The sequence below is a fragment of the Gossypium arboreum genome, chromosome 4 (genome assembly GCF_025698485.1).
Source record: "Gossypium arboreum isolate Shixiya-1 chromosome 4, ASM2569848v2, whole genome shotgun sequence".
In the NCBI taxonomy this organism is placed as follows: domain Eukaryota; kingdom Viridiplantae; phylum Streptophyta; class Magnoliopsida; order Malvales; family Malvaceae; genus Gossypium; species Gossypium arboreum.
Window position 1 is genome coordinate 4,946,041 of NC_069073.1, and position 70,610 is coordinate 5,016,650.

At 31.3% G+C, this 70,610-nt stretch overlaps 4 protein-coding genes and 1 long non-coding RNA gene across 8 annotated transcripts in view; 4 read left to right on the forward strand and 1 right to left on the reverse strand.

Annotated features, from left to right (window-relative positions):
* The first annotated feature begins 5,838 nt into the window (after window positions 1–5,838).
* On the forward strand, window positions 5,839–11,559 carry LOC108460897 (BTB/POZ domain-containing protein At2g13690). Its single transcript, XM_017760594.2, has 2 exons — window positions 5,839–6,766; window positions 10,357–11,559. The coding sequence occupies exons 1-2, from the start codon at window positions 6,050–6,052 to the stop codon at window positions 11,293–11,295; spliced, it is 1,656 nt and encodes a 551-aa protein (XP_017616083.1). The 5' UTR covers window positions 5,839–6,049; the 3' UTR covers window positions 11,296–11,559.
* Window positions 11,560–13,647: 2,088 nt separating this feature from the next.
* On the forward strand, window positions 13,648–20,101 carry LOC108460883 (uncharacterized). Of its 3 annotated transcripts, none has more exons than XM_017760575.2 (18): window positions 13,648–13,902; window positions 14,094–14,159; window positions 14,261–14,413; window positions 15,030–15,235; window positions 15,437–15,516; window positions 15,593–15,688; window positions 16,271–16,394; window positions 16,641–16,699; window positions 16,800–16,868; window positions 17,776–17,843; window positions 17,938–18,034; window positions 18,687–18,761; window positions 18,899–18,997; window positions 19,091–19,234; window positions 19,325–19,354; window positions 19,449–19,511; window positions 19,596–19,673; window positions 19,754–20,101. In XM_017760575.2, exons 3-18 carry the CDS (start codon window positions 14,295–14,297, stop codon window positions 19,832–19,834), a joined length of 1,488 nt encoding a protein of 495 aa, XP_017616064.1. In that variant the 5' UTR covers window positions 13,648–13,902; window positions 14,094–14,159; window positions 14,261–14,294; the 3' UTR covers window positions 19,835–20,101. The 3 variants fall into 3 exon arrangements, with proteins under 3 accessions (XP_017616064.1, XP_017616061.1, XP_017616062.1); XM_017760572.2 differs by having other exon boundaries at window positions 14,094–14,143; XM_017760573.2 differs by lacking the exon at window positions 14,094–14,159.
* Window positions 20,102–53,935: 33,834 nt separating this feature from the next.
* LOC108458775 (mitogen-activated protein kinase kinase kinase 3-like) lies at window positions 53,936–59,075 on the forward strand. Its single transcript, XM_053026931.1, has 11 exons — window positions 53,936–54,724; window positions 55,407–55,742; window positions 55,966–56,053; window positions 56,191–56,253; window positions 56,391–56,551; window positions 56,657–56,732; window positions 57,268–57,327; window positions 57,453–57,560; window positions 57,656–57,892; window positions 58,378–58,481; window positions 58,578–59,075. The coding sequence occupies exons 1-11, from the start codon at window positions 54,231–54,233 to the stop codon at window positions 58,834–58,836; spliced, it is 1,986 nt and encodes a 661-aa protein (XP_052882891.1). The 5' UTR covers window positions 53,936–54,230; the 3' UTR covers window positions 58,837–59,075.
* A 4,724-nt stretch (window positions 59,076–63,799) lies between these two features.
* LOC108482338 (uncharacterized) lies at window positions 63,800–68,560 on the forward strand. Of its 2 annotated transcripts, none has more exons than XM_053026857.1 (4): window positions 63,800–64,163; window positions 64,261–64,366; window positions 65,490–65,701; window positions 66,930–68,560. In XM_053026857.1, exons 1-4 carry the CDS (start codon window positions 63,975–63,977, stop codon window positions 68,202–68,204), a joined length of 1,782 nt encoding a protein of 593 aa, XP_052882817.1. In that variant the 5' UTR covers window positions 63,800–63,974; the 3' UTR covers window positions 68,205–68,560. The 2 variants fall into 2 exon arrangements, with proteins under 2 accessions (XP_052882817.1, XP_052882818.1); XM_053026858.1 differs by having other exon boundaries at window positions 64,100–64,163; window positions 64,261–64,335.
* Window positions 68,561–69,971: 1,411 nt separating this feature from the next.
* Window positions 69,972–70,610, reverse strand: part of LOC108465734 (uncharacterized) — a 1,911-nt gene continuing 1,272 nt past the window's right edge. The window contains exon 3 of the long non-coding RNA XR_001868535.2: window positions 69,972–70,486. This is a non-coding gene — a long non-coding RNA (uncharacterized LOC108465734). The remainder of the gene's footprint in view (window positions 70,487–70,610) is intronic.

Sequence of the window (70,610 nt, forward strand, 5' to 3'; positions counted from 1 at the left end):
TTACAACCGTCAGTCTTTCACCAGATGAACAACAAATAAGACTACCATATCTATCCTAATAGCTTATATATACACAGTGACTTAAACTACCAGCTGACATGTGCCGGAGTCTCTAAAATAAATTTTTTCATATCTCCTTTTAAAATTTTTAAAATTTTAAATTAACAAAAGTAAAATTATATTTTAAATTACTAAAAATAAAAATTTGATTTAATCTTTTAAAATTATAAAGTTATAATCTATTAAAATATTGAAATTATATTTTTTATAGTAAAAATTATAATTTAATTTCAACCCAAAATAATTTTCTAATTTTCCCATTATATAAACACATACAACAAAAACATAAAAATGTTTATTCGAAGCATTAGTCTTCATCGATCATGCTTTACCACACAAATCTAATCGACTAAACTTTTAATTTTAATAACTATTGAATTGTTATCATTATTAATGGCAAAAATCTATATTTAAAATTTAAATTTAAAATATGAAAATTATTTTAAATATCTACATTTTCATATATGTTTTCGTATCTTCTTTTATAATATATATTGAAAGACATTTAAATATTTTATAAACAAATAGATGAATAAACTAAACCCATTTTAATTAAACTGGGTTGATTTAATAAATTAAGCTCAAAATGTTATTAATAATCATTTGTATGTAGCTTAGAAAACAACATAAACAAGCAGAAATCAAAGTGATGCTCTAAATATGCATTTATATATCGCTACAAAAGTAATTTAAGTAAACAAGTCAAAACCGGCTCCGCTTTCGTAAGCAAGAGCCTAAAGTTGTTCCAAGCTATGTCTTAATTAGAGCTCTATATGGGTCGAGTCGGGTCGGGTTGGGTCGGATCAAATCAAAATTTTAAGTCTATTTGTTAGGCTTAGTTTGGCTTGAAAAATAAGTCTAAAATTTTATTCAAATCTAATTTAGTCGGTCTGTATTAAATTTTTAAATATAATATATTAAAAATATAAAAATATTAAAATTAATTTGTCTCAACAAATTAAAAATAAATTTAAAAATATGTATACTTAAATACACTAAGATAGGTGCAATTTAATAAGAAAATACCTCTAAAACAGTAACAAAATTAACAATAAAATAAAAATTATAAAATATATAAATAACACAAAAATAGTAGCAAAATAATAATGAAATAATAACAAAATAGTGAGAAAACAAAAAAATTGCAACAAAACAGTAATAAACAAAAAAAAAAAAGCAGCAATTCTTTTTTCAAATTTGGGTTGCTCTCCAATCCAAAAAAGTCTTACCCGAGGCTCAGTCCGTTTTTTAAACATGCCCTATTTTTTTGCCGAAGCCCATTTTCGGGTCTATATTTTTACCCAAACCTTTTTACTCTTTGGGTTGGGCCGAGATGGACAAGTTTAGTCCTACGCCCTAAACTTGGAGCTAAGATTAAAGGATAAACTATATAAATAGTCAATAAACTACTAATGTGTCTAGGTTTCAAAACTTTTATTTTAGTCACTAACGTTATCGAAATTTAATATTTTGATCACTCGTCCGTTAAATCACTAACACAGTGCTCTAATTTGGCCATCTTTCATTAGAATAATAACAAATTTAGCTCTCATATGTATATAGATTCTAACAATTTAGTCCTAATTCTCAAAAAATCAACAAGTATAATAAAAATTCAAAATTTTAAAAACTTTACACTTTTTTTTTATAAAAACACATAAGATTTTATAAAATACATACAAAATATAAATAAATGAATGCCCTTTTTCTAGCATTAAATTTATTCATTAAAATAATAATATTATGAATAAAATATTTTTTAAAAAACCAATAAACAATACTTAAACCAATTTTAAGCTTTTTTTATTTTATAAATAATATTTTATTCACTATATGTCTGGCATTGACCTAACGAGATCTCTCTCTCTCCCTCCCTTTCTTTTTGGGCCTAGGTTTCCGCTTCCGTAATTTTCACCATATTTGTTGAGCGTTGGACTCTACCTTCACCTGCAACTATTGATACCAATAACCCTCACTTCCAACTCCTCAATTTCCACATCCTTCGTTGTCATACCATCGAACTAGAAATTAATTGTGGAGCTACTGGTATGGTTTTCCACCTACTGGGTCTCCAATACTTCATTCTTACCTATAAATTCCTAATTCGGCTCACTTTTAAGCACAACCTCAAAGCAACAAACTTGTTTAAGGCAACAACTTAAAGACATCGATTCTTACCCATTTCAACCTCAAGCCGTAGTTTTTAACCCAATTTTAACATGGTGGTTGTTAATGTTGAAAAATGGAAAAGTCAAATCTCTTTAAGTTTTCATGTTTTTTCCCCCCTTAAATGGTTTAGGGTACACTTCACTAGTAGTCACCAAACTATTAGTAATTTTCTTTTTTTGTCAGCTAATTATGAAAAGTTATAAAATAGTCACCCAATTATTTAATTTTGTCTTTTTTTTCACCAGTTGGCTAATGATGGTAGCTTTTAAAATTGACATAATAACAAATTTAATCCTCAATATTTGTACATTGTGTCAATTTAGTCTTAATTTTAGAAAATCTAATCTTCATCATTTACACATTAAAAAAAAACTTTTAAGTATGTTTGGTTGGAAAGAAAAGTGAGAAGAAAGAAAATAGGAGAGATAATCATTTTTCATTCTAATGTATAAAAATCAATCATTCCAAATTGGAACGGTGAGAGGGGAGAAAATGAGAGAGAGATGTATATTGGTTCAAAATTATCTATTTTTTTCAAATATTTTATTTTTTTCCTTTCTTTTTTGAAAGAAAATATTTTCATTCCATGGTCCATCTTTTCTACCAAGCACACCATTGGAAAGAAAATTTATGTTTTCAATCCTTCTAGATTTCTATCCTTTCAATTTTCCCTCATTCCAATTTTCTTTCCATTCTATCAAGCAAAGCCTTATTGCTTCCTCCAACTTAAAAATAAAAGACTTACAAATAAGTGTTAGGTGTAATAATAAAATACATTGACTCTCAAAGGAAGGACTCGAATTCAAATTTTGAATATGGTATTGTTAGAAGTGATAGTCCCAGACCTCAGATTAATCTTTATGAATACAAACATTAGAAATACACTAATTCTACCAAAAAAAAAATAAACCTTGTTAAATTCAGATTAGTTTGTTAAAAAAACAAAGTACTTGATGCAAGAAATTCTTATTCTATACTTGTACCACAAATTTCTAAACTTGACACTTTTAAAAATTCATTTATTAATTTATTGATTCTCTTTTTTTTTTCTTTGTAATAAAATAATAGGTATCTCTACATTTGCATTGCAGGGAAGGAAAGGATAATAATTTATACACTTTTTGTTATGTTTCTCTCTCTCTCTCTCTTAATTTAAATAAAATGAACCCTTGGATCATTCGGAGAGTAGAATTAAGTCGCAAATTGCTTAGCTAAATAAACCTTAATAGGAAAAGACAACTTGCAGATGTTTGAATTCTCTCCGTGATGGTTTGCACTTTTATTGAAATGGATAAGTCTCAAGATAATTCTTCTTTTCAGAATGTTAAATGTGATTAGTTAGATTTTATCTTATTGTTACAAATAATAATAATAATAAACCTTTGGTTTTTGTTCAGTTTAAACACAAAAATGTGAGATATATGAATTGGTTTATTTTAGGGTAAACTACAAAAATAATCACTTTTGTTTACCTTATATTACATTGTAGTCACTTATGTTTGAAATGTTACATTTTAGTCACTTACGTTATCGTTTTGTTACGAAATGATCACTCTACCGTTAAACTTCGTTACCTCCTTAATGACGGTCCTACGTGACAGTTCAAATAAGTTTTAAATACTAACTTAAATGTCTTACGTGGTAGCCCAAATTAAATTTATTTAATTAAAAACCTATATCCATCCCAACAACTGGACATTCAAGTTGGCATTTAAAATTTATTTGGACTATTACATAGAACTGTTATTAGGAAGGTAACGGAATTTAACGGTAGAGTGACCACTTTGTAATAAAACGATAACGTAAGTGTACGATAATATAAGTGACTAAAATATAATATTTCAAATATAAATGACTAAAATAAAATTTGAAACCAACAAAAACGAATATTTTTATAATTTACTTGTTTATTCTAAGTCAGAATTAAATCGCAAATACAACACATGTTGATACCTTTCTCTCACTACCACATTACCCCAAAGCAAAGCAACACAAAAAGGCAATTAATTGAACAGCAGCCCATCACAGATTCCAGCTCAATAAACCATCAAAAACGAAATAAAATAAAATATATGAAAAAAATAATAATGATTTATTTAGTTCTCTAATTTTATGAAAATAATTATTTTAGTCTTTTATTTAATTTTACATATTTTTATAATTAATTTTATATTATTTGTTAAATCACTCTAAAATAAATGAGAAAATTAACATCTGTTAAAAATATTAAAATAGTATTTTTATACTTTTTAATAACTTTATGGCATTCACATAATTCATGTATATGTCACGTTAATAAAATTAAATGACTATAATTTTTCTATTCATTTTGAAATGATTTGTTAAATAGCACAAATTTAAGGAGTAAAGAAGATAAAAAATTAAATAAAAAGTTAAAATAATTTTTATAAAATTAAAGGGTAAAATAAAATTATTATGCCAAAATACTATTTGTGTTACTTTCAAGTTTTGGTTGACATTAGATAAAGTGTTGGATCCTAATTGAAAAGAAAATGTATAATTTTATAAAAGAGAATCATTATGGTCAAATTTTATAATCAATCCTTCTACTTTATTTATTCTGTGAAGTTGATTCATGTGTTTCACTTTATTAATTATAATCCTTGTACTTTAGTGGATAGAAGTAAGTATTATAAAAGAAATTTAAAAACTATATTATTTGTTACCTAATTAAAAATTTGAAAGATTTAATCACGGGAGTTAGGTGAGATGACGTGAGTCTTTCCTATCTTAACCAGTGGTTGAAGGTTCAATCCTCGGATATAGAATAGTTTTAAAACTCGTGGCCAGCATCTACCCCTTAATGAGCCTCTGAACGCTTAATGATGAGTTTCAGGCTCATACGATAAATACCTTGATTTTTTTTTGAAAGATTAAGTAAGAATCACAGATACCTTAATCTCAAAATTATAGTATAAACATAAAATCTTTATTTGTTTTTTTTAATGTACAATGATGTTTCCTTCTTGTGCTTCGTTGCTTTCTCCGAAACCTATTTTTTCCTTAAGAAAAAAAAAAAGGGGCAAGTTAAGATCATAATGGAGATTAAAAACGACAGCTTACTGAAGTGAATAATTTTTAATTCAGATAGATAGTCGAATTAGTTAAATTATTATTATTTTATTTAGTTAGTCCAATTTTAATTAAATAAATTATTAAAAATATTTAAAAATGTAAAATTTAATTTAATAAATTGATACCAATTTGCGAGTCAACGGATTCTCTTCAATTTCTTCATATTGGTGTATACGGTCTTATTTCAATAACTATGCTGGGGGGTTAGGCTCAAACATTGGGAAGATTGGGGGACTTATTTGACATTGTTTTTTCTCTAAAAAGTCTCTCCTTTTTTTCTCCAAGGAAGTGAATTTTTCCACGAATTTGTCTCTTCTTTTTTTGTCGTTGCTATTGGACTCAGCTCATTAAATTTTTACTCGATTATAATTTATTTTATGAAGAATGAAAAATAAAAGGATTAAATTTTTGAAAACAAAAATATGGGAACTAAATTACAAAGATATGAAGAGTAAAGGGACCTATAACAAAAATTAACCTGGGCTTAAAGTGTAAAAGGTTAAGGAAGGTTTTCGGCGTTGTAGTTCGTAGTAAATGAAGAACATCATTCCCAAGAAAATTGAAAGGAAACAAAATTATATATAAAACCAAAACCAGCTATTTCTTTCATTCCTCCATCTTAATAAAACTCTGTGAGAAACATGTTCTTCATTCTCAACTCGCCTCCTGACTCTTCATTCTCCTAACTCGGTTCTCTGACTCAGTTTCTACCATTGTTTTCATCATGGATGGTCACACTCGTCGGAGACACGGCTCTCGCCACCGATCATGGTGTTGCACCTTCAACGCACCTCCGCCGAGTCCTGAAAACCCACATTTGTCTCAGCATTACCGTACCAATAACAACAACTGCAAAACCAAACTCGGGCCGCAAAAGCCTGACTCGCTCTCTAAACTCACTACCTCCATCTCTGTTCCCAACTCTCCCCAGAGTTCCAAATCCGAGTTATCTCTCGTGGGTCGGATGGACCCGCGTCGAATCCTTTCACCCGGACGAGTCTCGCCTATAGACCACACTGATTCCCTCGAAGAAGATCGCCACTCTTCACATGCAACCCCGTCTGCCGCTGCCGTTGATTCCTTGCCCCGATCGCGATCGCAGAGTTTTCGGGCCAAAATAGAGAGTCCGGATACTCATTCGAGTCTGGATCCTAGCCGGGTCGAAGGAGATATAGGAGGAGCGTACGATGTGAGGTTGAATTTGAAACGGAAAAATGGTGGGGTTATGGTGCTGGAGCTCAGCTCGTCGGTTTTGGCTTCGAATTCAGAAGTTTTTGCGGGTTTGATTGCAGGTTCAGCGGGGAAGAAAATGTATAGAATAGAAGTTCCTGAGGTGGAAAATTTAGGGGTTTTTAAAGAAACCATTGAACTTATGTTTGAAGAAGATATAGCCAAGAGGCTCGTCAAAATTGGGGTTAATAGAGCCATTGACATTCTTGAGGTAACCCTTCTTTTATTTTCTCCTTATCCTCTTATACTGGAATATTTAGTATGTTTTTTGTGTTGTGTAGATGTTTTAAGAAAAATTTGTTCCAAAAAGGGATACTTTAAAAATAACAATAAACTTAGGGAGAGTTCCTAATAAAGACTAACACAGTGTTACACACTTTCCCTTGGAAAATCATGAGTTCTTGTTAAAATCTAATTTTTTTTTATTTTTCATTTTAATATTTAAAATTTAAAGATTGATATATGAAAGTTAGATTTTTTATCATATAGAAAATCATAGAATATGATATTTTCTGCTGGAAACCAATAATTAGGAAGTTCTTAGTTTGATTAGAAGCATATGTTGAGCGTTGTTTCATGCTCTAATCTAACAAAACGAGGAGTTTTAAACCAAAAGCCGGTCTCTGATGTTCTAAGAACTTTCTCAAGATTTTTGGGACTGCGAAGCTGATTTAGGAGAACTGGTTATTGTTGTCAAGTTTCTTCTTTTCCTTTTTCCTTTCAAATCGTTCTCTAATGCTTAACTAACATGAATATCAGATACTGCAGAAATTAGCAGAAGTTTTTTTTTTTTTTTTTTAAATAGTATAACTTTGATAGCATTATTAGTATCTCCCACCCTCAGAAGTGTAAACATGCTAAAAAGGAATTATTTGTGTTTAGTAAATGTAATCTAGTGGAAAATTTGGAGTCTTCTCGTTGGGGAGGGGGGGGGGGGCAAACGTTTTTAAATGCCTTTAGGGGGCAAGAGGAAAACAAACTTTGTCCTCCTACCTCTTAGTTATGTAATTCTATTTTAGTTAATCAAGAGTTTTAGTTTATCAGTTGTGTTTCTTATTTCCTACTCCTTACTTTTATTACCTTGTTTTTTCTTCCTTGCTGCAATTTTCTCTATATTCTTTGTGTTTTGTCCTTATCTAAACCTTGAAACCATAATCACTGAGCATAATTGCTGAATATTGTTCTAGAAAATTCAGTTTCCCTGTACAATACCCCAAACCTGTTGAATTTATTGTTGTTCTTGAGTCTAGTAATGTTGGTTCTTAGCTCCAGAAGCCATTGTTACCGCCTCCAATTCAAGCATTATCTCATGTAGAGTTCTTGCATGACTATTATACCAAAACCTTAATTTTTTTAACCTTAGTCCGTCTAGAAGAATTACCAAGGCAGTTTAAGCTGAACCTAATATTCCTTATTTTGTCCTATGAGGTGGCCAACAGATAGTTCATACTCGAATGCCACTCCCTATTTTTCTTTTTTACATATCTGATTCCGTGATCCCCTTTTGCATTTTTGCTGCATTTTACTATTTTCCAAAATCTAAAGTGCATTTCCTAACAGTTTGATCTATACTTTACATTTTCCTTTTAAAGAAAAAATTGATTTTTTAGAGGTGATTTGCTTGATGACTCTGCTTTCATGGGAAAGACGAAAATTTGTTCGCTATTTGTGAATTCAGTGCATGGTGATCCAATGATGGTAGGAGAGGTAGCAGCTTAATAAATTTATCTAAAGTGATTCATCGATGTTGAGGTGCTTGCTTAGGCGTTAAGGTGTAGCACCTGACAACAAAAGCACCTCAATAACTATCCGGCAAGGTGCATTTGATCAGTAACATGTTTGGTGCATCTAGGTGCTTTTTCCTTTGTAAGACAGTAGGTGCAACATAGCCTATCTAATCACAGTTCTCTTTCATTTATTCTATTATTCTATTTTATAATTTTACCTTTAATAGTGAAAGAGGGGAGCAATGTCTATCTTGTCGATGTTTGAATATCCAAAATAAATTTGGGACCATAAGGAAATCATGCTGTTAGCCAACAAATGAAGAAACAATTGCATGTTGTGTTGGATAAAATTGAACCAGTCTTTAGCAGTGTTGTCAAGGAATACATCTACACATTATTAGCGTCAGACAGTAATAGGTCATCACACCTTTTCATGAAAGACGCATCTGATCAGGTATATATGCTTGGCATGTCTAGACATGCTTTTTTATAAGGCAATAGCATAAAAAAGTTCGTTTGATTGAAGCTCTTTGCCTTTACTGATTAAAAAAAGGGGGATAATATTGAACTTTATTTCTCAATATTTGAGTATTCAACCACAGAAGCAAAACTGTAGAGTCATGCATATTGGTCAACAAAAAATTGCATTTTTAAGGATAAAGTAGATCGGTCTTTAGATTTATTGTCATAATTATATATCTTAAGCTTATTTTTACACAAAAACATAAAACATATGGACGTGTATGTATTGCACCTTACTTCATTTGATCGAGTGCTTTTTTTTTTGGTGCCTACTTGACCTCAGTCAATATTAGGGTTTTAGCACCTAGAATGCACCTTGCACCCTTAATAACATTGGTCCTTAGATATATGCACACATGTAGTTGTGCCTTACTTCACTCAACAAGTGCTTTTTTGCTCTTCAAGCAATATAAAGGTTATAGTGCCTCAATTAACTGTGCCCTTGATAACATTAACTTGATATATTCTGTTAGGATTTGGTGGTTTTGTACATAATCTTTTCTGCCATAACATCTAAGCAATGGACTTGGCATGCATTTAACTTGGTTTTGAAATGGTTGCTAAGTCTATCACCTTGTCAACAATAATTATCAATAAATCGGTAAAAAGTGGGAGAAGGGAAAAAGGTTCCATCACCTACTTGCTGTTAACTAAAGAGCCTACCTCCCGTGTAGATCTATGAGAAATATGCTGCATAGGATGTTCCAATTACTTCAGAAAAGTTATATGATGATGAGATTTTTATGTTAGGCCAGAGCCTGTGATAGGATAAGTTTGCTGCTCTGCTTCCCTTGTCAGGAAGGGCCTTTCCCTTGTTTGTCTTTTCTCCGTCTGTATCTCTCTCTAACCTTCTAAACCATTATGTTCTCAGATATGAAAATTAATGTGCTTTATAGTTATACTGGTTTACTGAGAGCTATTCTTGGTTAATCAGCTTGGTACCAGAGTTAGGCATGCTACTAGATTGGATTTAGAATCCATGAGGTATGTGAACTGTCCTTGGAAGAACAGAGCTACAAGATTGGATGTCAATCTAGATGGATTGCATTTCATAAGATATACTTAATGGCTAGGTTGGCTATCTAAATTATCTATAAAAAAGGGGGGAAAAAAGGAAAAAGAAGAGGAGGATGGTGACCATTTAATTTTGGGTTTTTTTCCCCTTACTAGATTGCACATTCACGTATATTCTTGTTGGCAACTGTAATGCTCTGCACAAACAACTTACTGTTGAAGAAAGCAATTATATTTGATTTTTATTTCATGGAATAAAACATACTGTTTGCATATGAAACCTTGAAATATGTTGATTTCAGTGGTTATTTCCTCTAATATACAAAACTGCAGACAATAAGAAGTTGCATCTAAAACTTGGAAGCGTAGAAATAGATGGTGAAAGATATGAAAAGTTCTCTAAAAGTTGTTACTTACTGTGGTATAAACTAATGTCAAGCACTTTGCTTGACGAATGCAATATGAACTTTCCGCCTCCTTTTCTATGTATTTCTATGTTTTTCCTTAAAATACTGAGATCATTTGAAACTACTATCAGGTATCAGCTGGCATTATGTTTCGCAGAGGTGTTTCATCTTGTTTAAAGTACCTAGAAGCTGTTCCTTGGACTGAGGAAGAAGAAGAGAAATTAAGGAGCTTGTTTACAAGGTTCAAGTTTGATGAAGCAACCAGTAGAGATATGTTGGCTAGATTACATTCTCAGCAGTCAACTGATACCCTCCAAAATTTAGCCAGACACCTTGTTTCATCCATCACCACCTGCTCTGATGCCAATGCAAGAAATGAGCTGAAGTCATTGGTGAAGGGTCTCCTCTGCAAAAGCTCAGTCTATGAGAAGGAGCAACCCGACATCAACAAGGAGGATTTCTATGCTGTTTGTCAATCCTGTATGAGTGAGCTACACAACCTGTTTGAGGAGGCTTCTGATGCTATTCCCCATGAAAGAATGACCAGAAAGGAGATGGGTAAGCCTCTGATTGCACGCATCTCCAAACAGGTGGATAACATCAATTTTCTGTTGGAGATCTTGCTTGATCGACAAATGGCCGAGGAGTTTGTGGATCTGTGGGTAAATCAAGGAAATTTGCTAAAACTTCATGAAAGAGCATCTCCCATGGTTAGGTATGAGCTAAGCCGCGTTTCAGCAATTTTATTCATCGCAATGGGTACAAGAAAGCTGCACTGCTGCTCAGAGGCCAGGTCAGGGCTTCTTCAAGCATGGTTTGGGCCAATGCTATTGGATTTTGGTTGGCTGCAAAGATGCAGAAAGGGACTTGACATGAAGGCATTGGAGGAAGCAATGGGTCAGACTCTCCTTACACTTCCTTTGAAGCAACAGTATGTTCTGTTTATGGAGTGGTTCCGATGTTTCTCGAGGAATGGCAGTGAATGTCCAAATCTGAGCAAGGCCTTCCAGATTTGGTGGCGCAGATCTTTTCTTAGGGGCTCTGAAACACATGCTGTTGAATCTAGGTAACTCCAAGTAATATTCTTTTAATCTTTTGGTGCCCATTTTGTGTGTGAAATTAGCATTAGTGTAGAGCATGAAAGATTCATAAATACGTGGAAGGGATTAATAATGTGGAATCTATATGGAATTGTTGTAAGAGGAAACTTGTATCCTATATTCTGCCAAACAATCTTTATGCTCACAAGGATGCCTTTGTCAGGTAGAGTAGGAAATTAAATAGCATGTAGAATTTTATAGTTTGATCAAAGGACTAAGGTTGCTTAGGATTTATATTTGATTTTTTTGATTTCCATTTATTTTTCCCCCACCTTTTTAAACTGGTATAGGGCTGACCTTACCAATTAAAATAACTAGGATTTACTATAGTTTGTATTATGGTGATCAATGTTTCCAAAATATTAGCACAGGGAGGTTCAAGACATGTTTGCCATCACAGATTCAGTCTCTTGCTTAATTAAATAGGGCAATGCAAATTCACTTGAATTAAACATTGTACACAAACTATCCAAGTTGTATCGGAAGTGATACCTATAATATATGCATACGGTGATATTTGAATTCACACCAATTAGATTAATAAAATGTTAAATTTACCACTCAATTAAAGTTTCATTTTTATTTATTTTATACATTTTATTTTTAATATTGTACATATTTCATGTGTTATTAGGATTAATTTATTTTAAACCATACATTTCATTGTTTATTGTATGTTTTTTGTATTTGTGTTTTAAATCGTTTGGTTTCTATACATATACGTGTGATAAGATTTTTAGTAATATATTAAGCGTTTAATTGAGTTGATTTCATGCAAGTAATTCAGTTGGATAATAAGTAAAATATTATCATTTTACGAAGTAAATCATATGTTTATAATAGTGTTTTTGTTATTTTATATTTTTATATAATAAAATGAAAAATATACACAATAAATTTGAACTCAAAATACTATCATTTTCCAATATTTTTATAATACAATTTTAAATAAAATCTCTTTTTTTTTTATAATAACTTTTATAAATACTTATTATATAATTTTATTTTTACCCAAACAGTGGGTATGCCATCAGTTAATAATACTAATATTAAATTGACTTAGTTTTACAAGCCAACATACCCGTTAAGCAACATTCCTATTTTACATTAACAGAGAAGGTTGAAGAATAACAGCGTGGGGTAGCTGGAAATATAGGTGGTAATATATTATGGGGAATATCGTCGGTAAAACCCATGTGGTGGTCTCTGAGTCCTACATCGAAGCCTTTTTGGTTTTGGTTTTGGTTTTGTTTTGTTTTTTTTTTTTATTAATTACATAAATTTGATCCATCAGAAATTTTGGCTGTTTCCGTGTATTATGGATTTTATTTTTAGTTAATCGAATCTTGTTTGTTAATAGTTTTTGAAATGTTATAGCAAATTTTAATTATTTATACAATAACAGGTTTTATATTTTATAAACAATATATTTATATTAATTACAATTATTATGATAAAAAATATTGAAGAGTTTAATTTCAATTTTTTAATTTGCATTAATGTTTTTAATGATTATTAGAAATTTTTATTGAGAATTATCAAAATAATTTATATATTTAATTATATTTATTAATCATAATTTTTGAACAATGTTATTTTACATTAATTGCATTAGGTAAAATTAAATTATAAATTAAATATGATAGCATTAATTATTATTTATAAATTGTTAAATCAATTACTATATTTCAATTATAATAAATAATTCAAATAAAATTTAAAAATTAATTACAATAATTAAAAATATTATTTACAAAATTAATTAAAAATTAAACCTGTAAATTTGACGTGCAACTTATATCACATAGATTAGTTTGAATAAAATTATTTGACGAACAGTTAATTGGCAGCTTTTTTTAATTAAATAAACTACATTAGATTATGGTGCATCTAACATAATGTAAATTCATATAAGAAAATTAAATGCGACTTTGATTGAAATGTTAAGTCTAAATAGTGAAGAATATCTAAAGTTAAAATCATGTAATTCTTATAATATATATGCGTTTTTTTTAAGATTTATCAAATATAAAATGAAAAACGATCAGCCCATGTAATGGCCTATGGTTAAGAGGTTCACCGCTTCAAGTGTGATGCAGGTTTAAATCGTATCGGTTGTTTTAGTTTATCTTGTTACTGTAATTCAAAAAAATATAAATAAAAAACGTAAATAATATTTATTTTTTTGCTTTTTAGTAATTTTAATCAGTCCAGTCCTTAATATATCTATTAAGTATTAAATATTAAAAAAAATAGTATGGTTTTCAAAAAAAAAAAAAGTATGATATAATTTAAACCCTAAAAACCCAACCCATAACTTAAATTCCAAAAACCCAACCCAAAAATACATTAATCCAGTAGCAACGATGAAAATTCCATCAACCCTAACCTTTGTGTTCCGTGTTGCGCGCCTCTATCACTTGCACTTCTCCCTCCCTTCTACCCTTAACTTCATTCATTCTTCATTCCTGTAGCTTCGGTTGTCAAACCACAGCAGTTGCCTCTTCCTTTTTTATCCTCCTTTCGCTCTCGCAACTGTTGGTGTCGGCTTGCTGCCAACTGCGTCAGCCATTCAAGGTATTCCCTTTTTTCATTCTTATGACTAAAGACGCTGCTGTATTTTAATTAGTTTTTAATTCGAGTTAAATGATTTTAAACAAGTTAATAGTTCGTTAAATGATTTTCAACAAGTTAATAGTTCAGTTTTCAAGAATTTAAAATCGAATAAATAGCTGCTATTCTCTAACACTGTTAGTCTGAACTTCTAGGCACAAAGAAGAATCTGTTTAAACTCCCTTTCCTCTTGATTTTTATTTCGGTAATCTGCTTAACTTGTTCGTATCGTTCCATTTATTAGCTATTGCCTATTTCTCTCTTGTTCTTAAAAATTTTATGTTCTGCTTTTTTTTTTCTTTTTTTTTTTTTATCGTTACAGACAATTTATTTAGATAAAGACGAAAGTGCGAAATATGATATCGGCAATTGCATGGGTGCCGAAAGGGGCAGCAAAGGCTGAACCAATAGTGGCCGAGTTACCTTCCAAAGAAGAAATCGAAGAGATGATCAAGTCCGGTGCCTTAGATAGAAGGTACACTTTGGCTTTGCTGCTCAACATCATAAACTGATTAAAGTATATAACACATATTCAAGCTCAAACCCTCATAATTGTTTTCATTCCTCTCTTCCCTCGACTACGTGGCTCTTCCCCCTCCCAATTTAGACCAGAGAACCAGCGTCCTTCACAATCCCTTCCTCTTTCTAGCCACTCCTCTCCTTCTTCGCTCCAGTTTCTGTTGTTGGCAACTGGCTCCTTCTTCCCATTGCCTTCCTCTTCAAGTAATATTTTACTTTCCCATTGACCAATGGTTTCCAACACTGGTAGTTGAGTGCTTAGGTGTTAGAGGCTTTGGGGTTTTGTCTTTTGTAATGGCATGAGTGTGGAAGACCAAGGGAGTAGGGGTGCTTGTGAAATAACTGAACCAGTCACAGTTATGTCAGTTTGGTTATTTTTAGTTACCATGCCTGAGTTGGCTGGTTTGGTTATCCTTAAGTTAATCGGTTGTATTAGTTTTTTTGAAATTTATAGGAATAAGCAAAACCAAATAAATGTTCTCCCAGCCTCTATCAATTTAGGTATTGAAAGTGAGTTCACTAGCGTTAAAGAATTAGCTTCATGCAGCCTTCTGATGGTCTTGTTTATACAGTGAAGATAATGGTGATAATGGAAGTGAGGATGAAGATGAAGATATGGTCGCTGAAACTGAGAAGCAAACTGGGGATGTAGCCCAAGCACTTGCTGTGGCAGATGCTCTTGGAAAAACTTCCAAGAACAAGTCAGGGACACAGCTGGAAGATCTTACAGATGGGTTGAAAGAACTTGACATGGACAATTATGATGAAGAGGATGATGGTATCTTTGCTTGGATGATCTATTGGTTTTATTTGCTTCTTCCATTTATTTTGTTGTTGTTGGAATGGAACACATGTAGTTTATCGTGAAACATTTCCAAACTGTAGAGTTTAATATTAATTGTGCCAGGCAATGCCTTGCCATGTGTGCTTTTTTTTTTTTAATTTATCTAATGAAGCATCTAACCATTCTTGCTGTCAGGTATTGAGTTATTTAGCAAGGGGCTTGGTGACCTTTACTACCCAAGCAATGAAATGGATCCATTTTTGAAGGATCAGGATGTAAGAATGAGAACTTCCCTATTTTTTGACATCCTTTTTATACCTTCTTCAGCTTCTGATGCTAGACAATTTTTAGGATGATGATTCAGAAGAGGTTGAGGACATGACTATTAGACCCATGGATTCTGTTATAGTTTGTGCACGCACTGAAGATGATGTTAGCCATCTTGAGGTATATTGGATCTCTTTCTCTCTCTCTTTACATATATATCATAGTTGCTTGGACTTGGCAAAAATAAGGAAAAATCCCTGTTGACACGACAGGACCCTTGATAGGATCTGGGATCTGTGTCTAACATAGCTAAAATCTTTGGACTCATCTTCATCCTTTGATTTGCTCCCCAAAGTTAACTAGAGATCTCTAGACCAGTTTTACCCTTGTGTGTAAGGGGGGAGAAAGGTGAGAAAACATTGGAATTCCAAAGAGAAAAAAACTAGAAAGCAATGTGCCAAGAAAAAGCTATGCCAAGAAAAACATTGGAATTCCAGTCAATTTTCCTTAAATAAGTAATTAATTATATTGTACCAAAATAAATGTAAACAAGTCCACAGACCAGTGTCCTATCAAATCCTTTTTTGTTGTTACCGTGTGTTTTAAGTTCAATGTGATTGATGAGTCAGACATCTAGACACAAACCAGCATCTGACACCTATACTGGAGTCTGAGCAACATAGATATTATATAAGTCAATCATTCGCAAAAAGCTCAGACACAAAACATGCTAGGCATTCATTGTGCTCTATTATTGTACAGGTTTGGATATATGAGGATTTGGATGAAGGTGATTCAAACATGTATGTCCACCATGATGTTATCATTTCAGCATTTCCCCTTTGTACTGCATGGCTTGATTGTCCAATTAGAGGGGGAGAAAAAGGTTAGACATTTCTGTTTTTGTGGGTATTGAAGTTGTGTGTTTAGACATGCAATTCCAAGTACTTAAATTCAGGCATGTTTTGTTCAACTATAAACCCCAATTTCCTGCTGCTTTAGCTTAAGTGAACATGGTTGCATGTTGGTATATATATTTTGAAATCTTAGAAATAGTAATCATTCACCTATATGTTGCCATGTTTAATAGTTGCTGATTCATTTGCTTCCGCTTGTCCTTTTCTTGTTGTAGGGAATTTTGTGGCAGTTGGTTCAATGGAGCCATCAATAGAAATATGGGACCTTGACATTGTATGTTATTGCAAATGTTAGTCTTACTTAGCTTATAGGTAATAGTGTAGCCGAATGATGAATTTATTCAAAATCCCTTATCATATTTCACTTTTCTCAGATCGATGAAGTACAACCATGTTTAGTATTAGGTGGCACTGTGGAGAAGAAGACAAAGAAAAGAAAGAAGGTTTGCGACTGAATTCCTTCCTGATTTATTGCCTTTAAAACTTTATCAGCTTTGCCTTCTGTCAAAACTTCAAAAGTTTAGTGGAAATACACACGTACACTCACACATATTGGTTTTGATTGTGAATTATACTTTTTGCTCCTGGATTTCTGAATGGACGTTTGAGTTGACTGCAGTGAATATGACAAAGAATTATTTACTATTATTGTATGCAATTCAAATGATTATTTACTATTATTGATTTTGTCATATGGTCCTCATAATATGACTGCATTCCGGCAGTCTTTCCCTTTATGACACTTTTGACAAACACCACTTTAGGTGTCTAAATGAATTTCATCATGTAATAGAGCAGAGAGTAGTTAAAAGAAGGTGAGGTGGTTGTGCTATAGTGGTGTGCTTGTGAATGAATGTTTTTGGATAGAGCTTGGTTAAAGCTTTCAATTACTGTAGAATCAAGGATATGGCACTGTTATCATGAACTAATAAGCTTTTTACCCTCTTCCATGCCCTTTTTCCTTTATGATCTCCAATTTTCAATCCTAAGCTTAGAGAATTGACATCATATTATCCATCCTGACTTAGTTATGAGGGTGTCCTAAACAAAATAATCTCAGTGCTGTGATGGTGGTACGGTTTATTACTTTTCATAAAACTTGGTGTGGGTCCTTTCCTTCTTTATTTGTTGTTGAGCTTGTTTGCTGGTCTATTTGGTTTTGATGATGGAGTTTGACTTGAAATAAAATGGTATTTATGCTATATATATGGCTTCTGATGTGATAGGGAATTAAGTTTTTTTTTTCTCCTTTTCTATCTGAAATCTATTAAATTACACCAGTTGGCTAATATTTTATTCGAGAAAAGCAACTTATTATTTATTTCACTCATTTGCCTTGCTTTGCATTAGAAACCAAAATACAAGGATGGCAGTCATACTGGTGCTGTTCTTGGTCTAGCTTGGAACAAGGAATACAGGTAATTTTGATCTTTCATTTTTCTCCTGTTCTTGCTCTAAAAGGAAACTTATAATGAAATTACTTCTTACACTTTACTTTTTTTTTTCTTAAAGGAATATCCTTGCTAGTGCAAGTGCTGACAAACAAGTTAAGATTTGGGATGTTGCTGCTGGAAAATGCAACATAACAATGGAACATCATGAAGGCAAGGTAAGAATTGAGCTTTGGTAGCACCATAGAAATCGTCTTCCTATTATATTTGGATTAGGCATTGAAAGAAAACAAATATCATTTTGCACGTTGTAATGCATATGTCCTATGTATTGTTTCAATCTAGCTTTCATCTCCAGAGCTTCTTTTAGTGGCATGTTGCATAGATATTGCCTATGCAACTGTTAGATGAAAATTTATGAATATAAAACAATTGAATGAATATTGTCTATAAACAAGGTTCGGTCAAGCTAATTCTGGGTTATATTTGACAAATCACCAGTCTTTTCCTGTCACCAACTTTTCTTTTGCTATAACAAGCATTGATATGGAAAAAGCATTGATATGGAGCAATTCCCATGCATGATACCTGCTGATTTCATCTTTTTTATAAAGCATTAATGGATGTTAAATCAAAAGATGTTTTGAACTGCACCAAGCGGGTAGCTGTGAAGTTTGCTTATTCTTTGTGGTTGTGCGTGCATTATTTGTTCTTCATTATTTAGATTGTTGTAAAATATTATATGGAAATCTCCACTGTAATTTTGACTTCTATACAATTTCAGTTGTAACTTGTAACTACTTAATTGATATTGAATATTGCTATTAATTGTTGCTCTAAATTGAAAATTCTTCTTTGTGTACTCTGTAGGTTCAAGCAGTTGCATGGAATCATCATGTGCCACAAGTTCTTCTTAGTGGATCGTTTGATCGTTCAGTTGTGATGGTAATTGAACTATTCATTTGCATAAAATTTGTGCATGCTTTCAGCTATTGCCGAAGTAATTTGTGTTCAGTTTTTCTCCTTTAATTGCTTTCAAGGTAGCCAGACTTAATCACTTTTACCATGGTTATATGTTGCAGAAAGATGGAAGAGTGCCCACTCATTCCGGTTTTAAGTGGTCGGTGATTGCTGAGGTTGAATGTTTGGCATGGGATCCGCACACTGAGTACTCGTTTGTGGTTCGTGCTTTGTGCTTCAGCCTTTTACTTGGGGCTACATGAAGGCTATGTTTGATAATTGGATGCTTATTGAAATATTTAAGTTTTGATCAGGTGAGTCTTGAAGATGGTACAATCAGAGGATATGATATTCGAGCTGCCAAGTCTGATCCTTCTTCCGAGTCAAAACCAAGTTTCACTCTCCACGCTCACGACAAAGCTGCTTGCACCCTTTCATATAATCCGGCAGCACCAAATGTATGAACCTATCTCTCCTCCACTCATTCCTTGGTCAGGTTATAATCACATATTTCCGGTGCATGACTTTTCTTTTTATTTTTCTAACAGCTTCTTGCAACTGGTTCCATGGATAAAATGGTAAATAACGGTTTTCTTTTAGCACTTTTGATATATTGTGGAAAGTTATAAATAATGTTTATGTGGTTTCATTGGTCGATCTTCATTTGCGTAGGTAAAACTTTGGGATTTGTCAAACAATCAACCTTCATGTGTGGCGTCCAAGAATCCTAAAGCTGTAAGTGTGATTTATAGGAAAACATACATGTGGGGTTTTTATTATAACTGCAATATCTCAAAACTTTGTTGTGGATGTTATTAGGGAGCTGTCTTCTCCATTTCCTTCTCACAAGATAATCCCTTTTGTCTGGCTATTGGAGGCTCAAAGGGAAAACTAGGAGTGAGTGGAAAAATCTTTAAATATTATGTTCTACTATTACCGAAATTCGGTAAAAACATTAATCATTTACAATCATGCAGGTTTGGGATACATTAACCGAGACAGCCGTGTCCGGAAAGTTCGGGAACTACAGCCAACAGCCGAACAGACCGAAAGCTTAACTCGAAAGGTGAAAGTTTGTATTGTTTCTTTGAGAGTTGGTATTTATAACGAGGATGAGTTTGATTTTCCTAGTTTTGAGATCATGTTTATATTTAGTGAAAATTTTCTACTCGGTGATTTTTATGATGCAAAGGTGAAATGGTGAGAAAATATAGAGGAAATGAATGTGTTGGTTTGAAGTAGAAAGGATCTGCAGTTGCTTTCAATTTTGTTGTTTCATATCCAATTAATTTATGAAAGATATCAATTAAACCTTGAGGTTCAAATTTCATTATCTTTATATATAAATTGCTGCTTGCTTGATAAATAATAATAAAAGTTGATTATATATTATTTCTTTGTTTCTAACAACACTTTAATGTTCTTAATTGCTATTTATTTTTGGCTTAATTCACTAATTGACTCTTCAACTATACTTGTTTTTTCACTCTTATTCATTTTTTTTCCTAACAAAGACATGACGTGGGATTGTTAACTAATATATATATATATATATCTTTATCTAGATATATAAAAAATTCAGAAAAAAAATATTATTAAAATTGAAAATTATGAAAGTGCGAAATTCATTAATTTCATCAATTATTGGGTAATTTGTGATCTTCATAGTGGTTTTCTAGATATTTGTTCTTCAACTGCAAATTTAAAATTAAAATGTTCAAGTTTACAGAATTTACCAAAATTTCAATTAAAAAAATCCCCTATATGAACCCAAATTTATTTACAGCAATTTAAGAATTTTAGTGCACAAAGTCAATTTTTTTTTTTTTCTAAAAGAACATCAATATGATACATTCAAGCAAATTTTCACACAAGTAAGCGAAAGAGCCTCAATAAATGATGAACAAGTCCAATAAATCATCTTTCTATTTATGGCTAAGCTCTAAATATTTTCCTCCATAATGAGAGATGATTAGCAGAGGCAATGGTGATGATGCAATGTTCAATAACAACTACCAATCTTTATTCATCTTTTTGCTGCTATAGGGATTAGATTAGGGAGGCCGGCATGTGGTAGATATGAGTTTTAGGTTAGGTTTTTTAATAATACAAATATGTTTTTTATTTGATAAATTTATTTTATTAATTAAATAATCAAATAATTAGATTGGGTGAATTTTTTTAACCTTATAATAATAGACTGATTCTGTAAATATCAAATTAGGCCAAAAAAATTAAATATCGAAATAGGAAAACAAATATATTCTAAAGTCGTAAATTAAATTTTCATTTACATTTTCAAATAAATACTTAAAAAGTATAGATTATATGTCTTTAAAACTACTTTAAGGTGCTTAATTTTATTTTTTGTCAATTTATCATTTGATGCGTTGATGAATGATTTATTTAATTATTTTTAAATAATTTTATTATAGATTTTAATTATATCCGCTCTTTTTGACACAATGTTTAAAATTACTTATAGTTCCTCCTCAACTCTTATATATTAGGATAATATGCTTCAATACACTCGTACTCACGTCCTCATCGAGTTAAGACTCAATCGGCTTATTTTACCCATTATTATTATCTAAATCGAAACTGTATTAAACTAAAATCTGTCTTAATTCTAATTAGTAATAAATAAGTTGCTTTAATTTCAAGTATGATTATTTGTATAATATTAAAAGATGATTAGAAGGCGAATAATGTAAAGATAGTGATGAGGTATGAATAATGATGTCATCCTCAAAGATTTAGGCCCACAATACTGAATGCAGACCTAAGAAGATAACGTGGTTCCGATATAGCTCCTTTGCCCCTCCCTCTTTATAAATCATATTGTTTCAGAAAGTGGGTCCAAAATATTTGTACCACATGTTTGTTAAAAAGGGGTAATGTAATGTATAATCAAAGCCACCATCGTTGCACATGTCATTGGAATTTCTCTTGCCCTACTCCTTCCAAAGGATTATGCAACACATTCCATATTTACTCTACAAAATCCATACTTCACCATATTCAATTAAGTGGTAATTATTATTGTTTCATATTTCAATTTTAAGTCCTTTGTGGGTTGTCTTGGTCAAGGGTGAATGTTCAATCAGATCGAGTCGAATCGAATGAAAAAAATTCGAGTTAATTGAGTTGATAAGTTCTATTTTATCATCCTAACTCGATTCGATCAAATCATTAGAAATTATTTAAGTTCAATTAAAAATTAAGCATGTCAAATTAAAATTTTGTTATAGTATAACTAATTTCATGTTAGAGCACATTTTAAAAAAAGATACGTTATTATGATAAATTTGAATTATTAATTAACTTATTTAGGTCTCAAAATTATTATTTTAACTTTCTTTATATATTCTTTAAAAAATTTAAAATATTTAAAGATTATAAATGTTGGAATTTTATAAATATTTTGAATTTTTAAAAATGTTTTGAATTCTTTTTGTATTTTTGTTGTGAGAGAGACCAATTTGCTCTTTTTCAAAATTGATAGGGACAAAAAGGTATTTATACCAATCTGTTATTCGAATTGTAAAATTCAACTTTACTCCTACTTGAAACTCAAATTACTTATTTGAGTTGCTCGAATAACTCAATTTAATTAATTCACGTTCAAATTTTTTCGATGTTCTTGAATCAAATCGAATTGAATTTTACTTACCCTACTCTTAATTAATTAGTTTGCTAGTTAAGTTATTTATTCAGTTTAATTAGTTTAATTATTTACTAAACTATTTAGTTCAATGAAATGATTGAATATATTGTAACTGGTATCATATATATATATATATTAAAACCTTATATCTATAACATGAAAAAATGTGTAGGAAAATTATATTTTATAAATATGGTACCAAAAGGAGAACCCATAAACTAAAGTATGTCAATATGTAAGAAAATAATTAGGGTCAAAGATTAAGTTGTAAGATATTAATTAAATACAAAATTATGTAATAATTTCAATATGTAAATTATATATATAATTTTATAATATAATTAACTAGTTTTATTTAGTTTTATTTATTAAATTTTATTCTTTAATAGAATATGTACATTGTTTTCGTCAATCTACATTCAATGTCACTTAATTATTAATAAGTTTACATTTTGATTACTCAATTTCAATATAAGATAGCATGAGTTCGAGTACTCTAAAACGCATTGTTCTCATATTTATAGGTTGGGGAGGACTATGGATAATTCTAGGTATTATGTCAAAAGAACAAATATGATCAGTAATTAGAACCTATAATAAAATTATTTAAAAAGTGATAATTCTTATATATAATATATTTATAATAAAGATTATCATAATTAATGATTGGAAAACTGAAACACGCAAAACATCATAGAAAACATCAGTCAACTCCAGGGACAAAACCAGGAGGGCTAGCAGCGGTCTTAGGCCCCCTAAAATAGAAAATTTTCTATTTACGTCTTTTGAAATTTTTAAAAATTTAAATTAGTAAAGATAAAATTGCACTTTGGCCCCTAAAAATGATAAAGATTTGATTTAATTCTTTAAAAATTATAAAAATAGAGGCTATTAAAATGGTGAAAAAGAGGCTATAAAAATATAGGTCCTAAAAATGAGATTAGGCAAAAAACCAAGGCTCATTTAGAAAATGGGTCTGGGCTCAGATAAGGCTTTTTGGCCTGAGCCTGACTCGAATATGCAAAAAAAAAAAATTAGTTGTTTTTCTTATTATTTTCTTGCTATTTTTCTTTTTTAACACTATTTTGCTACCATTTCACAAATATGCTGTATAACTCTTATTATATTGTTATTTAAGTATACATATTTTTTAATTTATTTTTGATGTATTATATATTTTTAAAAAATAAATATAAAAAAATCAATATGGATAGACCGGGTCGGGCTCGGGTTTTAACATTTTTATTCAGGCCAAGCTTCGATCAAAATTTAGTCTCATTTTTCGGGTTAGGTTTAGCTCAGCCCATGGATATCTCTATTACCAACCCTGTGTTGCCCCGTCTTTATATGAACCTAACTCAAAACCAAAATTTAAACTCAATCCAACCCAACCCACGAAAATTAACTCAATTAACATTCTCAAATTATATCTCATTTTCACTTCAAAATTCAATAATAATGTTAGGGACTTTAAAAGAATATATTCTTTTATTTGATCCTACATTTTAATACTTGTAATTTGACATGTTTTATTTATTCACAGCGCCTCTTTCTTTTTTCTTTCTTTTTTTTCTTTCTTTAAATCCTATTTTCCATTGAGACTTTATTCTTTCAATATGAAAACATGGAAGAAGTAAAGTGTGAAGGATTGAGTTGACTTGGGGATTGAAACTGAGGGCATGTCCACTGCTTTCATGGTGATGGAGGAATTTGTCAATACAATCCGTACAAGCTTCATCTACTTTTGCACATTAATCTCCAGCTTGTCCAATTTGTACGGTGAATCATATCATAAGCTACCCAAAGTTCAACATTTTTATACATTTTTTTCCTACTTTTACTTTTTATCGCTACAAATATTTTTAAATTATTTAATAGAAGGTATCAACATGTGCTGCCTATTCACAACGAGAAAGGCTTGTAAAAAACTGTGATTTCATATTATTTCTATCTCTTTTTAATAGAAGAATGACAAATAAGATTTTTCATCCTAATTTTCAGCATTTTTAGTTGATTTTGAAATTTTTCAAAAGAAAAATATTATTTATCATTCTCGTATTGAAAAAGTATGACTTTAGGGATTAAACTACTCCAATTTTATTTTTCTTAAACTCGAAATTTTATTCAAGGTGTATCACTCTATCCAACAAGCATTAATTAAATTATTTATGGTTTATTTAATATTTAACTCTCTTTTTATACATGTATTTTATGAAATTCACAACTTAAGGTACCTAACAAGAGAAAGAATTTAAGAGGAATAAAACAAAAGAAATGGGAAATATACAACTTAAAGGTTGAGTATGGAAGTGGGGTCTGAAAAACAGATATTTATTCTCTCTTCTTCCATCCTTTTGTAATTTAGCATTAATAAAATTAACTTAATGCAAGATAAAGCTAAAAGATTACTTTAGGGGTTCAGAGATAAATTATAAATTATAAGAGGGTTAATGTGTAATTTTATTATTATATTAATATGTAATTTCATAAATATTTAAGAGATTAAATGATAAATTTATCATTTTAGGACCAAGATCACTACCTACCCCTTTACAAGGACTCAATGGATATAAACTTTTTAAATTCACTTTAATACTTAAATTATTATTGATGTGTTAGTTAAAACTCAACGCTAGCCGATAAGAATATGACACATAATAAATGATATAGTCCATGACATGGGTTGGTAAACACATGATGTGTCCTTACTAAAATTGAGTATTTTTTTTTTAGACATTGACTTTTTAAGATAAATTGAGACAAAATGATAATTTGAAAATTAATGTATCAAGGATGAAAAAGGAAACAAATACAATTTAGAGACTAATTTGTAAATAAAACCATAAAAGATCTACCACAAACTTATTTTTCCCTTTTTTTTTTTTTTTAAGTCCAAGTTGCTTTGATTATTTTTCTCCCATTTGCACCTAAAGGTTATTGGCCAAATGTTGTTACAAAAATGGACAAATTGGGTATTGGATATAAAGATAAGAACAAACTTAAATTCTAACTTTATTGGATCTTTAGATTTAAAATAAGACTTAACCCAAGTTTGTAAAGTGCTTTTTTATCATATATATATATATATATTTTTTTGAAGAATTTAATTATAGATTCTGATCATATCTATTCTTTTTTTACACAAGGTTTAGAATTACTCATAGTCCTTTCCCAACTCATAAATAAGAGAATATTGCGCTTTAACGCACTCAAATCCACATCCTCCTGTATTGATAGCAATATTCATGTCAATCGAACTAAGATTCAATCCACTCATTATAAATCTAATATAACAAAGTGATTTTTTGTAAGAAAAGGTGTAGGAGGATGATTTTTTATAGGTGGAAAATAATATATATTGCATTAAAATAATATATAGAAAATGAAAAAGAAAATGGTGGGAGGATGGGCAAAGTGAAAAAAAAAGAAAGAATAGAACTAATTTATTATTGCATTAAAATTGTCATCTTATGCCACCACTTGGGTGAAATTAGTGGTTTAAATTCTTTGTTGGCACTCAAATTGTTTTATAGGTTAAAATATGTTATCAGTCCTTGTATTTTATAAAATTTGATATTTAATTTTTATATTTTTAAAATTAAAATTTAATCTTCTTACTTTTTAATTTAGAAATTCTAATCCAATCAATATCGTTGTTTGTAGTTTCTATTAAAATCTTCAACTTAATATGTTTATTTTTCGCCTGGGTCATATGACACGTCATATTAAAAAACTTAATCAACATGTTAAATTGACAAATTTTGATAGAAAATCCTACGATTTTAATGATTAGATTGGAGATTTTAAATTTAAATAGTTGGAGAACTTAATTTCTAACTTTTTAACTATAATGACTAAATGTCAAATTTTATCAAAATATAGGGAGTAACAGCAAATTTTAACCTTTTTTTATAATATAAGTTTCTTTTAACTCAACTGCCCTCTAATATATGGTATATAACCACCTAATTAAAAGCATATCACAACGTTTAAATAGCCGGTTAAGCCGGCCTAATGACACGCTAAAGCATCTCCCCTTCAACTAATCAACTTATTCCCCAAAACGTTAGTCATTTTGGACGTATATGCCTTCAATACTGAAGGAGACAAATTTATCATTATTACTTTATTTAACAAGAAAAATTATCTTACATAATTAAGCACCTTTTTTTTTTCAATTTTGCCTTTATTAAATGGGTAAGCAATTAAGAGATTGTTTGAAGGTTTAATTGTACAAAAAGTCCTCAATTTCTTTAGTAAAAAAAACAATTAAGCCCCTCTTTTTTTTTAGTTGGGTACTTGAACTTTCAAAATACATAAAAAAGACCCTCAAATCTTTTAAAAAAAAATTAAGCTCCTGCTTTTTTTTTTGCACTCAATTGGGTATTTGAACTTCCAAAATGTATCAAAAAGCACTCAAACTTAAAAAAAAAAGCAATTAAACCTTTGCTTTTATTAAAATTAGAAAAATTATAAAAAATTAAAATCAATAAAAGCTATAAATTTTATTAAATTTTAATAATTCAAATATTAAAATTATAATATATATATAAATAGTAAAAACATAAAAAATTGTAATTTTTATAAAATTGTAAAAAATTTATAAAATATATAGAAATATAAAAAATTTATAAAATTTTATAACGTCAGAAGAAAAATATATAAAATGTAAAGAAATATAAATTTCAGTAAAAAATTATAAAATTATCGTACCAAAAGAAGCATTTTAAAATTTTTCTATAGCTTTTATTGATTTTTTTATCATTTTTAAATCACATGTCATGTTGTGTTACTTAAACGTGATGACTTTAATTTAAAAAACTAGGGTCGTTAATTTTGTTATGATTTTTATATAATTTTACAAATTTTATAAAAAATTCTAATTTTAATAAATTTTAATATTTTTCTAAAATTTATTATTTATTATTTTAATATTTTTCTAATTTCGGTAGCTAATTATGGTGATTTATTAAACATTTGAAAACCAACTTTCGATTTTATTAATAAAGGAGTCGCCACCGATCTTTTTTTCCGGTGTGACCGGACACCTAATAAATCATCCTTTTAGAAAAGAAAACTTATTCTTGCACAAAAATGAAGGCCGAATTTAGGTCTACGTCAAAAGCCAAAGTAAAGTTGGGTTCGAGTCGATTCTGCGAGGAAGGTATTAGCACCTCGCGACGCCCAAAATTGGTATCTTATTAAACAAGTATTGTCTTAATTTTCAAAATTGCAAGTTCAAAGTAACATTGAATCGTGATTCGATCAAAACACGAAATTTCAAGTTTCGTTTTCTTTTGAGAAGGACGTACCGTTTTAACACGAGTCGATTGATATTCACCCAACATAGCGATGAAATCGATGACTTAATATTAAATCGGCATGTTGCCTTATTTATTGAAATTAAAAATTATGAGTAAAACATTATTTAAAATAAGAATTCGTAAATAATACAAAACAACGATGCAATTAATAATGAAATGTTAAAACTGAGAATATTAAAACAACAATATTAATATTTACAAAAAAATAGAAATGATGCACTACCAATATAATAAGAAAAATAATATATTCATAATGACAATAGAAAATAACAATATATACATAAAACATACATATACATATATATATATATATATACATGACATACCAAAATGAAAATATACAACATATATTAGAAATATTAATAACAGAAAAATATATTTTATATATATATATGCTAACGACACTACATGAATATGTACTTATATGTATTAAAAATATCTACATATATAATGGACATGTACTAATAATGATAATAAGAGTAATAATAAAAGACGATATATACCAAATAATACATAATAATTTAAAACAAAATAGTAAGTAACAATAGAGAAAAATGATAAGTATAATAATAAATATAACGATATATGAAAATAATACTATATAAAGAAAAGAATATATATACTCCTATAATAAAATATGTGTACTAATATTAATAATAAATATAATAGGATAAAATAAATATAATAATATATACATGATATGGTATTAAAAATACGTATATATATAATAGTATTTGAGTATGTACATGAGACAATATAAAATATATACATGGAAATATACAAGAAGTATACAACTAATAACATTAAGAATATATATATAATATAAATATAATATATACAATATACACATATGATAAAAAGCTAATAATATGTACATGTATATCTACATACACATTAAGTAAAAGTACTAATGCTAACAATATTAATAATAAATATAATAATAGATATATATGCATATAATAGTAAGAAACGAAACATAAAGAAAATATATATATAAATAGCTAAATATAATATAATAATAACAATATATAAAAATAATAGTGATAACAATATTACATATATAACATGATTAATATTTAAAGCTAAATTAAGTAGCAAAATAATATGAAATCCAAGGTAAATATGAAAATAAATGAAAAAGAAGAGAGAGGGAGAGAGAAGGAGGGGGAAAGAAATCCGCCAGGGGGGGCGGTCACGGTCGATCGTCGGTCGCCACCGTCATCGACCACTGTCCGCCACCGTGGGATGGTGGCGGAAAAGGTAAATAATTTTTTAACAATATATGTATATATAAAGAAAGAAAAAAAACAACACAAAAAAAGAAAGAAAAAGATTCGAAAGAAGAGGAAAAAGAAAAAATGCAACCTTTTATTGATGTTTCTTTTGTGTTCAAAATTTGAAGGATTTTGTGTTTTTTTCTTCTTCAATCTTTGTAAAATCCTCCTTCTTCTTACATGATTTTGAATGGCTTTTATAGCCATCTTTTACATGATTTTCTATTATTTCTTTTTCTATTTTGTAGGTGGTGGTGGTAGACAATGGATATCAAAATGGGAGGAAAAATGGGGCAAGTGGGAAAGTGGCTAGGTGGCTAGGGTTTCTTAGTTTTTTTTTTGGGGGTTAGGTTTTTTTTTCTTTTTTTTTAGGGTTAGGTTTTTTTTTTTTTTTGGGTTAGGTTTTTTGGGGGCTTAATGGGCTTTTGAATTGGGTTTAATATTTGGGTTTTGTAATGGGTTTGGGTAGATGTAAATGGGTCATGGGTTAAGGGTTTTAGTGGGTTTAGAGGTTTGGTTGGGTTTTGATGAAATCGGGCCGGGCAATTTGGGCTTCTATTATTGCCCTCTTTGCTCATTGTCGCAACGATAATAGAGCAAAGACTTTCAAGAAGACCAAATTTGCCCGGTCTTGCTAGGTCTTGACTTGCTTTGGAACTCTTCTTGTTTAGTTAGTCCCTTTTCAGTCCACCGCATCTTGTAGCTTTGGTTCACTCCACTGCATCTTGTGATATACGCATTGTAGCTTCAATTTATTCCGATGTAACTTCAAGGATATGAAATGTATGGCTTCGATCTACTTCGCTGTAACTTCAGAAAGGTGAGATCTACAACTTCAATCTACTCTTCTATCGCTTCAGTAAGACAAGGTTTGTGGTCTTTTCTTCTGCGACTCCAGAAAGGCAAGATCTGATGCCCTCGATCAACTCCACTGCAACTTTAAGGAGACAGAATCTGACATCTTCAATCAGCTTCAATCTTTATTCTCTACTCAGCATGTGATCCTGAGCTCAACTCATTTTTCGCAATATGAATTGACTCTCTAAAAACAGACATTAAAAACAGAAATTGAAAATAGCTCAGCATGTGAGCCAAGGCTCAACTCACCTCTCGCAATATGAGTTGATTTTTGAAACTTATCTTGAAAAGCAGATTTTGAAAATACCTCGACATGTGACTCGAGGCTCAACTCACCTCTCGCAGAAATTAAAAAGCTCAACTCACCTTCGCAATATAAATTGAAAAAATACCACATTGTGTGATCTCAAGCTCAACTCACCTCTCGCAATATGAGTTGATTTTTTGAAAGACGAAATTGAAAATATCTCAAAGATGTGGACCGAGGCTCAACTCACCTCTCGCAATATAAGTTGATTTTTTTGAAAACAGAAATTGAAAATACCTCAACGTGTCTTGAGGCTCAACTCATTTCTCGCAATATTAGTTGAATTTTGAAAACAGAAATTGAAATTACCTCAACGTGTCTTGAGGTTCAACTCATTCTTCTAATATGAGTTGAATTTTGAAAACAGAAATTGAAATTACCTCAACGTGTCTTGAGGCTCAACTCATTTCTCTAATATGAGTTGAATTTTAAAAACAGATTGAAATTACCTCAGCGTGTCCCGAGGCTCAACTCACCTCTCGCAATATGAGTTGATTTTTGAAAACAGAAATTGAAATTACCTCAGCGTGTCCCAAGGCTCAACTCACCTCTCGCAATATGAGTTGATTTTTGAAAAATATAAATTGAAAAAAAATACCTCAGTGTGTGATCTGAAGCTCAACTCACCTCTCGCAATATGAGTTGATTTTTTTGAAAGGCAGAAATTGAAAAACGGAAATTGAAAATACCTCGGCGTGTGAGTCAAGGCTCAACTCACCATTCGCAATATAAGCTGATTTTTTTGAAACACAGAAATTAAAGAACAGAAATGGAAAACACCTCAGCGTCTTGAGGTTCAACTCACCTCTCGCTTATGAGCTGATTTTTTTAAAAAACAGAAATTGAAAATACCTCAACGTGTCTTGAGGCTCAACTCACCTCTCGCAATATGAGTTGATTTTTGAAACTTAACTTGAAAAGTAGATTTTGAAAATGCCTCGATATGTGACTCAAGGCTCAACTCACCTCTCGCAATATGAGTTGATTTTTGAAAAATATAAATTGAAAAAAAAAATACCTCAGTGTGTGATCTGAAGCTCAACTCACCTCTTGCAATATGAGTTGATTTTTTTTGAAAGACATAAATTGAAAATACCTCAGCATGTGAACTGAGGCTCAACTTACCTCTCGCAATATAAGTTGGTTTTTTTTTTTTGAAAACAGAAATCGAAAATACCTCAACGTGTCTTGAGGCTCAACTCATTTCTCGCAATATGAGTTGAATTTTGAAAACAGAAATTGAAATTACCTCAGCGTGTCCCGAGGCTCAACTCACCATTCGCAATATGAGCTGAATTTTTTGAAACACAGAAATTAAAGAACAAAAATGGAAAACACCTCAGCGTCTTAAGGTTCAACTCATCTCTCGCAATATGAGCTGATTTTTTGAAAAATGAAATTGAAAATAACTCAACATGTCTTGAGGCTCAACTCACCGCCTTCATATCTGAGTTGATTTTTTTTTGACAACAGAAATTGAAATTACCTCAGCGTGTCCTGAGGTTCAACTCACCTCTCGCAATATGAGTTGAATTTTTTGAAAGGCAAAAATTGAAAAACGGAAATTGAAAATACCTCGGCGTGTGACACGAGGCTCAACTCGCCACTGCAATCTGAGTTGATTTTTTGACAACAGAATTGAAATTACCTCAACGTGTCCCGAGGCTCAACTCACCTCTCGCAATATGAGTTGATTTTTTGAAAGGCAAAATTGAAAAACGGAAATTGAAAATACCTCGGCGTGTGACCCGAGGCTCAACTCGCCACTCGCATATCTGAGTTGATTTTTTGACAACAGAATTGAAATTACCTCAACAGTGTCTCGAGGCTCAACTCACCTCTCGCAATATGAGTTGATTTTTTTGAAAGATGAAATTGAAAACGGAAATTGAAAATACCTCGGCGTGTGACTCGAGGCTCAACTCGCCTCGCAATCTGAGTTGAAATTAAAACATAAAATTGAAAATACCTCACAGCGTGCCCGAGGCTCAACTCACCTCTAGCAATATGAGTTGATTTTTTTGACAACAGAAATTGAAATTACCTCAGCGTGTCCTGAGGCTCAACTCACCTCTCACAATATGAGTTGATTTTGAAAAAGTAGAAATTAAAAGGTTCAACCTACCTCTCGCAATATGAGTTGATTCTTGAATAACGTAAATTGAAAGCAGAATTGAAAATACCTCAACGTGACTCGAGGCTCAACTCACCTCTCGCAATATGAGTTGAAATTAAAACACAAAAATTGAAAATACCTCAGCGTGCCCCGAGGCTCAACTCACCTCTAGCAATATGAGTTGATTTTGAAAAACAAAAATTAAAAGGCTTAACTCACCTCTCGCAATATGAGTCAATTTAAAACATAAACTAAAAATACTTCAGCGTGCCCCGAGGCTCAACTCACTTCTCGCAATATGAGTTGATTTTGAAAACAACAATTAAAAATACCTCAACGTGTCTTGAGGCTCAACTCATCTCTCGCAATATGAGTTGATTTTCCTTGAAAAGCATGAATTAAAAAAATCAAAATACCAAAACCTATCATTTGGTAGAATTCGGGTGTCTTTTCCTTTGATTCAGTTCGACTCTCATTCAAGATTTCTTGCTCTGTTGGAGTACCTGTATATGCCATGTATGATGTTATCATGATATGCACATGTTTGTCTTAAATGCTTTTATGCCTACATGATTATGCAAAGTGCTCCTTAAGCATGTTTGTCATATGTCCATTTAGCCACGATTGTTGAGGATCTATGTTCATTGCTTTGATTCTCGACTTTCTCTTCGAGCCTTATACATCTTCAAGCTTCACGAGTAATCGACGTTTCTCGATATCACTCTTTTGCCCCGATTGAACTTTGTTCTTACTTTGAGACTCTTGTGCTTATCAAATTTTCATCCGTAATGCTTAACATTTCTTTTGCTTAGAGTATGTCATTTCACCATTTATCATGTAAATAAACACATAATGAGATGCATGAAAAAGGTCGATAGGGACAAAATGATATTTCATATTCATCTATTTCAAATGTGGCTAACAAAGCAAGTTAACCAATGAGAGTAAAAAATGTCAAAAGAAAGAAAGGATCGTATTCAACGGATACAAATGCTCTAGATATTCAACACATGAACTCTTCCTCGTTCCTCAATCAAAATCTTTTCGAGCGGCTTCTTGCGTAGAAGATTTCGAGCTTTCGAAATGCTTCAAATCGTAGTCTCACTGTTTGACCCATTGTTAAAACGCCACGCTCTTTAAGCCAGTTTACCTCATTAGGACGCCTCTCGTGTTTTCATCCTAATCTTTTGTGCTAATCAAGACGCCTTTGCGGGTTTTCGCCTTGATCCTTTTTTTTTTTTGATGCCCTTTCGGGTTTTCATCTCAAACATAATATTTCTTCACAAGATCTCGAGTTCACTGGATTGAGAGCTCCTTGCCATCCATCTCGGTAAGGATCAAAGGTCCTCCCGAAAATGCCTTCTTTACTGACGTATGGTCCTTCCCAATTTGGTGCCCATTTTCCTCGCGGTCCTTCAGATTGGGAGAATCTTCCTCAAGACGAGTTCTCCTTCGTGGAATTCTCTTGGCCATACTTTCTTGTCATGGGCGCGATCATTCTCTTCTGGTACATCTGCGCCGTGACAAATTGCTCTTAGACGTTTTTCTTCGATGAGGTTCAACTAATCATATCGAGCTCGAACCCATTCTCGCTTCTTCTAACTTTAATTCCATTAAGACTCGCAGGAGGATCTCAACCTCAATAGGTAGCATGACTTCCATTCCGTAAGCCGAGAGAAAGGAGTTGCTCTCGTAGATGTTCGCACAGATGTGCGATATGCAAACAAAGCAAATGGAAGCTTCTCGTGCCAATCTTTATATGTCTCGCTTATTTTCCCAATGACCCTCTTAATATTTTTATTGGTCGCCTAACAATTTCTGCTCATCTTTGGGCGATAGGGCGAGGAGTTATGATGCTTTATTTGGAACGCTCACACACTTCTTTCATCATCTTATTGTTCGATTCGTGGCACTATCTCGAAATGATTCTTTCAGACAAACCATACCGCAAATGATTTCCTTTTTCAAAAACACGCAAACTGCGATCCTCGTCACATTGGCAAACAAGCGGCATCTATCCATTTTGTGAAGTAATCAATGACCACAAAACGAATCGATGTCCATTTGATGCTTTTGGAGAAATTGGCCTATGACATCCATGCCCCACATAGAAAAAGGCCACGGAGAAATCATGACATGAAGGGGTGAAGGGGCTACATGAATTTTATCGCCATAGATTGGACATTTGTGGCATTTTCTGGCAAAATTGATTCAGTCATTTTCCATTGTCAGCCAATAATAACTGAGTCTCATGATCTTTCTCGCCATATTGAAACCATTGGCATGCGTTTTGTAAATTCCCTCATGGACCTCTTCAAGTATTTTTTCGCTTCAACATCATCCACACATCTCAAAAGCATCGATCCTTTCCTCTTTATACAGATATCCCCATCAAGAACAAATCCCACGCCATTCTTCTAATTGTTCTTTATCGTTCTCATTCGCTTGTTCGGGATACCTTTGATTCTTGATATATTCTAAGATATCATGGAACCAAGGCCGTCCGCTCTACTTCTTTCTCAATGCTACAACAGGTGTGCGGGGACCTCGATATGCTCATTTTGAGGGCATTATTTCGCTTCTTTACTTGCTTTGAACATTGAAGCCAAAGTGGCGTGGCATCACCAGTTGGTTCTCTTCTCGTGGGAAGTAATGAAAAGCTATTTCTTTGAATTCCTTGATCAATCCACCACTAAATCATCAGACTTAATCAATTTTGAGTCTCTCACTTCCCACTCTCCACGGATTTGGTAAATCACTAGGGTTGAGTCCCCGACACCTCCAAGATCTTGATGTTCCGTTCGATAGTGCACGAAGCCCCATGATCTGAGCCTCATATTCTGCGATATTATTGGTACGAAGAAGTTCATCTTGCGGTGAACGGATAATGATTCCGTCTGGTGATACCGAGATTGCTCCAATTCCATTCCCTAAAGCATTTGACGCACCATCAAAGCACATCTTCCATGACTTCTCTTTGATGACTCGATTCTATTTCGTGATGCATATTAAGTCTTCGTCGGGAAATTGAATCTTAAAGGCTCATATTCCTCTGTCGCTCGAGTTGCTAAGAAGTCACTATTGCTCTCCCTTTTATCGACTTTTGACTTACATAGGCAATATCATATTCGAAAGGAAGATCGCCATCGTGCCATTCTTCCCGATAGTGCCGGCGATTCCATCACGTATTTTATTGGGTCCACTTTGAAATTAGCCATGTCGTGTGATACAACATGTATTGTCCGAGTCTCCGAGCTACCCAAACCAGAGCGCAACAATATTTCTCAATGGATCGAATATTTTGCCTCATATTCGATGAACTTTTTTTTGAGGTAGTAGATCGCTTTTCTTTCTTTCCGACTCGTCGTGTTGCCCAAAGACGTAACCCATTGAACTTTCGAACACGGTCAAATACAATATCAATGGTCTTCCAGGAGTTGGCGGTACTAGCATTGGAGGACTGGACAAATATTGTTTTATCTTATCAAAGGCTACCTAGCATTCCTCGTTCCATTCTTCCGGGTTATGTTTTCGAAGAAACCGAAAGATTGGGTCGCATTGGTTGGTAAGTTGAGCGATAAATCGGCGATGTAGTTTAATCTCCTAAAATCCTCTAACTTCCATTTGCGTGCTTGCGGAGGTGGTAATTCTTGGATGGCTTTTATTTTATCTCGGATCAACTTCGATACCTCTTTCATCGACAATGAAGCCTAGCAACTTTCCCGAGGTAGCCCCAAACGTACATTTGGCCGGATTGAGCCTTAGCCGAACTTTCTCGGTCTCGTCGAACAATTTCTTGAGTTCACTACATGCTCTTTCTCTCTCTGGATTTAGCAATCATATCGTAGACGTAGACCTCTATTTCCTTATGCATCATGTCATGGAATAACGTTACCATAGCCCTCCGATATGTTGCTCCAAAGATTCTTTAACCCAAATGGCATCACCTTGTAGCGAATGTTCTCCACATTGTTATGAAGGTAGTTTTCTCCATATCCTCGGGGCCATCTTGATCCGATTATACCACGAGAATCCGTCCATGAAAGAAAACAATAAATGTTTTCTTGTGTTATCCACCAACGTATCAATGAGTGGTAAGGCAAAATTATCTTTAGGACTTGCTCGATTCAGTCACGATAATCCACGATATTCGTACTTTGCCATCTTTCTTTGGTATCGGGACTATGTTAGCCACCCATTCGGATATTTGAGGCTTGTAGGAAGCCGACATCAAATTGCTTCTTGACTTCCACTTTTATCTTCAACAACATCTCAAACCTCATCCGTCTTAGCTTTTGTTGAATGGGCTTGCATTCGGCTTTAATGGGAGCTTATGGACCGCTATATCTTCATCCAATCTGGCATGTCTCGATATGACCATACGAATACATCTTTGTATTCATGAGCAAAGCAATCAAATTATGCCTAGTGCCCCCGAAATAGAAGTCCCAATCTTCACTTCTTGCCTCCTTTCTTCGGGTTCCCAGATTTATTATTTCAACAGATTCTTGATGAGGCAAAATCTGTTCATCCTCTTGTTCCACCATTCTTAGCAAATCAGAGACGAGACATAGTCTTGGCGTTTTCTTGACTCAATTCTCCTAAACAAACAAATTTTCTCAAAATCAATTTCGGGACTCAGAACGGGTTTGTTCATGTTGTTGACATCTGAGCACCTGAAAGTTGAATGGAAAAGGGAACTATAGAGGGGCATCCAAGTATTGAAACCAACAAACAAAATGTTATGGCATAGGATGAGGCAAATGTAAGGATTGGCTATGACATGAGAAAATGATTATGAAATTAGTGATAATGTGAAAGATTATGACGAAATGCATCTTCATTGATATTCATTTGAATGATAAAGAGCGAATGCGAGCTCTTTACAAAATAATTCTATTATATCTAAGGACATAACAGAATTTTAACGTTTGAGCATTACTCAAGACTTATAAACTACAAGAAGGTCCTCGGTAGTCCAATTGTTCAACATGAAACCAGGAGGACAAGGCGTATCCTCGAGACGTCTTTACTCACATCACCCCTTTGTCAATAACATTTATAATCGACATTTTGAAGACCCTTTTCAATTAACCATAGCGTGTTTCGTGGACTATCTTGTCCAGGGTACATCATTCCCGCAGATGTAAATGTTTTTGACAAATGAGGGTACTCTATTGGTTCCCATTCTGGTTCTCGGCCCAAAGTTCTTGCAATCCTTCTTTCCTGATTTTTTTTCACTGTCTTCTTCTTTGACGCATGTCAGGCTGGAACCCCAAACCGTATCGAGCCCTGTGGTGCACTGGCTTTAAAGCCCTGACTATTCCTTGCAGATATCTCCCTAAACCTCTTCTCGCTCGAGCTCCCCTTCCTACTGTCAATTTGACACCCATTCTAGTATTTCTCGACAGTTTTGGTACCGGAATTCTGTTTCCCTCAACGACAAAAGTGGCATTGACAAATTCAAGGGATCGGAAGGAACATTCCAATGCGTCTTTGTTCACTTCCAAGCACGGTGCATCGGCAGGATGATGCGACAGTGTCTTCTTCTCCTCGACGGTGACCAAACAACCGTCCATGATAAATTTCACCTTTTGATGGAGGGATGATGGGACCGCTCCAGCAGAATGGATTCGTGGTCTTCCAAAAGGCGCTTATAAGAGGGTGTAATGTCCATGACTTGGAACTCGACATCATAAATGTAAGGCCCACTTTCAAAGGGATTTCGATCTTTCCCATGACTTCGCGCCTCGTCCGTCGAATGCCCTTACCGTGGAATGACAGGGCCTTAAGTAGGACAAATCCATCGGATTTCGAAAAGCGTGGCCAATGGCATAACATTTAACGTCGACCCATTATCGATGAGCACGTTCGGTATTATGTAGCCCTTGCGGCGAGTCGTGATATGCGCGCTTTCATCGAGCCTCTACCATTGGGCGATATTTCATCATCACTAAAAGAAATGAAATTATCCGCATTCAAGTTGTTTATCCATCTAGTCGGCTTTTTCAACGGATACATTGTTTGCCACATAAGCTTGATTTAACACTTTCGCAGAGCGTTTCGGTGTGGTTTCGAATTCAACAGCAGAGATAATATCGAGATTCGACCGGTCGCTTACTCAATTATTCTACCACTATGCTTGATAAATTTTAAGAATTCTGTGCTTCCTCCTCGTCCACGTGGATTTTTAGCTTCTTGTCCAGCGTAGTTTCATGCTCATCATCACCACGTGCATCGGTGCTTTTCCTTTCTGTTTCAAGTCACTGTTCTTCTTTATCTCCTTTCGAATAACATCTTCCACTAAGAGTGAAATGACCTACTTCCCCGACGTTTCCAGTCATGGCTTTGGGCTTTTCATCTTCAGGTGTGACAATATTAACGTCATATTTCCATGGTACTGCTTTATTGTCCTTGTAAGGGAAAGGAGACGGTACTTTGATTATCATTTTGGTTTCACCACTCTTTCGTCGCATCGTAATAAATTACTAACAGTCGATCGGTATTATAAGGGGACTGATGATCGCTATCGAGGCGATACTTCTCTTTCATTAGTCTCTTCCTTTTGTTAAGGACCTTAATCTCCTTATTATCCATCCGGTCTTGAAGCAACCTTTTAAATTCCTCACACGATCGAATGTCGATCCCACAATTCCATGGAAATTGCAAAACTTTGACCTTCTTCTCCGAGAATTCTATCGGGTGACAAAGTAATCATTTCTTAACTAGTACCTCCAGATTCTCTCGCAGAGGTGTTTTATTTCAAGAACCCATCTTCCGACTTTCCATTCGTCCACTTTTCCCACTATGCTCATATCCCTTTCGGTATGGTTAGGGAATGGGTTCCCAGTTGCATTCTGGCACTATCGAATCATAGGATACCGCATCAATGAGTCCCGAACTCTTCTCTTAAAGGCTAGGCGCTTTTCGTGGAATGTCCTCGGTTTCCGTATGGTATGCACAACTAGTGAATTGTATGTTTTAACCTCAGCGAACGAGTATGGAATATGCAATGAATGAATGAATGCATAAATGAATGCATGAATGTTAAATGAATGTCAGTCATGAATGAATATGCAAAAATTTGGTGTTAATTTCAAGATAGCCCCTATTTAGGCATTTCCTTAATCAAAGGAGTATTACACAACGTTTCGGTCACTCGTATAATTGACTCCTCCATTAGAAACCCGTTTTTGGCAACCAATCTCTAATCAACACCTTCCTAACAAGATGCCTTCGATGCGTGATGAAAAATAAAAATACAGACAAACGACCTTGGTTAGCGCAACACATATAAACAGAGAAAAACTGTGGAAAATCTAACAAATTAAGCTACTTGGTCCAGTGGACTCGATTCCCTTGCTTAGAAAGCACAAATGTAAAAGAAATAGAAGGTAAGATGTGCTTTTCCCGTGTACTTATTTCGGTGACTACTAAACGAGCGGAGGTTCGGCATGGCTCTAGTTAGGTGGCTCGTATAGTTTATTATATGCGGTTTTGGTCTAGATAGGTACTCGAATTGTCCGTACTGTCATCTGCTAAGATTAGTACGAAGCCTCAGTCATAACCCATCACAGGCTCACGAGTTCAATTCGAGGGATTACATTTACTTATGCCTATGCGGAGGGACAAGTTAACTCACGAAAGCATAAGTCATATGTAACCCGAAAGTATTCACTAGCCTGTGCGGAGGGACGAGTTAACTCACGAAGGCGTAGCGTTTACTTTCACTTAAACGGACGGAGCCCGGGTAGAGAGCTCATGTTATGCGAAAATGCAAGTGCACGGTGTGTGGGGAAAAACTCATAAACCTTTACGTTTTACTTAAAGAAACTAAACCAAAATTAAAACCATAAAAATTGAAAACGAAAAACAACCAAATAACAAGTTAGAAGAAATATTTACAACACGATACAAATGCATGAATTTTGAAAACGAGATTTTGGATCACGACCAAATATTTACTTTGAACAAGGAAATTTGAAAATTTTGACAAAACGTGTTTAATTCGACTCAACTCGCAAGTTTTGTCCCCATGGAGTCGCCGGTGTAGCGACGTAAAAAATTCTTTTCGATCGCTAATTATGGTGATTTATTAAACATTTGAAAACCAACTTTCGATTTTATTAATAAAGGAGTCGCCACCGATCTTTTTTTCCAGGTGTGACCGGACACCTAATAAATCATCCTTTTAGAAAAGAAAACTTATTCTTGCACAAAATGAAGGCCGAATTTAGGTCTACGTCAAAAGCCAAAGTAAAGTTGGGTTCGAGTCGATTCTGCTGAGGAAGGTATTAGCACCCTCGCGACGCCCAAAATTGGTATCTTATTAAACAAGTATTGTCTTAATTTTCAAAATTGCAAGTTCAAAGTAACATTGAATCGTGATTCGATCAAAACACGAGAAATTTCAAGTTTCGTTTTCTTTTGAGAAGGACGTACTGTTTTAACACGAGTCGATTGATATTCACCCAACATAGCGATGAAATCGATGACTTAATATTAAATCGGCATGTTGCCTTATTTATTGAAATTAAAATTATGAGTAAAACATTATTTAAAATAAGAATTAAGTAAATAATACAAAACAACGATGCAATTAATAATGAAATGTTAAAACGAGAATATTAAAACAACAATATTAATATTTACAAAAAAATAGAAATGATGCACTACCAATATAATAAGAAAAATAATATATTCATAATGACAATAGAAAATAACAATATATACATAAAACATACATATACATATATATATATATATATATACATGACATACCAAAATGAAAATATACAACATATATTAGAAATATTAATAATGAGAAAATATATTTTATATATATATATGCTAACGACACTACATGAATATGTACTTATATGTATTAAAATATCTACATATATAATGGACATGTACTAATAATGATAATAAGAGTAATAATAAAAGACGATATATACCAAATAATACATAATAATTTAAAACAAAATAGTAAGTAACAATAGAGAAAAATGATAAGTATAATAATAAATATAACGATATATGAAAATAATACTATATAAAGAAAAGAATATATATACTCCTATAATAAAATATGTGTACTAATATTAATAATAAATATAATAGGGATAAAATAAATATAATAATATATACATGATATGGTATTAAAAATACGTATATATATAATAGTATTTGAGTATGTACATGAGACAATATAAAATATATACATGGAAATATACAAGAAGTATACAACTAATAACATTAAGAATATATATATAATATAAATATAATATATACAATATACACATATGATAAAAGCTAATAATATGTACATGTATATCTACATACACATTAAGTAAAAGTACTAATGCTAACAATATTAATAATAAATATAATAATAGATATATATGCATATAATAGTAAGAAACGAAACATAAAGAAAATATATATATAAATAGCTAAATATAATATAATAATAACAATATATAAAAATAATAGTGATAACAATATTACATATATAACATGATTAATATTTAAAGCTAAATTAAGTAGCAAAATAATATGAAATCCAAGGTAAATATGAAAATAAATGAAAAGAAGAGAGAGGGAAGAGAGAAGGAGGGGAAAGAAATCCGCCAAGGGGGCGGTCATCGGTCGATCGTCGGCACGCCAATCACAAACGACCATCGTCTGCCACCGTGGGCGGTGGTAGGAAAAAGGTAAATAATTTTTAATAATATATATATATAAAGAAAGAAAAAAAAAACAACACAAAAAAGAAAGAAAAAGATTCGAAAGAAGAGGAAAAAAGAAAAAAATGCAACCTTTTTATTGATGTTTCTTTTGTGTTCAAAATTTGAAGGGATTTTTGTGTTTTTTTTCTTCTTCAATCTTTGTAAAATCCTCCCTTCTTCTTACATGATTTTTGAATGGCTTTTTATAGCCATCTTTTACATGATTTTCTATTATTTCTTTTTCTATTTTGTAGGTGGTGGTGGTAGACAATGGATATCAAAAATGGGAGGAAAAATGGGGCAAGTGGGAAAGTGGCTAGGTGGCTAGGGTTTCTTAGTTTTTTTTTTTGGGGGGGGTTAGGTTTTTTTTTTCTTTTTTTTTTTAGGGTTAGGTTTTTTTTTCTTTTTTTTTGGGTTAGGTTTTTTTGGGGGGCTTAATGGGCTTTTGAATTGGGTTTGATATTTGGGTTTTGTAATGGGTTTGGGTAGATGTAAATGGGTCATGGGTTAAGGGTTTTAGTGGGTTTAGAGGTTTGGTTGGGTTTTGATGAAATCGGGCCCGGGCAATTTGGGCTTCTACATTTCTAATAAGAGCATGGGCTTAATTGTTTTTTTGAAAATTTTAAGGGTCTTTTTTATGCATTTTGAAAGTTCAAATGCTCAATTAAGTGAAAAAAAAAAAGAGGGGCTTAATTGTTTTCTTTGAAGAAGTTTGAGAGTTTTTTACACCCTTAAACATTTTTTTGAAAAAATTATAGTATATTAGTATTTTCGGGATAAATAATTATCTTTTTTTTATAATGTCATTTTTAGAGTAAGAATCGAAGATTTTTCTTGTGTCCCTGTTAACAATGTGATATTGAAGATTTGAACTTCAATTTTCTCTTTAAATATACAGTGTGTCTTACCCAACACTTGTTGATTTATAAAAATCACTTGATAAATTTTTTTTATTAAAGATTTTCCCTTTACATCTATTTCTTTGAGTCTCATTTTTATTCAATAATTCTTTAGATATATAATATATAATGTTATTGTTTTAAATTTATGATATTCGTATTTAACGGTATAATTTATTCTACGTATTTAGGTAGTGTTTAGAAAACTATTAGGTAATTGAATTTGGGTATAATTACTTGTAATTATATAAGGCTTACATTTTGGGTAACCATGTAATTGGAGCACTCCAATTGCACTTTCTAATTCTTACGAGAAGGGTGAGAATTGGAGTAATTACACTCAAAGCCAGTTTATTTTAAAATTATTTTATATAAGTTATAAATTATATTTCAAACGTGAACATATATGAGTGTTTGGGATGATTATGGCAAAAAATTCTTATATTTTAAGTCATTAAAATTATACTATAAAAAGTTATGTATTTTATAAAACTATAACAAAAAATTATATTATTTAAATTCTAAAAAATTCTAAAGTTATGACTAAAAAGTTGTACGTATTATAAAATGTAATAATATATTTATTTATAAAAACGTATGCCCAAGAATTATGAACATAACTTATTTATAAAAATAACTTTTAAAGTTATGGTAAAAAATATTGTTTATATATAAGAAGTGTTATGAAAGTTATAAAAATTTGTAATTTTTTTTATAAATGTTATAAAAATTATATTATTATTTATTTAGTTTACATATTATTAAAAAAGATATAACCTAACATAAATCTTTCTTTAAATTAAGTTTATATAAATTTTTATAATTAAAGGTATAGACTATTTGGAATATAAGCTCAAATATTATAAGGTCGATGCTAACGATGCAAATACAAAATATTTTCTTACACCATATTGTGGGAGTATGATATCATTTGAGAAAATGATGCCAAACACAAACACCATAGATAACTCGCAAACTATTTAATTTGAAACATTCATCAGTATTTAGAAATGTGGTTCGGAAGACATTTTCAATTCTAAAAAAATATTTTTCATATTAACAATATCACTTTGGTATAGCATAAAAAAAAAGGTTGGATCGTACTAACGTGTTGAATATTTCATAACTTGAATCATAGGTGGAATTGAGATTAGCCAAACTTCAAAAAATACATGAAAGAATGAGATATTGATAATATTAATGATGCATATTTAAATCCAAATGATGAACTCAGTCAATGGCCAACAGATGGTGATAAAGAGGATATTTTAAATATTAAAGAGGAATGATCCAACTAATATGCACTAGAATAATTAGATAAAATTGCATATGATGTGTCTTTTTCTTGTTATTTTTATTAATAATCGTATTATCAAGTACTTTTTTAGACCAACATAATACATATGATGATTTGATTTTAATTTTGTTAATTTTTTAGGAATTATTTTTATCATAGTAGTAAATTTTTTTAAAATAAATTATATAACTATGTAATTAAAATTTGTATTACCAAACATAACATAGGACATTACGATGTAATTACATTGTTAGCCAAATATGTCTAGGGAATTACAATTCTTTGTATTTATAAGGAAGTATAATTACTACCCTAGTAATTACGCATTCATTCAATTACTCTGTGTTGTCCAAACATACACTTAGTGTTTATACTTTATGTTCAAAATCATTTAAAACGTAACTTGAGTATTGAGATTCAAGTTCATCTAGAAGGCGGCAGGCAGAGATATTGCCCCCACCCCTCATATGAAAATTTTATATTTTAGTCCCCTAATAAATGGTAGAGTTAAAAGTTATTATGTAGTAAAATTATATTTTAACCCTCAAAATGAAAAGATTTTATTTAATTCTTTCAAAAGTAATGAAACCATATGTTAATACAAAATAAAGTTACACGTTAACTTCACAAAAAAATTACTATCTAATTTCAGACCCATAAATTTTGTTTTGGATTTGTTGCCACCATAGGCAATTGCGATGTGTGGACCTCTATCCCACCATATGTGTATGCCATGTGGAAGTTTTGTTTAGTTCTTTTCAATTCTTCGTCCTCTGTGCTTTGTATTATTTTGATTCTAAATTTTAATTGATCAGACATATATTTATAATGTATTTGTAATAGTGAACTCCAAAAATAAAGATCAAAATGTAAAATATAAAATATTCATATTTAAAACTTATATGTATCAAATGATCTAATTATATTCAATACGTAATAATAAACTTACATGTATCATCCATTAATTTCGAAAGAATTAACTTTTCAAATCTGCATAAAAGTTACATTAATTTCACAAAAGAACTATACATAATATTTAAATATTTTTATAATTAAATAAAAATAAAAATATTATATAATTTAAGTTACAATATAGGCTAGATCGTACAGATTTTAGCCAAACCACAATTAAGAAATTCTTCAACCAAACCTTTATTTTTAAGTGGACTTCGATAATTTTAAGTATAGAAGAAATTAAATTACAATTTTACGATAAAAAAATGTAATCTCATCTTTTAATAGATTATATTTTTATAAATTTTAAAAGATTAAATCAAATTTTATATCTTTAGGAGGGTCAAAGTACTATTTTACTTTTATTAATTTAAAATTTTAAAATTTTAAAAGAATTATATGGAAAAAATTTATTTTAGGGAAAGAAGGCCCTTACCAGCCCCTAGTTTTGCCACTAATTTTAAGTTATGGTTCATAATAGTAGGTGAAAGGCTTATTTAGAGGTGATAATGGCTGGGCCATACGATAAATTCGTTTAATAGGCTCAATTCGGTTCAAAAATGAGTTTAAAACTTTATCCAAATTCGACTTGGATAAAAGTTAAAACTTGAGTCCAACCCGCTCATCCGTATTAAAAATTTATATTATTTTTCTATATAAAATAAAATTAAAAATATAATGCACTAAATAAACTAAAAACATTAAAATAAATGTTTTCTTACAAATTAAAAATAAATTAAAAAAGTCTTTATTATTAAATAATGTAACTTAACAAGCAAATGTATTTAAAATAGTGACAAAATTAACAATAAAATAAAAGTTAAATAATATTTAAACAATAACAACAAAATAATAACAATATAATAGTGGAATAGCAACAAATTTGAGTTGGGTTGGGCCTGGGCAAAAAAAGCTTCCCCGAGGCCCGACCCATTTTCTAAACATACCTTATTTTTGTATAAAGTAAATTTTTCGGATCTATATTTTTATCTAAATTTTTTTACTTTTTGGACGAGACTTTGAGTTGGACCAGTTTAAGGCTTATCCATTTAAAAAGAAATTAAAAATCTTGGTTAGATTTTTTTTTTGGGATAATATAAAAAACTTTCTCGTGCTATATTTATATTATAAAAACAATTGTAAGAGGCGCATGCATGAGGCATGTCATAATTAATGTTGGTTTTGTTTACTAATCATCCCTCGGTTTACTTTTAATAGAAGCCCGACTGATCCATATTTTCTGGCTTAAAATTCTCTAATATTTTACATATAATTAATAATTAACTTAATTAATTATCCCATATTTAATCTACACTCTATCTATAATCTTTATCTGGAAAATGTTTTAACCAAAATACATTTAATTATTTATTATATTATAAAATTAAGATTACAATTTTATTTAAATACGATAAATATTATAATTGTAGTTTTAATTTTCTAAAATTATATACAATTATTTTAAAAATTTAACCTATTAATAATTTAATTATATTATATTCGATATTAATTTTAATTTCTAATCAAACCCATTATCCGATAAATTTTAACTACATTATATCACTTTTTAAGTGCATGAGTGGGAATTCAACCCTGGTCATGTGTATGAATGGGTAAGACCCTCAAGACTAGGTCTTGTCATGTGTAGTTTTCGACTTACAATGGATATTTTAGTTGGTATCTATGTATGGGTAACTTTTATTATTATTATTATTATTTTATGAAGGGGTACATCATAATATTAAAATATTGAAAGGTTTTACTTATTGACCTATTGAGCTGGTGACCCAGCCCCACTCAAATCTTTTACAGGGTCAATGTATATTTTTTTATTACCTTTTTACAGGGTCAATAATGGAAGTATGTTTTAATAATCTTTATTGTATATGATTTTGACGGTTATATGTATGTCATTATTGTAAATTTTGTTGTAATTACTACCTTGTTCACAACAAACTTGTATACGAGAATTAGTCAAGAATTCGATTTTTATTCTAAATATAAAATAGGTTTAAAACGCATATTTATCATTTATTTTTAATAACCTTAAAAGAATAAGAAAAATTAATTACTGAATTAAAAACTCATTTACTTTTTATAGATAATATCCAAGGAACTCAAATCTAGAAGGTACCAAACCACACGCATTTATATAGCTGGAACGCCTTTATTTTTTTTTCTCTCTCTTTTTTTGTACCAACTTTGTTTTTAATGTTTGAGTACGCGTGTAATCCGTTTGTTATTGTACTTCTATTTATTTATTATTATTAACATTTTTTAAAAAAAAAAATACAACACTATAATCCATGAAGATTCTCTCCCTTGCTTTAATTTTCTTTTTATTTACTTTTTACAACATGAACGTTCTCATTCAATCATTATCAACCTATCATCAATATTTCTTCCAACCTCTTACCTTTTTCAACAGTGAATCATCTTCTAGATTAAAGGTCGGTTTATGTTTATCCGTAATTAATGTAAAAATAGCAGTAACAGTAAAATTATATAATATAACGTGAGACAAAAAATAAATTAAACGTATTGTAATGTCCCTCCAAACCTATAGTAATTTTGTTTAACCAAGACCTTCATTTCTTTTTCATTATATAATTGATTGTTGATTGTAGTGACTGGTTTGACAAACTCATTCTATTAACTGTTTATTTAAAAGTGTGTGGTAAAACTTAATTGATAGCTGAAAACTTGTATGTGTAAAATGATAAATAAGGGCATGACACAATTTATTTTTAAGTATTTATTTGTTTATAATACTTTAGACTTTATTGGGTGAAATTATTGAAATGCAATACTATTACCAAGGAATTAAAAATTGATTATGGAAATTAATTAGTAAATATTTTTAAAATTTTTATTAAGTTTCTTAGTTGCAAATATTAACATTGTGGAATTTGATAAATATTAATAGTATATCAATATATTTGTAAACTATATTCTTACTTACGTAATGTACTTAGTATGTAAATTATAGATAATTATGTCACACTCTGAATAAATTTGTCGGTAGAATATTGTAAGAAATTATTTTGCACAAATAAATTGAAAACAAATTAAGAGTACATAAATATTTAATAAATAGATATATGTGGCAAAAGAAGCAATTTTCGAGCAAGTATGGTCAAATCCACATATCTCGTTCTCGATCAGCTGTAAATTTTTTTTTCATCCCAGCGTTTTTTGTTTTAAAAGTTTTAGTTCAACAAGCTCTTGCAAACTTCCATTCACTAAACATTACATTTAGAGGATTTGACTATCAATCATTCGTTTGTGCCCAAATCAACTAAAAAATAAAATTACAACAATATCTTTATCATTCTTTTTTCAACATTTTGTTTTATTGCCACTGGGATCAATGGAGATTGACGACCGACAAGCTTTTGTTTGGTTAAACATTAGAGAAAATTGTCCACGTCTCTCGCGGATCTTGTCTTCTTAAATTCTTTTCAATTTCGAAACATCTATGAAAAATAATGTGAAGAAATCGGGACCGACAACCAATCTGAAAATTAATACCCCCGCTGATAAAACAAAGATTTGGTTTGAAAAAGTTGAGCAAATAGGCTTTTTCTAATTAGAAATCTTATATAATAATGGATAAAATATTTTAAAAATTAGGAATTTAATAATTTTATTTACATAAAATCTTGTATATATTTTTTTGACTCGAGTAAATTTTTATTGAACTTTTGTAGTTGACTTGATGGTTATGGGTTGTACACTTTTAAAATCTACTCTGAGTTCGAATTTTTGAGAAAGAAGTGTATGGTATAAGTATTAACACTCTAATTGCATACATTAAGGGTATGTTATATTACTTTCATTAAGATGAAAAATAATATTTTATTGTTCAGTTGACAAAAATAAAACTACTTAAAAGAATATTTTATTAAAACGCCTTTATAATTTTTGCTTGCTTTTTTACACAAAAATCGAAGCTTGCAGTATTTTATTTTAATAATAAATAAATAAAATTATCTAATAAATTATTTTAACACTTCATTTCTTAAATAAATTAATTAAAATTATGGAGAAGCGATTAGTAGTTAGAGCTTTTTGTTTAATAATAGTAGGAAAAGAATAAGGGATAAATTATATTAAAATGATCTTAAAAGTATAGTTTTTAGGTGTCAATAAAATAGTGACACATCATTAAATTTTAAAAATAACGAAGTATTATTCTACATTCATCTACATTTAATATCTTCTCCACTTACTTTAACTTTAATTAAATTAATTAAATTAATTAATTTTTAAATTATAAAACAATTTTTATTCTTTTACAAATTTTAATCACTTTATTTTTTCACAACTTAATTTTTTTAATTTTGTGCAACCAGTTTTAAAAATTAATAATTTTTGTGCAATTTTTTCTATGTCATTAACACATAATTTTGGTAATTATTTTACTTTGAACCCTGAACCCAGAACTGTAAATCTTGAACTCGAACATTCAACCCCAAGGTTTAAGGTTTGGATTTTAAAGTTTAGGGTTCAGGGTTTTTTATTATGGGTTTGGGGTTCAGGGTTTAAAGATTTGTGGTTAGAGTTTATGTTTAGGGTTGTAAGTTTTGGATTTGGAATTCTATATTCAGGACTCAGGGTAAAAATTACTAAAATTTTGCGTCAATGGCATGGAAAAAATTGTTGAAATGTGACTAAATAATTAAAAAAGGACCATGAATAATGTGGTGAAAAATGTCCATAAAATAATTTCTCTATGGATGAGTATATAATAATTTCATATATTTAAAATTTGATGATGTGGCAAAATTTTATTGGTGCCTAAAAATTTTAAATTTTAAGATCATATTTACGTAAGTTATTCCCAAAAATAAATATATATTTTACAAAAATTATTATTTGTTATGGTTTAAGTGCAAATTTGACCAAAACGATAAAATTATTATAAAAACAACATTTTAGGTGAAATATAATAGACAAAATGTAACATAATAGACAATATTAATTTTCTACTATTAATATTACTTGAATTATATATAAAATAATTGAAATTTATGGTTAGTATTATTACTTCATTTTCATTTAAGTAAAATGAATAAAAATTATTAAAAATAAGCGTGAAATACCAAGGAAATGTAAGATTACTTAAAAGGAGAGATAAAATTGAAATTACCCTTATATTCCAAAATATTGGTATTATTGAGAAATATAAGATTATTGTATCAAAATGTAATCTTTAAAACCCAAACAATCGAATATTATTACAGGATCTTACATTACCCTAAAAATGTGAGCTTGAACCAAATGCTGCTCTAAAAGTTTATTAAAATCAACCGTGTTTGAGAGAAGTGAAAATTGACTTCTTTCCCAAACATTTCGATCAAATTTGAATTGTAAAATTAATATTATCGAGAGGTTTTACTTGAATACCATCTTAACAAGATTAAACTCAGACTGTAAAATGGACGAGAACACCTATGATATATAAAAATATATACAAGTTAAAAATTTAAATGCTTATTCATTTGTACTAAAAGCATTGTTGGGATGTTTTACCTAAATATCATCCTGATTAAAACAAGATTAATATCTAAGAGTGCGAAAACACTTATAATTATATATATATATATATAAATTAAAATTTTAAATTGCACAGAAAGGTGGGGACTTATTTAAATAAAGTCATAAAATTTAAGAACCTTTTATTAATTTAACCATGTATTTTAAAAATATGGTAAAAATATTATTTAATACTTTAATCATTGTCCATTGCACTAACCTTAATCAAAATATATAAAAAACTCTCCTTGATTATTTCTGATACATTATTTAAACTTATTCCGATGATTATCAATCACCGTTAACATAAAATAGAAATAACTCTTTTTATATAAAATTAATATACTATAAAACCCTTAATCTATTACACCTTATTTAAATAAGTCCTTGTTCTCGGTCCCCAAAAAACCCCTCTTGATTTCAATTGAAGTATTACATTTTAAAATGTAAAAAATAAAAATAAAAATTAAATGTGGTTGTTAAAGATAGGGGGATCTACGAGGGCGAAGGTTGAAGGCCCCTACGGTACGATACAGGCTGCACAAGTGAAATCTGTATAGAAATATGCTTCCTCTATTTGATGTTGATTAGAACAACAAGGCGTTTTAACCTTGCTGCTAATTCTATTTGACTTTGAATAGAATATGGTTTTACAAACTTATAAATTTATAGTCGTCTCTCCTATTGTATCATTCAAATTCGACATGGTAAATTTTCTTCTCATCTATCCATGATTTTTTTCCTTAAAAGGCTTTCACGTAAAATCTATGTGTTCTATTTTTCTCTTTTTTCTTGTCATTATTGACATCCTATTTTTATAGCGGCTTTAGCTAAAATGGTAAAATTAAATTTATAAATGTATTTTTTATATATAAAAAAAGATTTTTAATAATTTTACAACTTAATTGGGATTTAGTTAGAGGGCGGCACCAACTCAATAAAACACTTAAAATATAGCACTAAAAATTTTATTACATACGTATGCGTGTGAGAATCACGTATTTAAAACACATGTGAGCATTTAGGAAAATATATAATAAATAAAAACATAAGATTCAAACTAATAATAACAATTTTTCAATAATTTTAAAAAATAAAATAAATAAAAATACTCTCGTAAGAACCTAACTTATTTAAAATATGTAAATTTATTTTAATAATTCCTTATTAACAGAATAGGTGTGGCGTAAGAGTTTATTTAGAGATAATTAAAGATAAATAAAGTGATAAATCTTAATTAAAAATTATGGCATATGTAAATAAAATGATATATTTTAATTAAAAAATGTGCCCTAATAATTAATTTTCTAAAATAACACGTTAATCATTGTCCATGACACTCTCCTTAATCAAAAATATATAAAAGTTATCCTTAATTATTCCCATTCTCTACTTAATTTGATGATTATCAATCATCATTAATTAAATAACCCTTTTTTGTTGCTTTTATGGACCAAAAAAATTGAACTGCTACGATGCCATCATTTGTGTTTATCAGAAAAAAAACACAATGAATTTGTCTCCAAATAATAGCAGCCAATTAAAATTAATCCAAAATTAGAGTACAAAATTTAAAAACTCTGTTGATTTATACCTATGAACAATTTATAATAAATTAAAATAGCAGTCATCAACTACAGACTACAACCATTTTTTAATATTTAGTAAAATATTTTGAAAAACTCCAATTTTTTTAATCTATAATAAAATACTTTTAAAAAACTTCCTTTCAACCAAAACGGTTAAGATTAAAGGTGCTAATGAGTCAGATTTAGACCGGATCTAAATATGATATAAATATATTTTATGTTTATTCAAGTCCGGCTTAAAATATAGGTTTAAAATTTTGTCTAAGCTCGCTCATATTGGATGCCACAAATTTGTTAATGCTCTTTTAAACGACGGGAAGTGGATAACGCAATCTGTGAGTGCTTTTTTTGCTAGACAGATATGATGATTCTCGTCTTCTTTTTGGAGGTTACCCTCACATTGAATTGGATCTTTCTCGACATCCTCCAAATTTAGATTGGTGATATTTGCCTCCATCTATGTTTGAGATTTTTTAGGGATTCACTTTCTAGTTTGGAACAAAATTATTGATAAATCAATTTGATTTTGAGAAACGAGCAAATTGCAAGAAAGATAAGAGACAGATAAATATAGAAAACGGAAAAACCGATTGAGAACAAAAGAACGACGTGCTATGAAATCCTAGCAGATGAAAGAACTTTTCTCGTATTCTTATTAATAGTAAAATTTACTTTTCTAGAGTCAAAACTCAAATAAAAAATTATATAGTCATCTTAACATTATTTTAATGTTTACATTAGAGTAATATTATATATTTAGTATAAGTTTATTTTTTAATGTATTTTAAATTACATAATATAAATTTTTATAAACTTAAAACGAACTAAATTTTTTTGCCCAAGTCCATTTTTCGGTCATATTATTTTTGTCTAAACCCTCACAAATTTTTGGTGAACCTTTTAGATCTTGACAGATAACTCAGCCCATTAAGTTATTAATCCACATTGGTTAAGAATTATTTATTTACTAATTTAGAATTTTCTATCCTTCTACATTTAATCATTAAATTAATTATTACGATAACTAATTTGAATAATCAAATTAAATTAACGTAGTTGAGATTTGTAGAAGAATACTCTGTTAATCGAGATACAACCTATAAGACTCAATAATAATATAGATTCGAACTATCAATCTAATCTAAGACATATGTATGAATAAAATATTTACAAATATAATATCACTTTAGCTTTTTCGTATCCCACTAAATTGAAAATCTCTCATTTTAACTTTGGACAGAAAAAGAAGATAAACTTCTATACCGAACAACACGTTAAAAATCCCAAAATTTAGTAAATTTAAGAAGATAGAGCTAACCCTAGACCCTAAATGTTGAGCTAAGCATATACGTGAGAAGATTAAAAGAGTGATGTTACATTGGATTACATTTGGTTAGAAGTTAATAAGGAGAGGTAGATAGAGACAGCCCAAGACATAAAATAAAAAATAAAAAATAAAAAAAATAAAGTCTAAAGAGAAACCAATCGTATTTATACATATATCCGCACGCCCACCTCCAACAAACTACACTGTTGCCTTTTTAACTCCTTTTCATTTAATTAATATTAATAAATAAAAAGAAGCCACGTCATCATCACCTATCACCATTTTATGCAACTACCTCCGGCCGTCCCCAAATCCACCCTCACCCTCCCTTAGCTGTTTCTCACTGTAGATGTGGCCCGCTTCCCTTCATTTTTTATTTTTAATTTATTTAATTTAATTAAAATAAAAAAAAAAACTCTTCTTTCTCTCTCTCTTTCTCTCTATTTCCTCTTGGTTTCCTCTTATTACATATATAATCTCATTTTCTTTCACAAATCTGAACTTTTCGTCTCTCCATTTTCTTCTTCTTCTTCTTCTTCTTCTACAAACAGGAATTATAGATAGAGAAAAAGGATGCCAGGTTGGTGGGGTAAAAAGTCCAGTAAGAACAAGGAAGACAGTCCTCGGAATCAAACTCCTCGTGGTACCTCCGTCGGATTCCTCAAGTTTTCACCTACTAAAACCGACTCCACCACCGCCGCCGCTTCTGGAAAAAAGAAAGCACCTGCTGCAACAACCGATGACAAGAACAATAACTACCCAAAGGGTTGCGATGATGGAGGAGGACTTGTTTTCAGCACGCGTAGTTCGCCACGCGTGAGCAGGGATTTTGGCGTCGGCGGCGGCGCTGTTGTTTCCGGTAGTGGTTCTTCCGGGTTTTCGGGTTTCGATTCGGATTCAGGGGAAAAAAGAGGGATCCCTTTGCCTACACCATCTGTCTCCTCGCTGCAAAGTGATCATGTTGTGGGTTTGGGATCTGGGTCGCCTTCGGTTTGTAGTTTTAGCTCTTCTGGTTCCTCCGAAGATAATCAGATTCCAAATGATCCCGTTCAATTCATTGCCTACAGGTGGCTTTTTTCCCCTTTCTTAACATAATTTGGATTCAGAATTTAAGAAATTTTCATTTATTATTATTCTGAATTAATGGGAGCAGTCGCCATGTTTTTTTGTTTTTCGGGTAGAAAGCAGTCATTGATTAATTATTAAAAAAAAAAAAACTCTTTTTTCTCTTTCTTTGGTGTCAGTTTGATTGCTTCTATTTCCCCTTTTATTTTTTTTTCATAATTTTATCAGAATATCCCTTTGGGTCTGCCATCTGCTAATTTTTTTTCAGCTTTTGGAACAGAAATTCTCTCTCTATTTTTTCTGTCAGAGTTTGTTTACTTTGGGTATGGGTTCTCTTTTCCCTTTATTTCGGTTAGAATTAGAATACAGGATTTATATTTTCTCAAAATTTGGTGTTCAAACCTCCCAAATTTTGTTTTTGTTTACTAAATTTAGGACTACTCTACTTTTTCCCCCAAAGGGCCAAACTTCTTTTGTTTTGGCATTATAACTCTTATCTTCTGTAAATTATTAACTACTTTGTTTCCAAATTGAAGGTAATTCTTGATTGATATAGTGTTGGATTCTAACATCTATAAGCAATATATATCATAACTCTATAATGAGCCAAAAGATAAGAATTGTGATATGCTATTTAGCTCTGCAGACAGAGGTTAAGAGTTTCTGTAATTAACTAAAATACAGGTCATATAATGACATGAGAGGCCAAGGTGAAAATAGAAGCAACGTGAGGTCTAGAAGCCCTGGTCCGAGGTCGAGAGGTCCAACCAGCCCAACATCACCGCTTCATCATCGATTATCTGGAGTGAGTCTCGAGTCTCCAACAGGGAAGAAGGAAGATGGGAAGTCTATGTGTCATAAGTTGCCTCTTCCACCAGGTTCCCCTACTAGTCCTTCTGCCTTGCCTAACACAAGAACTAGTGGAGTGAGTGAAAACACACCTTGCACTCTATCAAAATGGCGTAAAGGGAGACTCTTAGGGAGGGGAACTTTTGGACATGTTTATCTTGGATTTAATAGGTAGGACTTGCTTTTTGGATAAATAAATTATCATACACTGCAAAAGTCATAAATGCTTAAAGAATTGATATTTATTAGTGAACGTAAATAGTTGTTGTCATGCTTTCTGCTAATATGCAACATAACTAAGATATTTATCAAGCATTATGACTTGAGATTCAAAATATTTAGATTTTGTTTATAGTTTATGCTTCTCTAACTATTGTGTATCAATGTTTGTCAGTGAAAGTGGGCAGATGTGTGCTATAAAAGAAGTCAGGTTCGTTTCTGATGACCAGACATCAAAAGAATGCCTCAAACAACTGAACCAGGTAATAATTTTGTCTAGTTCTTTCTGAATACAACATTATTCAAACCTTCCATATCCTTTTACCGGTTGATATTGAAACCATTTTCAAATTGCTGCATTGGAGTGTCTGGTTTTTCTAATACTTTTTAATATAAACAGGAGATAAATTTGTTGAATCAGCTATCTCATCCAAACATCGTCCGATACTACGGAAGTGAACTGGTATAGTTTTAAATACTGCTAACATGCAAATGATTCACTTGCATTATGGAAGAAATGGGAAGGAAGAATGATCATCCTTCTCCTGTACCAGTTAAATAGACCTTGCTTCTTCGTAAAATCTAATTGCTATTTTCCAGGGTGAAGAAACACTCTCTGTTTACTTGGAATATGTCTCTGGTGGTTCAATCCACAAATTGCTTCAAGAATATGGTGCCTTCAAGGAACCTGTTATCCAAAACTATACAAGACAAATTCTTTCTGGGCTTGCTTACTTACATGGAAGAAATACGGTGCATAGGTACTTGGATGTAGTTTTAGTTATTGATGCTCATCTGTCTGTTATAGGGAGGCTCAAGCTGTATATTAATTCTTATGTTTTAAAGCCGTGGGTTTCTTATTGCAGAGACATAAAAGGGGCAAACATACTAGTGGATCCTACTGGTGAAATCAAGTTGGCAGACTTTGGCATGGCAAAACATGTATGTTACCAAATATCATCTTGGAATTGAAGGGCTTTGTCCTACATACTGAAGCTTCATTATCCTTCAAAATTAGTCGTGGCTAAGATGTTAATTATCTTTCAAATGATGTTGATGGGATGCTGATTTTGTTTAAAGAAATCATTTTTTTACTATAGAAAAGTTTGTCCTTTAGACCATCCTTTAAACCCCTTTTCAAATTAGTTGATGTTTTCTTCTTTCTTCTTTTCTGTCTACGGAACTGATTGTAGTCTTTAGGCAGAAGATCTAAAGCTTTGATGTAAATTTAACATAATAGATACCTTTGAATCAAAACTGAAAATGGCTAGGGAATTAAAAAAAGAAAAACTCTTTTTTTTTTTTTTTTTTCCTTTTCCTGTCTGGAGGCTGAAAATTAAGATTGATAAATCTAGCTTGGATATCTTCAAATGAAAACTGAAAATGTCAGTGTTCTTTTTTCCCAGCTTTCTATCATCTTTTTTTTCTTCAGTTAATGATTGAGATAGGCCACTTATTTAATTTCCTTCTGTACCAGATATCAGCTTGTGGTACAATGCTTTCGTTCAAGGGAAGTCCTTATTGGATGGCACCAGAGGTATCACCTTTCCTTTGTCTTAATATATTAATCACTGAACCACTCCCTTTTTCTCTTTTTGGAAACTTTTTGACTGCTATTTTAGTGCTAATTATTCTTCCCACTCGTGTATTTTCTGATCTCAGGTTGTAATGAATACAAATGGCTACAACCTTGCAGTGGACATCTGGAGCTTGGGCTGTACTATACTTGAAATGGCAACATCAAAACCACCATGGAGTCAGTATGAAGGGGTACGACATATTAATTCCAAACAATTTTTCAGATAATGTATTTTTCTGGCTATCTTTGAGTTGAGGAGAACTTTTTATATTTCTGGACTCAACAGGTGGCTGCAATATTTAAGATTGGAAACAGCAAAGATGTTCCGGAGATTCCTGATCGCCTTTCTAATGAAGCAAAAAGTTTCATTAGGCTTTGCTTGCAACGAGACCCATCAGCACGTCCTACAGCCTTTCAACTGCTAGATCACCCTTTCATTCGTGACCAAGCAACTACAAGAGTTGCTAACATCAGCATCACCAAGGATGCTTTTCCTTACACATTTGATGGAAGCCGCACTCCGGTATGTAATCTTAAGATGCTTGTTTCCTATTCCTTTTGTTCCCTTATGATTTTTTTTACCACTTACTACATAGACTTTCACTTTTATACATGTGAGGAAGACCTCACCAGCGCATTCTGAACTGATTAATTAGAATATGCTTGTTGTAACAACTTCAGCTTCTTGGTTTTAATATACAAGCATGTTTTTTGGACATGGATGCTACACATATAGAAACCTACTTCTGTGGTTAAACCCACTTTTAGAAGATGAAATGACTGTTGCGCTCACATTCTGAACTTTTATTGTTTTATGCTTTTTTTTTCTTCTTTACATTTGAATTCAACAAATAGTAGCACTTTTCATAGCAACACTTAATCCGGATAATTTAGACATTTCTAAACCATATCTTGTATATCAACAGACTCATGTAGTTGAAGTTTGTTTTTAAGTAACTAAAGCCGGATTTAAGCTAATCTCTGTTGTTATTTTAACTTTCTAAACAGCCTATATTGGAAATGCAATCGAATAGAAATAATATCCTCTCATTTGATGGAGATTATGGGACGAAGGGAATGGCTACAACCTCAAGAGCACTGAGGACCCCAAGGTACTAACTATCTAACATATAATGTTTCATTTTTCTCTACTTAGCATACATGCATCAAGTTCTTAAGTAAGTTGCCTATCTTGTATTTGTGCACAGAGATAACGCAAGAACAATCACATCGTTGCCTGTATCTCCTTGTTCAAGCCCCTTAAGATACGGTCCAGCACACAGGAGTTGTTTTCTTTCTCCTCCTCATCCAGCTTATCAGTTTGTAGGACAGAGTGGTCATAACTTAGGCGACTTCTCTGGGAACACATCAAGACCAAACCCGAGATACACTCATGATCCTTGGCTTGAAACGCCACAACTAAAAGTACAAACACCAGGCACCTCGCCAAGGACAAGACCTATTTGAGATTATTGTAAATAGAAGTAGGGTAGAGTATCATCAATGTTCCACTCCCTATTTTGGTAAATCTGGCAAATACATTAACTTAAAAAGGATACTCGGAATGGTGAATATATGGGGGACGGTGGGACTTTTGTTGCATGGGAAAAGATGAAGCTGGTAGAATGTATTTTATATTGTAACAACATATATATATTGTTGATTATTTTTGGTTGTATATGGAAGGTGATGACTTTCATTTGTAACGTTGACGATGTTGTATACTACTAGTTCATCAAAGTAGTCAAATACCATTACCAATCATCAGAGTTTAGCTACAGATTGGAAGCTTCATTTTGAAGCAGGTATGAATCGAGGGGTGAGGGAGTGGGGCATGTATTGTGCCTTTGCACGGAGACATGCTTCGTAAAAGAGGGGTGATCATGTCTGCAAAAAGATGATCAACAAGAATGGGTTTTGCCTTGTGTGACGTAGAGGGGGAAAACAGGGTCGTGCTTTGATGTCTGCAAATGTCACGTTGGGGACCGTACATGCGACTCATCTAGTCATCTTGTCTGTCACGTTAGCAAGTGGCATTGAATGAGGATATAATATAAATGAATGAATGAATGTGGCCATTCATATTTATAACCAGACAAAGTTAGCATTGTTCCAGATAAGAAAGGCGGCTCCATGAATAACGTGCCTTGAAAATGTCTCCTCTCTTTTCGTTGCTTTTTATACAGTAGCTGAGATTATGTCCGTAGGATCCACTTCGGTTCGACTTTAATAATTTTGTTTGATTTGTCTTTTAAGATTTTTAGATTATATTTTAATTATTTTTTTAAAAATTTATATAATATTTTTTAAACTATTTTTAATACAAATTATTTAGTAAAAAATTAAATAAGGGTGTCACATTATTTTGTATTCTTTTCTAATTATTTAATGACATTTCAATAATTTATTTCTACATTGTTGAAACATAATTTTAGTAATTTTTAAACTTGAACCTTAAACTTGAACCCTAAATTCAAAATTTTGAACCCCAAAATTGAATCTCGAATCCTAAATCTAAAACCCAAACTCTAAAACTTGATAACTTTATTTTTATTATTTTATTGATATATTTAGATGGATTGGAAATTTGCCCATAATATTAATATCAATTTGCACTGGACTTGGTTGAATTTTTCTCATATAACTTTGCGGGCAAAAATATCTTTTCTATTGTGATACTTATTGATACATACATTGATGTTAATGTTTACCAAAATTTTGAAATTATATTTTCATACATATAAATCCATATTTAGTTTCTTAATAGAATATATAATTTAACCATCTCCAAATATAATTTTAATATACATATATGTTAATATTATATATTTTAACTGATTTAATTTATCATAATACGGATTTGGAGATATAAGATTTGAATTTCTTTTTACGTATTTGGATAAAATTTAGGATTCAAACCAATATATTAGCTTTATTTTTAGATAATATATTTAGATATCTTTAGTTTTAAAATTTTTATTTAAACAAAATATTTATACTTCTTAAATCCAAATATTTAGTGATTTGGATATCAAGCAAATAATTTAATCAACTTGAACCCAAATTGAATATTGATACTTGAACTTAATGCAAATAATATACAGTTTCGAACATTAAACTAGATTTGAGGTTTTAGATTTAAATCATTCGGGTTTTTATTTTCTTTTTTTAATCGGAAGTAAGGATAGGGTTATTAGGAATTGAACTCAAACTCTAATGTTATAAAACGCAATAGAATTGTCACTTGATCAAAAGGTTAATGGCATAATTTGATTATTTCTAATTCTTCTATGTTTTTAAATATGTGTTTTAATCACGTGACCACTTTTTTCCCGTTATTTTTATCAAATGATTTGACATGATATATCTTTTAAAAACTTATGATTCCATTACATGCAATGGCAGAGTCAGAAAATTTTTTTTGGTGGAATTAAATTGTATATTTTTACGATAGTAAAAATGTAATTTTACCATTTTAATAGTCTATATATTTATAATTTTTAAAAGATTCAATCAAATTTTTATTTAAATTGTATATTTTTACTAATTTAAAATTTGATAAATTATAAAGGTCCTTAATGAAAATTTTTTCCATTTTAGGGGTAAGACCCCTCGCTCTGCCACTGATGACATGTGCTTATTGAAATTTTTAAGTTTAATTTGACAAATATTATACAACTTTCTTTTTCTTTGTCATTTTTCTTCAATGTGCAAAAAATATTGTATATATATTTATAACCACATCACATGTCTGAAAAAGACAAGCTATTTGATGGAATTTGTGAAAAAAAAAAGTTTACTTGAGGGAATACAAATTATCAAATTAAAGTAGGACTAAAATGGTTGAAAATGCATAGTATAAGGACTTTCCCACAATTTGACCCAAAATTAGAATAAGAGAATTTTACAGTTCAAGTAGAGGTCCCTATGTTAGTAACAGAATTTCATTTTAATCCCTCTACTACAAGTTAACGGTTTAAATCAATTCTTGTACATTAATAAATTGTTTAAATTAGGACGTTGTTGCAAATTTTCTGTTAAATCAATATATATACAACCAAATGACGACATATCATATTTTTATTAAAATGGACGGCTAATATGATTTTTTTATGATATGGATTACTTCATTTTATATGCCACGTCAATAAATGTGGATATTTTTTTTATAATCCCTTTAATTATATTAAAATTTTAATTAATTTTTATTTTTCGATTTCTTTATACTTTTGAAAATTTAATGATATTTTTGTTATTTTAAAAATATTACTTTTTAATTTTTGAAAATAATTATAAATTTATCATTTTTTAATTTTAAAATATTTGAAGACATAACATATAATACAAAATATTTTTATAAAAATGTCATGTCAACGATCTACTTAATAAAAATTGATGTCACCATTTAACCGTACATGTCAATGATTTAATGAAATTTTTGCAACAATGGCTAGAGGAAGAACTTTTGGACTAGAGTTGATCATGGGCCGGGAGACCCGACCCGGCCCGAAGGCCCGCCCCGGTTTGGGTAAAAATATAGGCCCGAAAAATGGGCTTGGGCAAAAAAATGAGGCCCGTTTAGAAAACGGGCCGGGTCTCGGGTAAGAGTTTTTTGGCCCGGGCCCGGCCCGAATTATATATTAATATATATATTTTTTAATTTTTAAAATTATTTTAAATTTTAATATAACTATTTTTATTATATTGTTAATTTGTGTATTGTTTTAAGAATTGTTTTATTATTATTTTTATTTGTTTTAATATTTGTTTTATGTTTTTAAATATATTTGATTTATTATATTTTTAAATTTTTTTATTTAATAAAATAAGAAAAAAAATTAATATGGGCCGAGCTCGGGCTTAGTAATTTTATTTCGGGCCGGGCTTGGATAAAATTTTAGGCCCATATTTGGTAGGGCAGGCCTAGTAGATGGACCTAAAATTTTATCTTGGCCCGGCCCATGATCACCTCTATTTTAGACTCATCATATGTTATTATTGTATTTTTAGAACATTTTTATAAAGAACTTATATTCTTTAGCAATTATTTTAACTTTAATTAAATAAATTAATTTGAGATAAATAATAAATAAAAGAGCTAATTCTTATAAAACACTCAAATGAAGAAGTTAAATCTAAAAAAAAACTATCTTTATTTGTTTCATTGGCTTTTATAAAAAGCGGTCACCTCTAAGCCATTCGACAACTTCAGAAGTTCTCTGAAGGAAAGATTTTGAAGACTTTAAGTTCTCTACAATGTCTCAAAAAATCTTGAAGAAATCGAAGAACTCGAAGAAAATTTGATGAATGCCATAGTAGTTTTGAACACAAGCTCTCCCCAATCCGATTCGGTTGCACCAACAAAAAAGAGGCAAAACTTGTTTTAAAGATGAAGTCTTGACGACCCTTTGAGTAGACTCAACCATCCAAGATCAAGTTTCAATGACCATTGAAGCGAACATCATTGATTCAAGATCAAGTCTCAACGCAATTTGAATCAAATTAAATCATATTATCGAGCAAGCATCTCACCAAACTCAACTTCAAGATCAAGTCTTGACGACCCTTGAACCAAACCACATCTTTCTAAGATCAAGTCTGTATGATTGTTGGATCAAAGCCAAATAGGAGAGAAGAATCAAATGAATTTTCATTGTAATTAAGAAATATCCAAATATTGTAACTTCTTTCAAAGTTATCAATAAATTTGACTCTAAATTTTTAAGTTAATATTTGATGCGAAATTTGTGTCTGCATAGTGTTCTAAGTTGGACTATTTCTTAATGTACAAGATTGCTTTAAGCACTTTCTTTTAATAAAGGAAGGACCAAAATGAATTTCCCTATTAATATAAGGGCCTAATAGAATTTGACTTGAATTCTATCGTATCAACTAATCTTAGCCTATACAAATTTGATGCATGCACGGATGAGATGAAACATATTTAGTTAAATTTGCCAAAATCGATAAATTTTCAAGTTTGGAAGATAAGCCAATTTGTAATGTATTTTTGGATGAGATACAAATATTTTTTAGTTTAGATGTCTTTGTACATATGGAAAAACTATCTCTTAGCTTTGCAATATATTTTGAAATATTTTATTTCGATTTCAGGAGTTTAATTATGATTCTAGACGTAATTAGTATGAGAATTATGAGTTTTGAGCTTTAGGTTAATGTTCATAAGTTGGATTAGATGAAATCAAGGCTCGATTTTACAATAGGCTCGAACTCGATCCACTAAATATAATAAAAATATATTATTTTATATTTTAATAATTAAATTTAAATAAAAATATTTTCAAAAGAATATACTATAAATTTGGGCCAGGCCAGCCCGAGATAAGCACAACCCATTGACAGGTCTATTGCCCTGTAAGAGAGAGTCGGTTTTAAGTAAGTATAATAAAAGCCAGATGCAGCTGATCACTACTCTTCTTCGATTCTCAAATTCCAGTTTCCCACTCAATTCCGTAATAAAATACTTCATTTTCCCTCTTTTATCTTCCTTCCTGTGGAAGCTTTGAGGGAAGAAAATCCAAATATAAAGAGCCCCAAATTCACATGAATTTTCCCAGCCATAATCAAATAATCATCAAGCAGAGATGCCAATCGAAATGCCCAAAGGGCTGCCTTTCTCAGTGGACACGTTCAGTCCATCTTCGAAGAGAAAAAGGCACCATTTCTTGACCCATGCTCATAAAGATCATACTTCTGGCATTTCCTCTCACTTTTCCTATCCAATTTATTCAACTCATCTCACCAAATCCCTTGTTCTTCTACACTATCCTCAGGTTTTGCCTTTTTCTTTATCATGGTCTTGGAATTTGGAGAATATTTTTTTTCTGTTAACTGATCCTTTTCTTTCTTTTTTTTTTCGTGGTTTGGCAGCTTGATGATTCTTTGTTCGTGGGAATTGAAGTAGGGGAATCCATTGTTATCAACGACCCGAATGGGGAATTTCAGGTTACAGCTTTTGATTCTAATCATTGTCCTGGTAATTTATTCATTTGATTGATTTCTTGGTCTATTTTGTTTTTTTTTATCGATTTATTATTTGGGAATTCTTTGTTGATTACCTGTCAGCATTGGGTTGTTTGAAATTTGATTGTTGTGATATGGCTTTAAGTTAAGAATTTTCTTTTATAGGGTTCATGTATGGCAACAATTATAGAATTTTGTCCTTGCTTATGCAAACAAAATACTAAAGGACTCTGTCTGATTGTTATTTATTTATCTTAATTTTCAAAAGCAACAAGGCAACAAGTGTGTTTGGATGCTAGAGTGAATTCTATAGTTTTGAGAATTAAAATTTTAGTTGGCTTGACATTTATTTGAAAAAAAAGAAAAGATGTTGCAATCAGTTTTATCTTGGGGCCATTTTCCTTTTAAATCAATTATCCTGTTGCTTTTGTCTTATAACAAATTATTTTGCAAGTTAAAAGCTAATAACAAAAGGCAAGTAACAAAAATAATAATAAAAGGAAATTTGTAATGGTTTGCATCCTAACTTAATGTATGCTTTTGAAGAGGATCTTGATGTTTGCATTAGTTCCGTTATTGTTCCCATGTAGTACTGATCTGGATAATATCTAGAGATCACTACTTGTCATGATGTACTCTAGTTGGTCTTTTGTGATAAAGAGTATTGGATTTCTAGTATAGCAGACAATTCTCATTGAATTAGAAGAAGAATCTCTTCACAATTTACTGATAAATTTCTATATAAGAATGGATTCAAGCATCTGAGCTTCTGACTTGATAGATTTTATGTTACCTGGACTCATGGGTGAGTGTTGGATGCTGATATATGTTCAACATAGGTATTCTCAGTTTTTTATAAGTTTTTGCATATATTTAGAGGATCATACCTATATCGGTTTCCAAATTATGTGTCAGACATAGGTACTTGAGGGAAAGTGGAGAGTCAGGTAACATCGTTGAAAACATGACACTTGCTTTGGTTGTCTTTGAATTTTAGAAATTTAAAATTTTGAAGATGATGCTTTCTACTTTTATGAAGTGGTGTGTGGTTTGGGGATGGTTTGGTAATTATCTCTATATGAATAACCTATTGTGATTTGAGAAAAATTTGTATTGACATATAGTATGAATTTCAGGAGCAGTTATGTTCTTGTTTGAAGGCAGTTTTGGTAACATCTTGCATACCGGAGACTGTAGACTCACCCCAGAGTGCCTCCAAAATTTACCTGAGAAGTATATTGGCAGGAAAGGAAAAGAGCCACAATGTTGTTTTGATTATGTTTTTCTAGACTGCACTTTTGGTAGATTCTCTCAAAATCTACCCAGCAAGCATTCAGCAATCCGTCAGGTAGTCCTTGTTTTCTTAGTGGTTTTCGTTTTAATTGTCTTGTCATTGTAGGCCTAATTGGAATTTAGAATGTTTTTATTGTTCATTTCTCATGAATGCGGTACCAACTTAAGAGTAGGGGTGAGCAAAATCCGATTCGGTTCAAAAAACTCGATAAAAAATTCAAATTTTGAATTAAATAGTTCGAGTTATTTGAGTTAATCAAGTTATTCGGATCAACTCAAATAAAAAATTAAGTTTTTTGGTTTAACTCGAATATGAATTACACAATTCGAGTTATCCGAAAATCCGAATAAAAAAAGACAAAACTACGTAGTTTTGATAAATGTTTACTTTATTAAAATTTAAAATTCAAAATAATTAAGTTAAAAAGGTAAAACTACGTCGTTTTGATAAATGTTTACTCGTTAAATTAAAAGACTAAATCATTATATTGTTCATGTAGTTAAATAATCTTGTACTTCGTTTACTAGTTAAATAATCAGTCCATCTAAACGCCACATTAAGTATAAATAATAGTATTCGTTAACTCGACTCGATTTGACTCGAAATTTTTTGACTTGATTCGATTCAATTCGAAAAAATTTCAAACTGAGTTCGGTTGCTAAAATAAGATTTGTCAACTCGACTAGCTCAAAAATTTTTGACTCAATTCGACTCGACTCGACTCGACTCGATCGAATACTCACCCCTACTTAAGAGAACCACTGGGATTTGTCTACCGTAAGTGGACACTATTTTCTTTAGTCACTTACATTTCAAATGGGGAAGGCGGTGGGGGGAATTCCTCTGCATTTTTTTCTTGTTAATTGTGATGTTTTATAACTTAAGATAAGGAAATATTTTACATTAGATTTCAGATATTGCTTTTGTTAATAATGCACTGAAGCTGGCAGAAGTGAACACATGCAAGCAGCCGCATTGTATTTTGATTGTAGGACTAACGAAAAAATAACACCATTTGACATTATTCCTTAACAATCATAATATCATAAAGACGGCAACAATGTTTATAAGAAATGGATTGGCATTCACTAGCAATTCCTAAAAATATGATTAAAATATCAATTTTAATTGTTCTTTTGTCATTATTTTTATTAGTCTTAGTGTGTCATAGTTTCATGAGGGTCTATTCAGTTGTTGATATTTTCTCTTATCTTTGTTTTGACTGACCTTTGAGGACTGACTAACACTTTGGTTGATACAACATTTTGTACCCTTGAATTAGGTTATCAATTGTATATGGAAGCATCCAAATGCACCCGTGGTGTATCTAACATGTGACCTTCTGGGTCAGGAAGAGATTCTGACTAGTGTGTCCAAAACCTTTGGGTCCAAGATTTATGTTGATAAGGCAAACAATCCTGATTATTTTCAATCACTGAGTATCATAGCTCCTGAAGTCGTTTCGGAAGATCCAACTTCTCGTTTCCGGGTGTTTGATGGTTTCCCTAAACTATCTGAACGAGCAACAATAATGTTGGCAGAGGCCCAAGCTAATTTTCAACATGAGCCCCTCATTATACGACCTTCAGCAATGTGGTATGTATGTGAGGAAGAGCGTTTAGAAACAGTTAGTCGAAGGAAGATAAGATTTAATGAAGCAATAAAGGATCAGTTTGGTATTTGGCATGTCTGTTATTCTATGCACTCATCAAGGGAAGAACTAGAGTGGGCTTTGAAACTTCTTGCTCCTAAAAGAGTTGTATCTACAACCCTCAGCTGTCGAGCAATGGAGTTGGATTATGTTAGGAGGCACTGTTTTGATTCCTACATAAATTCTGATGATTCTCTTTGGAAGCTTCTGGACATTGACATGGAACCATGTCCACAAGTAAATTCACCTATCAAAATTGTAGCTTGTTCTCCCATGGTTGAAGTATCCACCCTAACTTGTGTAGAATCTGAACTGCAGCCTATTAATGTATCATCTTGCAAGAAAAGGCTCTTGATTATGGATCCTCCAAGCAAAAGGCCACCTGTAACACTTTTTGGTCGGGCAAGGCTTAGCCTCCATGATCCTAATTTTCCACCTGAGGAAAAATGCATATCTACAAGAGACAACCCTCTTTATGTTGTCAATGAAATGAAGCAAGTAGTCATAATCCAAAACACCAATGAAGATTCTGAGAATAGATTGCAAAATGAACTGATGGCAGAAGGCTCTGCACTGCAATGTAAGAAGTTGGTGACTACGGAAACTTTCGAGGAAAGATTAGAGAACAAGTTAGATGCAGTTCAAACTGTTATGCAAAGTGAGGAGATGAGATGGGATACTTACCATGAGTACAGATATGAAAGCAAACAGGCTGATGAGACTACAATGCAATGTGAGAATCTGACAAGGAAGGAAATTAACAAGTGTTCTTACTCTATCGGATATCCAAAGGGCTACAGTGAAAACTTCCGAAAGTTGTACCGGTCAATGAATGCGCCTGTGCCTAAGCCTCTTCCCTCTTTAGTGGAGCTAAGGAATGCCATCAAACGGTCCAAGAGAATTTAATTTGTTATGTTATGTCCCATGAAAGACACAACTCTACTGGCTTTCAGACCAAAGTTAATTCTTGCCTGGTGAAAATATATGTTACTTGCAGAATGATGCCGGGAACCATCACTGCCCAAAGTAACATACCAGTTATTCGTGCATCGCAGGTTGGAGCCAACTGTGTTTTAGATGAATCCGGGCAAGGTACCATGGGGTCACCATTATTGTTGTTGTACAGATATTCTTTCTCTTCAGAATAATAAGGGTGTATTATTTGTGATTCTACACTTAAATCTTATACTACAAGAAATACAAACAAGGGGTAGGTGAAACCATTAATTTTTTCTTTAATTTCATCTCTTAATCACAAGAAAGCTATTTCTATATCAATTGATTTACTATTTGACTATCATGGACTATCAATTGGGATGAAGAATGGAAATAAATAAACAATGAGCTGGTTTTTATCGGGACGTATTTTGAGATGGTGAATCAGCATTATTTCCGTGCGGAATGAACAAGAACCATAGTAGTATGAATGCATCATGATAACTCGGTGAGAATTCTCGAATTTTGTCATGTTCTTTGGCATTGGGCACTATCAACGAAAGAGAGAGCTCTCCCTTGTTAAAATATATATTTGAAACATGTAAGCTTAGCATTGTGGTTAGTACTAATATGTCCAAATTGGTGCAGAGCTTGCTGAAGGTGAGAAGTTTATGATTTGCCAATGCTTCAGTTGGTGTCAACAGCAGCGGTATCATGACCAGTCATCCAGTGACAAAATCTGCTTGGCTAATACAGTATTTGTAACTCATGGTGAGTCAAAACTAAACTTGTTCTTAGGTTTGGCCCAATTAAAATTTCAGGCCATTAAAATTTCAGCCTATTTGTTAGGCCTGATTTAAAAAATAAACTTAAAATTTTGTTAAAATTCAATTCAGTTAAAAATGTTAAAATTTGAGTCCAACTCACTTGTATTAATTTTTTATATTATTTTAAAAAATATGTATACTTAAATAAAATTAAGATATGTACAATTTAACAAGTAAATATCTTTAAAATAGTAAAAATAAAAGATGGTTTACTACAATATCTAGACAATAAAAATAAAATAATAAAGATATAATAGTGAAATGGTAAAAAAATAATGAGAATATAACCAAAAAAAAATTAAAACAGTAAAAAAACACCAGATTTTTTTTTAATTATGTAAATTTAGGCTAAGCCGGGCCAAGTTTATGCTAAAATGGCTTACTCAATGCGTGGCCTATTTTTTAAACGGGTTTTAATTTTTAACCAAACCTATTTTTCGGTTTTATATTTTTATTCAAATCTTTCCATTTTTCAAGTGAACCTTCGAATTGGGCCGGGTGACCCGGCTCAAGGACAGGTTAGTCAGAACCATATGATACCATGGAAATGAAAAATGAATGGTATATTGAGATCATTTTAATGGGTGGGATACCACCTTTGAGAACAGGTTCACAATCTCTCATAGTTGAGCTTCTCTGACAGAAAACAATAACAGGAACGCAACCATGGTTGCTATAAATGCTTCTAATTAAAACAAAAATGTTCGGCAAATTGCCAAGTTTTGTTACTTGTGACTATCAATAGCAATAACATGATCTGAGCTGAACTTTGCTAAGCTCATTAAGAACAAGCAGGGCATCAAAGCTTATGGGAAGAAGTATTTTTCTATGGTTTTAAACAGAATTTATATATCTATTTATTTTTCAAAGGATTAAACAGATTTCAATTGTCAAAATTGGCAAAACTACGTATAACAATAAAGTATTTCCATGATAATCAAATCAAAAGTATGATCATATATACATATAAAGGTTGTGAAATCATTCTGGAAGCAATAAAGTATATATGGTACCTAATATGACCATTTGTCCTGAGAGCTCTTTAGTGAACTTCGTAACCCTGGCAGAATCTGTAGTTCTTGTGCCCATTGCAGAGTTCTGGACTTCATGGGCAGCATCCTCATTCTTTGAGGATGAAGATGTTAACTTATTAACAGTCGTATTACCATCACAATTATTTGTATTTCTGACCCCTCCCTAAATGAAAGGAATGCTTTTCAGTTACTAAAATCACGAACCTTTAAAGAAGTCTAAAGCCACACTAGTACAAGACTAAATCATCTTCCCGTATTGTTGTAATAGAATACATGAAAGATACTACAGTCACTCTAAACCTGACCTCCACGGATTTGTCCATGTCATCACTTGTACCAGCATCGTTCTGTGAGAACCTTCTTTGACAACTAGGAGATCATTCTTGTGAACCTGAATCATCAAGAATATCTGACCTGGTCAATAATATTTTACCAGGAATACAGCGACCCTTAAGCAACATTAAAAGAGGCACAAAAGAAAATTATTATTTGTTGATGAAGCAATAAATATGGAG

Bases quoted from the DNA above. Each gene is read 5' to 3' on its own strand.
- LOC108460883 (XM_017760575.2), top strand. From the start codon at position 14,295: ATGATATCGGCAATTGCATGGGTGCCGAAAGGGGCAGCAAAGGCTGAA. The intron at 18,035-18,686 runs GTAAGAATTGAG...TGTACTCTGTAG, and splicing joins TGGAACATCATGAAGGCAAG to GTTCAAGCAGTTGCATGGAA. The intron at 18,762-18,898 runs GTAATTGAACTA...TATATGTTGCAG, and splicing joins TTGATCGTTCAGTTGTGATG to AAAGATGGAAGAGTGCCCAC.
- LOC108460897 (XM_017760594.2), top strand. From the start codon at position 6,050: ATGGATGGTCACACTCGTCGGAGACACGGCTCTCGCCACCGATCATGG. The intron at 6,767-10,356 runs GTAACCCTTCTT...AACTACTATCAG, and splicing joins GAGCCATTGACATTCTTGAG to GTATCAGCTGGCATTATGTT.
- LOC108458775 (XM_053026931.1), top strand. From the start codon at position 54,231: ATGCCAGGTTGGTGGGGTAAAAAGTCCAGTAAGAACAAGGAAGACAGT. The intron at 54,725-55,406 runs GTGGCTTTTTTC...ACTAAAATACAG, and splicing joins GTTCAATTCATTGCCTACAG to GTCATATAATGACATGAGAG. The intron at 56,552-56,656 runs GTACTTGGATGT...TTCTTATTGCAG, and splicing joins GGAAGAAATACGGTGCATAG to AGACATAAAAGGGGCAAACA.
- LOC108482338 (XM_053026857.1), top strand. From the start codon at position 63,975: ATGCCAATCGAAATGCCCAAAGGGCTGCCTTTCTCAGTGGACACGTTC. The intron at 64,367-65,489 runs GTAATTTATTCA...TATGAATTTCAG, and splicing joins TGATTCTAATCATTGTCCTG to GAGCAGTTATGTTCTTGTTT. The intron at 65,702-66,929 runs GTAGTCCTTGTT...CCCTTGAATTAG, and splicing joins AGCATTCAGCAATCCGTCAG to GTTATCAATTGTATATGGAA.